The sequence below is a fragment of the Electrona antarctica genome (genome assembly GCF_951216825.1).
Source record: "Electrona antarctica genome assembly, chromosome: 10".
Taxonomy (NCBI): domain Eukaryota; kingdom Metazoa; phylum Chordata; class Actinopteri; order Myctophiformes; family Myctophidae; genus Electrona; species Electrona antarctica.
The window spans coordinates 27,470,301-27,537,450 of record NC_136791.1 but is presented as its reverse complement, the minus strand read 5'-3'; the positions used below and the strand labels follow the sequence as shown (position 1 = coordinate 27,537,450).

General features: G+C 42.4%; 4 protein-coding genes across 4 annotated transcripts; 2 read left to right on the top strand and 2 right to left on the bottom strand.

Moving 5' to 3' along the window:
• The first annotated feature begins 247 nt into the window (after positions 1-247).
• LOC306930662 (guanylin-like) lies at positions 248-3,362 on the top strand. Its single transcript, XM_079511745.1, has 3 exons — positions 248-489; positions 1,884-2,076; positions 2,408-3,362. Exons 1-3 carry the CDS (start codon positions 412-414, stop codon positions 2,464-2,466), a joined length of 330 nt encoding a protein of 109 aa, XP_079367871.1. The 5' UTR covers positions 248-411; the 3' UTR covers positions 2,467-3,362.
• A 10,947-nt stretch (positions 3,363-14,309) lies between these two features.
• On the top strand, positions 14,310-16,968 carry LOC306931273 (guanylin-like). Its single transcript, XM_079512574.1, has 3 exons — positions 14,310-14,533; positions 15,667-15,859; positions 16,208-16,968. Exons 1-3 carry the CDS (start codon positions 14,456-14,458, stop codon positions 16,264-16,266), a joined length of 330 nt encoding a protein of 109 aa, XP_079368700.1. The 5' UTR covers positions 14,310-14,455; the 3' UTR covers positions 16,267-16,968.
• Positions 16,969-19,461: 2,493 nt separating this feature from the next.
• Positions 19,462-31,954, bottom strand: mtx2 (metaxin 2). Its single transcript, XM_079512270.1, has 10 exons — positions 31,750-31,954; positions 30,791-30,838; positions 30,515-30,561; positions 29,038-29,110; positions 27,564-27,640; positions 25,211-25,303; positions 24,897-24,935; positions 24,383-24,508; positions 23,389-23,465; positions 19,462-21,738 (listed from the first exon to the last, which is right to left on the bottom strand). The coding sequence occupies exons 1-10, from the start codon at positions 31,787-31,789 to the stop codon at positions 21,567-21,569; spliced, it is 792 nt and encodes a 263-aa protein (XP_079368396.1). The 5' UTR covers positions 31,790-31,954; the 3' UTR covers positions 19,462-21,566.
• A 7,102-nt stretch (positions 31,955-39,056) lies between these two features.
• Positions 39,057-44,355, bottom strand: LOC306930608 (homeobox protein Hox-D4b-like). Its single transcript, XM_079511661.1, has 2 exons — positions 43,676-44,355; positions 39,057-41,094 (listed from the first exon to the last, which is right to left on the bottom strand). The coding sequence occupies exons 1-2, from the start codon at positions 44,274-44,276 to the stop codon at positions 40,754-40,756; spliced, it is 942 nt and encodes a 313-aa protein (XP_079367787.1). The 5' UTR covers positions 44,277-44,355; the 3' UTR covers positions 39,057-40,753.
• Between the last annotated feature and the right edge of the window lie 22,795 nt (positions 44,356-67,150).

Sequence of the window (67,150 nt, the reverse complement as noted above, 5' to 3'; positions counted from 1 at the left end):
ACTTCACTCAACTTTATTTCTATGTGTGAGGTCCTGTGATTTATGTGTGCTGCAATCACACACAGGTGTGACTGCAGGCAAGGCCATGGAGTCATGCAAAACCACACCCACCTGGGTGAACACAGGTAGGAAAGTGAATTCCCAATGCCTTATATGGGATTGGTAGGGCGGTTCCCTATGGTAATTAGGATGCTAATTAGGATATGTGGGGTGGGGGCAGACGCCTTTAAAAAGGGCCGTTCTGGCGGTTGGGAGTACAGAACAACTGAAGCTGACTGTCTGGACAATACCTACTGAGATACACCAGCCTACTGAACCACACCAACAACAACCACTCAGCTGACTATAGACACTACCTACTGATCTACTCTACAGCAACAACCAGCAAGCAACAAAATAACCCCAAACACCATGAAGACCAGCATGCTGTCTGCCATCACTGTCCTGTTCCTGGCTTTCACCTTCGCTTCTAATGCCGTCCAGGTCCAAGTAAGTGACAATTCAATTCAATCCGTAAAGTACAAATACACTTTGATGTCAGCCTTGTATACTTACAAAGGTAATAGAGCGTCGCAGTCCCGCCTCCTACCCTGGACCAGGAAATGAAATCCAATGCATTATTCTCAGACATTTCTTAAAGTATTTATTTAAAGACGGTTACGCCGCGGACAAAGCCAACTCGAGTCCTGACAACTCATGACAACACAAACAATATTTTGGACCAAACAAATAATTATAAAGAAGAAAAACAATTATTTGTTTGGTCCAAAATATTGTTTGTGTTGTCATGAGTTGTCACGACTCGAGTTGGCTTTGTCCGCGGCGTAACCGTCTTTAAATAAATACTTTAAGAAATGTCTATGAGAATAATGCATTGGTTTTCATTTCCTGGTCCAGGGTAGGAGGCGGGACTGCGACGCTCTATAGAGCATGCACCTCCACTCTGGCCCAGGTGCTGGACAAAAGGCAGTACAAGAGGAAAAAATAGAGTCAACGTTTCGATCACTGGGATCCGAAACGTTGCATCAATAAACCAGTGGAGCTAAGTTTTCTACCAGTGTTGCAGACTCTATTTTTTTTTTTCCTCTCAGCCTTGTATACAATTTACAATTTACAATTTACAATTTAGGCATTTAGCAGACGCTCTTAATCCAGAGCGATTTACAATAGGCAAGAACAAAAAGCATGGGAATACATCACATATGTAAAAAAAACATATCTATATAATGACACTATACATATAAACTATAACTAGAACATATCTATATAATGACACTATACATATAAACTACACATATATGCTATACTATGCTGTACATATATACTATGAAGTGCTATGACTACATACAATGCACTTATTGTGCTGTCTACATGACATGCTATAAGTCTGTTTCAAATGCTATATAAGTCTAAGAAGTGCTGTCTAAGGGGGGTAGGGTAAGTGCTATGGGCCATGATGGAGTCTGAAAAGGTGGGTTTTCAGACTACGGCGGAAGATCGGGAGTGATGCTGCAGTTCTGATTGCAACGGGAAGTGCATTCCACAGTTTTGGGGCCAGAAGGGAGAAGAGTTTGGGACGTGTGGAGCGTTGTCCCGGCGTTTTTAGTGAGGGTACTTCCAGCTTCCCTGCGTTGGCTGATCTGAGTGCGCGGGAGGGTTTGTAGGGTTCCTTTCCCACTATAAAGGGAAGGAACTTAAATGCCTTGACATAGGCTACAAAGTAATCTTGAACTTTCAACTGAAGCAGGCCTACTACACATGATGTGACAGAGCAACTTTCACACTTAGTGGCGTAATATTTCACCAGGAGTATCTATACTTTGCCTCGATCAGGTACTGACTGTGACTGACTGTGTTCACTGAGTTTGTACCTCTCTCTCTAGGAGGGTGAATTTTCATTCTCGGCGGAGTCGGTCAGGAAGCTCCAGGCGTTGAACATTAGCGTGGCAGCGGAGCAGCGAAGCCCCCGGCTGCCGAGCCCCGGTGCATCGTGGGTCTGCGAGGACCCCGAACTCCCACTGGACTTCCTGCCTCTCTGCCAGCAGCCAGGAGCAGCCATGGCTCTGTCCAACCTAGGTCCGAATATTATTATTAGTATTATTTTCATCATCAAGTTGCTGCCATTGTTCTGTCCTGGTCAGATATATATGATCAATTATTCTCTTAGAGATAGAGATCATTCTATCCATTTCTCTTTCGACAAACAAGATTTTGTTCGATTATTTAAAACTTTCAGCCAAAGCAGTTTATTTTTTTAAATGACTGTCGATAAAAAAAATCTATTAAGCTGATTAGTTTTATGAACTGTCATGCCTCTAAGTCTAATTCATATAAACTGTACGAGCAGCTATTTGAATAGTGAGCGTTTTGAGTGTAATTTGGGTGTTTCTTTTTATCAATCTTACAGTGATGGTCCCCATGGATGTGTGTGAGATCTGCTCCTTTCCTGCCTGCACTGGCTGTTAACATCTACCACTACCTACCCCACTGCACTGGCTGTTAACATCTACCACTATACCTACCCCACTGCACTGGCTGTTAACATCTACCACTACCTACTGCACTGGCTGTTAACATCTACCAGTAACCCACTGCACTGGCTGTTAACATCTACCATTAGTGGTGGAAGATGTACTTGGATTTCGAGCAGCAATACCACAATGTAGATTAGAATTACTGTTACAAGAAAAAGGCTAGTCTTCAAAACTCTAAAGTCTAAAAACCTAAGTCTAAGTAGGCCTACTCAAATTTTACAAAACATTGTCAAACCTTTAAAAAAAACAAGTCCGATCTACATGCTCAACAAAGTCTTTAGCTTGTAGCTAAGGCTATTTTCCAATTCCAAAATATGAAACGATGCTTAAGTGGAATGTTTTGTTCTAATAATCTTACAAACAATTGCCATGGCGTAAAAATAAAAATTTTCCTCTGAGATGTTGTGAGAGTGAAGGATAAATAAGTGTCAAAAAATGGAAATAATACTCAAGTAAAAGTACCTACATTTTTTTTACAAAAGTACACTTGCGTAAATGTACTTGGTTGCTTTCTACCACTGCCTGAATGAAATGGAAAGACATGTTTTGCCAGACTACCTTGTTTTCTATTATCCTAATAACTATTAGACCTAAGAGTTCATTTCTCTGTCCAGAAAGTACCTCTACATTCTAAGACAACTGTTTTCTCTACAAACTGTTACTTATTGCAGCATACTAGCCATTTATTTTCAAATCACATTTTCAGCTGCGTAATTTATATTTGGAAATAATTTTGATATTTTAAGTTATATTTCAGAGACTGTCTTGCAGATCTTTGTACACTCATTTTTTCATTTGTATTTTTGAATAAAAAAAAGCAAAGTTTAACTCAGTGTTGTGTGTGTGCATTCCAACAAGTCATGTATTTATTTTCCAACCATTACATTAATATTTATCCCTGGAAAGTTGCTTCGTCAAATTTGCACTTGAGGTAAAGTACTAATGTAGCCTATACATGCTTAATAGTACATGCTTATGCATATCTTGCATTTTTAAAAGCAGTATTTGAACTTCATACTCATTTAGAGTAGTTTGTTAATGTTTGCTGCCCTCTAGTGCTGTTCAGATAAATGACAACATGAACAAGTCCATTTTTGTTCCCCCCTTAATATATGCCTTCTTTTTCTTTTTTTTGCTATTTATATATATTCTTTCTTTTCAACTATAGCCGATCTGCATCGACACGTTAATAGTAAAAGGCAACGAAGTTTAGGGATAAGGGGTAAGGCACCGGCCAAAATAGGGCCTGTCCTAAAATTTGACTTGACCAATAGTCACCAAAATCATCAATTTAGGATTTCACAGATTCACTTATTTTTCAAACATGTATCATCTTCTATGAGGTTCAACGTAAATGATACACAACCAACGTTGAAACAGACAGACCGGCCCACCTACCACAACCCACCTGGCCTGTTCTGAACAAATCACTGCCTAGTATTATTCCTAGTCGTTGATAATCCCAGTGCAGTAACACGTTCCTTAGTGATGTTTTGGTTTCCTTGTGTTGGTTTTCTAAGGCCCTGTTCACAGTCACAGTGGCAGCCCAAATCCAGCCTGATTGATGCGGCCTGAACAAGGCTATGAAATTAAATTACATTTTTAGTCGTTTCAGACTGAATAAAAACAATGGGCCTCATGCACCAACCGTTCTTAAAGTTCTTAAGAGGAAATTTGTTCTTGGACCCACTTAGGAAGTTTTTAAGAAGGTTTTGGGATCCCTCAATCTTTTCTTAGCTGTGATTTGTTCGTAGGTAAGAACAGAATCTACGCACACTGTGGAGCACTCTTAGGGTTCCTTTTTCGTTCTTAAATGCAATCTGAAAACATAAAGGAAAAACAGCGCCATCTGCATGATGCTCAAAGTTTGGTCTGAGGACCTCAAGGGGTCCTTGAGGAAGTTCCAGGCAGTCCACAGCAAAATATGGAACATTTTACCACTTTAATCCCATTTTATACTTTGAAAATAGCCAATCTACAAGCTCACAAACGCATCCCATTACTGCCCATTTTGAGCTTGTAGATCGGCTATTTTCGAAACATTTTAATAAATCTTCAAAACATTTCCCTAGCAGAAAATATTTTCATATGTGGGTCTGCAGAATGCATGTCAATTTGGGGGTCCTTGACATGAAAATGTTTGAGAACCACTGGTTTAGAGTTCACAACCCAACCCAAACAAACGCACCATACCCACCACATAACCCCCCACCCACCATCACCCCCCCCCCCCCCCCAAGTTGACTATTGTGAGATAAATAATAAAATACATTCATGAATATTGAAAATATTGAAATATTGAAAATATGAAAATGTCTGTTCACTTCAGTACCTCCACAGTATTATTGATTTTTAATGTTTGGAGTCTGGTGTTCCACCATATTTAGACTTTAGTTTAGGTATTCTTGACTTCACTCAACTTTATTTCTATGTGTGAGGTCCTGTGATTTATGTGTGCTGCAATCACACACAGGTGTGACTGCAGGCAAGGCCATGGAGTCATGCAAAACCACACCCACCTGGGTGAACACAGGTAGGAAAGTGAATTCCCAATGCTTTATATGGGATTGGTGGGGCGGTTCCCTATGGTAATTAGGATGCTAATTAGGACATGTGGGGCGTCTACCTATGATAATTTGAATGAACTGGCACACCCCTTCAAATTACGAGGATTTGGATTCATCATCATAAGAACATGCTTACGAACAATTCTGCCTACTTAAGAACGTTTCATGAATCTGACTGGACTTCTCTTAGGAATTCACTTAGGAAGAAATGTAAGAGGAAAAGTTAGGAACTTATTGGCGCATGAGGCCCAATGTGACTCCTCCGATTTGGATATGACTATATTGTATTGTAGTTACAGGGCCACAATGGAAACAAGTCCCCATCGGCTCTCTTGCTGTTTACATTTCAGACTAATAAAGTATTCAATCAATAAAAATAAAAGTTTTAGCCTGTGACCCAAGAGAGAAATGTGAAGTCACCCCGGGGAACCAAGCTAAAGGAAAATAGCAGATCTATAAGCTCACAGGGCTCCGATTCGTGCCGCTTTGTGAGCTTGTAGATCGGCGATTATCACTACTATAGCCTAGTATTGCATACTGCAAAGGTCGTCAGGGCTAGGGCAAGTGCTATGGTAATTGCTGTGGGCTAAGGTGGAGTCTGAAGAGGTGGGTTTTCAGACGATACGGCGGAAGATTGGGAGTGAGTCTGCAGTTCTGATTGATATGGGAATTGCATTAGGATATGAGTAACAGCTTTCACTCATTAGGATATGGGTGAGTAACAGTGTCTGTGAACAAAGAAGTGCTCTGGCCCTTGTCCCATTCAGGGTTACTGTTTAACCTGCAGCATCCCTATCTCACATGCATGCACGCGCACACACACACACACACAGACACACACACACACACACACACACACACACACACAGAGTGAGAGAGAGAAATATCACGGTCGTCTGTCAGATCATAAACCACAGTTTAGGTATATTAATGTAAACTTGTCTTTATCATTATCTGACACTCGTTGTTGTGCGTTAGGAGTTAGGACAGTGGTAAATGTGTCAGACGCACACCAAAGTCCTTTGGAGAGAACTGCAGAGGGAATCTGCAGAGGGAAGCCATGCCATAGACTGGCATGGCTTAGGGTCGGCGACAGAGTACAGCATCTTGCAATGGGTCTGGTCCACAAGATTCGATACTCCACCAAGATACCCATGTACCTGTGTAGATACTTCCTTAATGTTAACGAAGTCCACACCCACAACACCAGAGGGAGTGCAACGAATCATGTTCAACCCAGATTCGGCACAAACAAGGGACTAAATTATTTTCGCTCCTATGCCACCAAAATGTGGAACGCCCTACCAACAGTCATTAAGACATGCGAATCCCTTGACTCCTTCAAAAATGTTCAATCAATCAATCAATCAGGGAAATGTGTCATCATGATATGATTTTGAACAAGATGACAAGTAAGAAGATGACAGCAAAGTGACAATTAGAGGCCTGTAGAGGATAAAAAAGACCATTACTGCATCAAAAGTAATCAAGAATCTATTCTATAAAAACTGGTCAAACATTGGCCAAATTGTCAAATAAATGAGAGTTGCGCCTGTCAGACATGCACAGAGCAAGTTCAGTCAGGAAACCTCAGTGCAGTCGCTGCCGCCGTTCATTGGGCCGCCTCAGCATCACGTTCTCATTCACATGATTCATTTGATCCGATCAAACACTCACTCCATCTTCATACCGGCTATTTAAACTGGAAGGGTTTGCACTCCTCCTCCTGCTTGCTTGCTGCTGCTGATTCTGCTGCGCTGCTGTCTCACCCTCCTCCACCCCAGCTACCACCTGTCGTTTTGGATCTACTGTTTAGGTACGGGGGATTCAATGGGCCTCATGCGCCAACCGTTCTTAAGAAGTTCTTAAGAGGAAATTTGTTCTTAAACCCACTTAGGAAGTTTTTAAGAAGGTTTTGGGATCCCTCAATCTTTTCTTAGCTGTGATTTGTTCGTAGGTAAGAACAGAATCTACGCACACTGTGGAGCACTCTGAGGGTGCCTTTTTCGTTCTTAAGTGCAATCTGAAAACATAAAGGGAAAACAGCGCCATCTGCATGATGCTCAAAGTTTGGTCTGAGGACCTCAAGGGGTCCTTGAGGAAGTTCCAGGCAGTCCACAGCAAAATATGGAATATTTTACCACTTTAATCCCATTTTATACTTTGAAAATAGCCAATATACAAGCTCACAAACGTGTCCCATTACTGCCCATTTTGAGCTTGTAGATCGGCTATTTTCAAAACATTTTGATAAATCTTCAAAACATTACCCTAGCAGAAAATATTTTCATATGGGGGTCTGCAGAATGCATGTCAATTTGGGGGTCCTTGACATGAAAATGTTTGAGAGCCACTGGTTTAGAGTTCACAACCCAACCCAAACAAACGCACCATACCCACCACATAACCCCCCCCCCAGTTGACTATTGTGAGATAAATAATAAAATACATTCATGAATATTGAAAATATTAAAATATTGAAAATGTGAAAATTTCTGTTCACTTCAGTACCTCCACAGTATTATTGATTTTTAATGTTTGGAGTCTGGTGTTCCACCATATTTAGACTTTAGTTTAGGTATTCTTGACTTCACTCAACTTTATTTCTATGTGTGAGGTCCTGTGAGCTGCAATCACACACAGGTGTGACTGTTCTGCCCTCGCTGCTTCGAGGCACAGTTAGGCAGAAAGATAACTCCGGACAAAAGTATCGGGTGTAGTATCTCTTTTACTGAAGTCCCAGAGTAAAACTGAAATGAATACAAGTACAACAAAACATCATCAGTTTGATACAAATGTAGCATAAATGATCATTCATTTGACATACATAATCACAAAGATGCATAATATACTCACAGACAATGCTTTGTCGCACAACACAGAAAAAAGGACATCTGTCTGCCTTCACACACCAAACTGAACTGAACAAACTAGTGTGCTGCCCTGCTAATTACAATTTAGCACACCTTGAGCCAGGCCCGCGGGAAGTACTTTACACTAGCAGGGGCTGAACGTGTACCTGGGGGTGCGCGCGCGTAGCGCGCGCCGCAAAAATGCGCGTGCACGCGCATCATGCACGCGCATTTTCGCGCATTTTCACGCGCAAACGTGGCCTTTACTTTCCCTCTCCACACGCAAGTTATATATGAACGAACTGACACAGGCAATTAACCAGGATAAGGTGCCAATACTGTGATACAGCATATTTAAATCTCTTTTTTTTCCCTTTCTCTCCTGTTCGAGGGGGGGCTGTGCCTGGGGGGAGGGGGTGCTACAGCCCCCCCAGCACCCCTACTTCCCTCAGCCATGCCTTGAGCAGGCTCAGAAGAGACCTAATTACACAATGTCAAACACCTGTCTTAAAACAAGGTACACTCTTCAAATTAACTTGTGAAATAGCACCACCTACTGGCGGACATAGTCTCAGCCAGCACACTCCCCGTCTGACATCACTAACATGTCATAATTACATTTTCTTTACATTGTACTCATCAGTGGTCGGCAGGAGGAATACAGTTTCTGTTATGGGTCTCAAGAAAGTCTTGCATGTTTCTCCAGAGGCAAACCACCCCTTCTTGTAGGTAAGGCCTATCTGAGTGCCACTTCCTGCTGCTTTGTAGCAAAGAGGCACTTTTTCTTCCAACCATGCCAGAAGACATTGGAGAGTTTTTGAACGTGCCTCCGCTGGCGCTTGAATGGGTCACCTTCATCAGAATTGCCAGGAGGTATCGAAGGCACTCCAACCTTCTGGGTCATGAGGGTAGCTGGTGTCAGAATGAGAGGGAAGTTTGTGTCGGTAGATACAGGAATGTGATGTCGCTTCTTCGACATGCTACAGACTGAGGCGAGGTGTTGACTGGCTTGAGATTTGTTGGGGAGGCGTGGTCTTGGGGAGCGGAAAGACAGTGGAGCCACCCAACTCTTTGTGTCGTCCTGATAGACTTCCTTCTCCGTTATCTGTAGAACTGCTTGTTCTTCTATTGAGTAAACTGGTTTTTCATCTGCATGTGTGCATTGGAAGACTGTTTCTCCCATGACATCAACCTCAGTCAGCCTGTTTGGTTGACCAAGGATGGGAGAGTTAATCTTGTGTTGACCTTGGCAGCTGAAGCTCGGTCCCTCGTTCTCCAAGATGTTTGTCTTGAGAACGTTAACTTGGCTAGGATTGTGAGCCCTGTCAGGACAGATGTCACCCACAACAACCCACCCCAACGCTAACCTCTGTGCGAATGGAGCATTTGGAGGCCCGTTACGCACGTCAAGCACTTTGTGGGCCTGAATAACATCTCTCCCAAGTAACAACAGAATGTCTGCTTGATGGTCGAGTGCTGGAATCTCTGCAGCAATGTCCTTGAGGTGAGGGTGGTATTGTGTAGCTTCAGCAGTTGGAATTTCATTCCGATTGTCAGGGAGCATGTCACATTCAATAAGTGTGGGCAAGTGCAGACTGGATTTGCTGTCAGCTGATTCCACAACAAAATTGCTCGCTCTTCTCCCAGTCACCTCCGACACCCCTGCACAAGTCTTGAGAATGTATGGGGTAGTGTTTTTGGAGATGCCAAATATGTCAAAAAAGGAAGACCTGGCCAGGGACCTGTTGCTTTGATCCTCTAGAATTGCGTAAGCTCTGATTCTCTTTTCGAAGTGCCCTTTTGGGTAGACATAGACAAGGGATATTTTGCCACATGAGTGACCACCAGTCTTAGTTCCACAAACCTGTGTGCATGTGGAGGTGGCAACAGTTGGAGCCGACTCTGGCTCCCCGCCGTGATAAGTGACGGGCTCTTGATCATCTTGTATGGCCCAAGGTGCGGGACCAGCATGGAGAGCAGAGATGTGTGAGTCACTACCACATTCTGCACAGTGGATGTCGACTTTACAGTTCTTGGCCTGATGGCTGGAAGATGCACAGCATCGGAAACATATCCAGTTCTGCTTCAAGTAGGCCATACGTTCTTCCAGATTCTTCTCTCGAAATCCTCTGCATTTTTTAAGTGGATGGGGTTTTTGGTGGATGGGACACTCTTTGCTAGGGTCAAGACTTTGCTGCTGTTCAGCATTATTGACTTCCGTTTTGTTGACTATGATAGGCATTCTTGATTTGTCCTGCTTCCACAGACTTCTCCCTGCGTTGGAGGTTGTGACGAAAGGTGGCCCTGCTTTGGAGGTCGTAGCAGGTGGTGGAGCCGAAGACCTGAAACTGGGGTCATTTCTCATTTTGGCGTCATTCTTAATGAAGGTGGCAAAGAAGGAGAATGGTGGGAATGACACTGAATGTTCTTCTTTGTACCTTGTCCCATGTGTCATCCATTTCTCCTGCAGGAAATATGGACGTTTGTCCACTATAGGTTGGATGCCGCGTGCCGTGTCAAGGTACAGCAGCCCTGGTATGCAGCCTTCGCTCTTGGCAGAGTCTATCTCTGAAAGAAGGTCCCCAAGATCACGTAGTAGATGGGTGTCTCTGTTAGGAATTTTGGGGAAATGTTCTAACCTATCAAACAGGGCCTCTTCCAAGGCCTCAGGAGAACCATAACACTCTTGCAACCTCTCCCACACCTTGGCCAGTCCAAAGGAAGGCTGGTTGATGTGCACTGCTCGGACACGTTTTGCATGTTGTGAGGATTCATTGCCCAACCACTTGGTCAACAAGTCTAGTTCTTCACTGGCCGTTAAGCGTAGACCTTGAATGGCATTTTCAAATGAGGCTTTCCATGCGCAGTAGTCACCTGGCTTGTCAGTGAACCTTGTAAGTCCTCCACTGAGCAATTCACGTCTGGCAAGAAATCTGGTAAGGTCGTAGATATTAGAATCTTCCTGCGAGGAAACCTGTGGTGTAGGTGATGGTGGTTCATGTTTTATGTAGCCCTGAGACGGCCGGGAAACATGCTTGTAGCCCTGGGATGGCAGAGCAGCATGCTCGTAGCCGTGGGGTGGATGAGAAGCACGCTCGTAGCCCTGACGTGGATGAGAAGCACGCTCGTAGCCCTGGGGTGGATGAGAAGCACGCTCGTAGCCCTGGGGTGGATGAGAAGCACGCTCGTAGCCCTGGGGTGGATGAGAAGCACGCTCGTAGCCCTGGGGTGGATGAGAAGCACGCTCGTAGCCCTGGGGTGGAGGAGAAGCACGCTCGTAGCCCTGGGGTGGATGAGAAGCACGCTCGTAGCCCTGGGGTGGATGAGAAGCACGCTCGTAGCCCTGGGGTGGAGGAGAAGCACGCTCGTAGCCCTGGGGTGGAGGAGATGCACGCTCATAGCCCTGGGGTGGAGGAGATGCACGCTCATAGCCCTGGGGTGGAGGAGATGCACGCTTGTAGTCTTGGGATTGCTGGGGGCTTTCCTTGTGGTGCTGGGTTTGCTGGGGTACTCCCTTGTAGTCATAGGATTGCTGGGGGACCCCCTTGTAGTTGTAGTCATTGTTGTGGTTATTAACTGAGATATCTGCTTCATCTCTAGGTTCAACTTCATGTTTGAGTTGATGCAATGTGGTACGTGGTGGCACCTCATTGGCCATGACATGATCATCTGGCATTCATTTTTCATTTTGTAAGGAATGGGCTTTCACATACTCACTGGTACGTTGTAAGGGGTCACATTTCTGATAGATGGTGAGGCTCAAGTGCTCTTCCTCCAGTCCGCTTGCTGCGGCCTCATATACGTTGGCTTCAGCATCGGCCGCCTCTGCGTCGCATTGTTGATGAAGCGCTGCAATTGTGGCCTCCATCCTCGTTTCCTCCACTTTGAGCTCTGCTTGTCTGACTCTCATTTGAATTTCCTTTTCAGCGAATTTTGCCTTTGCTCGTGCTGCCTCAGCCTTTGCCTGTGCATTGACCGCCGCCATTGCACATGCTGCCGAGGCCTTACTAGAGTGGCTTGATGATTTAGAGTTTTTAGATGAACTTGATTTGTGAGTGTGGACTGACTTAGCTTCGTCATCATGTGACCGAGGCATGTTTAGAAGGCTGAAGTGTGTATCCTCTTGAGATTAGTTGCTGTAGACGTCTCTGTCTTTTTACTGTTCTGCCCTCGCTGCTTCGAGGCACAGTTAGGCAGAAAGATAACTCCGGACAAAAGTATCGGGTGTAGTATCTCTTTTACTGAAGTCCCAGAGTAAAACTGAAATGAATACAAGTACAACAAAACATCATCAGTTTGATACAAATGTAGCATAAATGATCATTCATTTGACATACATAATCACAAAGATGCATAATATACTCACAGACAATGCTTTGTCGCACGACACAGAAAAAAGGACATCTGTCTGCCTTCACACACCAAACTGAACTGAACAAACTAGTGTGCTGCCCTGCTAATTACAATTTAGCACACCTTGAGCAGGCTCAGAAGAGACCTAATTACACAATGTCAAACACCTGTCTTAAAACAAGGTACACTCTTCAAATTAACTTGTGAAATAGCACCACCTACTGGCGGACATAGTCTCAGCCAGCACAGTGACTGCAGGCAAGGCCATGGAGTCATGCAAAACTACACCCACCTGGGTGAACACAGGTAGGAAAGTGAATTCCCAATGCCTTATATGGGATTGGTGGGGCGGTAACCTATGGTAATTAGGATGCTAATTGGATATGTGGGGCGTCTACCTATGATAATTTGAATTAACTGGCACACCCCTTCAAGTTACAAGGATTTGGATTCATCATCATAGGAACATGCTTACGAACAATTCTGCCTACTTAAGAACGTTTCATGAATCTGACTGGACTTCTCTTAGGAATTCACTTAGGAAGAAATGTAAGAGGAAAAGTTAGGAACTTATTGGAGCATGAGGCCCAGTGTCCCTATGTTTGGGACTGATGCGCTTCTTGATCCGAGTACCTAAAAAGCAGATCCAATTCATCGCCAAACCATAATAAATATATTACTCATTTTATATTCAATAAATAATAATATATATTCCATCCATTCTTGAGTTGTCCTGCACTGAAATACAAGAACGAGGCCCCAAAACAATTGCAGATAAATTGCCGATCTACATGCTCAAAGCGCCTTGCGACACGAGGGGTTGTGAGCTTATAGTTCGAGTATTTTCACAATATTCATCTGTGGAACTGAGTCCAACAAAATGTAACGCCTCAACTCCTACAATTCCAAGTGCTTGACAGGGTGGGGGTTCCTAACCCGACTCAAATATGCTTCTTTTGGGTGGTTCCCAGTTCAAATAGGATTATTTTGGGGGGGTCCCCAGTTCAAATAGGATTAATTTGGGGGGTCCCCAGTTCAAATAGGATTAATTTGGGGGGTCCCCAGTTCAAATAGGATTATTTTGGGGGGTCCCCAGTTCAAATAGGATTATTTTGGGGGGTCCCCAGTTCAAATAAGATTATTTTGGGGGGTCCCCAGTTCAAATAGGATTCTTTTGGGGGGTAATGGCCTGAAAGGGTTTCAACCACTGCATTAGGAAGCAGCAAGGGACAGCAGCAAGGGACAGACATGCATGGTGAATTCAAATATTGATATTTGCCAGCAGTGTATTGATTATTTATCGCCGGAGGAAGTTTGCAATATCGATATTTTGGCACACCCCTGTACGGGTCATGGATCAGGCAGAGAGCCACAAAGCAACGAATCGTCACCTTCTTAAACTAATGGCCTAAGTCATTTTTTTGAGGATTTTGTTTTTGGCCTATTAAAGTCACTCATGACACTGGCCACCTCTGGTAAAAACGCCATTAGCCGGCCCTAAATGAAAATGATCATGCTGATGTCGGCCATTTAAGTAAAATGGCCTATCTCAAGAGTGTGACTTAAGGCCAAAATAGGCAATTTTGTTGGCCTATAAGTTCCCTGGAAATAAAAACGTCTGGGTTTCTGAGGCTAGCCTATAAGTGACGTGGAGAGACTAGGTGTGTTTTCACTGATCGCTGGTGAATCAACTGAACTACGTGCTACTATGACGCCACTCACCGCCACACCAGGTGTCAGAATATTAGCGGGTGCGTTGGGTTTGTAGAACGCACGCCCCGACGGAGTGACATGCAGACGTTATTGTGTGGGGAGCGGGGGCCATAAAATGACCGGATGATAAGGTCAAAGCAGGATTTATAGAGTCACAGATATCCTCTTTAGTGACGCAGTAAAAACAACTACTCATTAACCACCTGATGTCCAGGCCGCGGCCCTGCCCTGCCATGTGGGGGCAGACGCCTTTAAAAAGGGCCGTTCTGGCGGTTGGGAGTACAGAACAACTGAAGCTGACTGTCTGGACAATACCTACTGAGATACACCAGCCTACTGAACCACACCAACAACAACCACTCAGCTGACTATAGACACTACCTACTGATCTACTCTACAGCAACAACCAGCAAGCAACAAAACAACCCCAAACACCATGAAGATCAGCATGCTGTCTGCCATCACTGTCCTGTTCCTGGCTTTCACCTTCACTTCTGATGCCGTCCAGGTCCAAGTAAGTGACAATTCAATTCAATTCAATCCGTAAAGTACAAATACACTTTGATGTCAGCCTTGTATACTTACAAAGGTAATAGAGCATGCACCTCCACTCTGGCCCAGGTGCTGGACAAAAGGCAGTACAAGAGGAAAAAATAGAGTCAACGTTTCGATCAACGTTTCGATCACTGGGATCCGAAACGTTGAATCAATAAACCAGTGGAGCTAAGTTTTCTACCAGTGTTGCAGACTCTATTTTTTCCTCTCAGCCTTGTATACTTCCCCACTATAAAGGGAAGGAACTTAAATGCCTTGACATAGGCTACAAAGTAATCTTGAACTTTCAACTGAAGCAGGCCTACTACACTAGCCGCAATTTGCAACTCTAGATTTTTTTATAATGGGATGAATCTAGAGTTGCAATACCCTCCATTGACTCCCCACTCATCATTTTGCGTTTGCGATCTGCTTGTCTTAAACGACGTTAAACTCACCAACATTGCAGCTGTAGTCCAAGCTTGAATTATTCTCTTTCAATCTGCAAAGCTTGTTTTTCATAAAAATCCCCCGTAGACATGTTATGAGCTACTTTCTGTCAAGAAGAAGAAATGTTGGCGTTTGGAAGCGCTCGTTTTAATTAAGGGGTCGTCCTGCTGCCTCCTGCATTATGTGCAAATGCGAAACAGATGCATGCAGGGACGTTCAGTGACTTACGACGAGCGCTTCCAAACTCCAGCACTTAGAAAAAGAATCACTTGCACAGAATTTCTTGACAGAAAGTAGCTCATAACATGTCTACGGGGGATTTTTATGAAAAACAAGCTTTGCAGATTGAAAGAGAATAATTCAAGCTTGGACTACAGCTGCAATGTTGGTGAGTTTAACGTCGTTTAAGACAAGCAGATCGCAAACGCAAAATTATGAGTGGGGAGTCAATGGAGGGTATTGCAACTCTAGATTCATCCCATTATAAAAAAATCTAGAGTTGCAAATTGCGGCTACTACTACACATGATGTGACAGAGCAACTTTCACACTTAGTGGAGTAATATTTCACCAGGAGTATCTATACTTTGCCTCGATCAGGTACTGACTGTGACTGACTGTGTTCACTGAGTTTGTACCTCTCTCTCTCTCTCTCTCTCTCTAGGAGGGTGAATTTTCATTCTCGGCGGAGTCGGTCAGGAAGCTCCAGGCGTTGAACATTAGCGTGGCAGCGGAGCAGCGAAGCCCCCGGCTGCCGAGCCCCGGTGCATCGTGGGTCTGCGAGGACCCCGAACTCCCACTGGACTTCCTGCCTCTCTGCCAGCAGCCAGGAGCAGCCATGGCTCTGTCCAACCTAGGTCCGAATATTATTATTATTATTTTAACCTTATTATTATTATTATTATTTTCATCATCAAGTTGCTGCCATTGTTCTGTCCTGGTCAGATATATATGATCAATTATTCTCTTAGAGATAGAGATCACTCTTTCGACAAACAAGATTTTGTTCGATTATTTAAAACTTTCAGCCAAAGCAGTTTATTATTTTTTTAAATGACTGTCGATAAAAAAAATAATCTATTAAACTGATTAGTTTTATGAACTGTCATGCTTCTAAGTCTAATTCATATAAACTGTACGAGCAGCTATTTGAATAGTGAGCGTTTTGAGTGTAATTTGGGTGTTTCTTTTTATCAATCTTACAGTGATGGTCCCCATGGATGTGTGTGAGATCTGCTCCTTTGCTGCCTGCACTGGCTGTTAACATTTACCAGTAACTCACCGCACTGGCTGTTAACATCTACCACTACCTACCCCACCGCACTGGCTGTTAACATCTACCACTATACCTACCCCACTGCACTGGCTGTTAACATCTAACACTACCTACCCCACTGCACTGGCTGTTAACATCTACCACTACCTACCCCACTGCACTGGCTGTTAACATATACCAGTAACCCACTGCACTGGCTGTTAACATCTACCATTAGTGGTGGAAGATGTACTTGGATTTCGAGCAGCAATACCACAATGTAGATTAGAATTACTGTTACAAGAAAAAGGCTAGTCTTCAAAACTCTAAAGTCTAAAAACCTAAGTCTAAGTAGGCCTACTCAAATTTTACAAAACATTGTCAAACCTTTAAAAAAAACAAGTCCGATCTACATGCTCAACAAAGTCTTTAGCTTGTAGCTAAGGCTATTTTCCAATTCCAAAATATGAAACGATGCTTAAGTGGAATGTTTTGTTCTAATAATCTAAATCTTACAAACAAACAATTGCCATGGAGTAAAAAGAACAATATTTTCCTCTGAGATGTAGTGAGAGTGAAGGGTAAATAAGTGTCAAAAAATGGAAATAATACTCAAGTAAAAGTACCTAATTTTTTTTACAAAAGTACACTTGCGTAAATGTACTTGGTTGCTTTCTACCACTGCCTGAATTAAATGGAAAGACATGTTTTGCCAGACTACCTTGTTGTTTTCTATTGTTATCCTAATAACTATTAGACCTAAGAGTTAATTTCTCTGTCCAGAAAGTACCTCTACATTCTAAGACAACTGTTTTCTCTACAAACTGTTACTTATTGCAGCATACTAGCCATTTATTTTCACATTTTCAGCTGCGTAATTTATATTTGGAAATAATTTTAATTTTAAGTTATATTTCAGAGACTGTCTTGCAGATCTTTGTACACTCATTTTTTCATTTGTATTTTTGAATTAAAAAAAGCAAAGTTTTACTCAGTGTTGTGTGTGTGCATTCCAACAAGTCATGTATTTATTTTCCAACCATTACATTAATATTTATCCCTGGAAAGTTGCTTCGTCAAATTTGCACTTGAGGTAAAGTACTAATGTAGCCTATACTTGCTTTTAAAAAAACACGTAAGTGTTGAAAAGTACATGCTTAATAGTACATGCTTATGCATATCTTGCATTTTTAAAAGCAGTATTTGAACTGCATACTCATTTAGAGTAGTTTGTTAATGTTTGCTGCCCTCTAGTGCTGTTCAGATAAATGACAACATGAACAAGTCCATTTTCGTTTCCCTTAATATATGCCTTTTTTTGTTGTTGCTATTTATATATATTCTTTCTTTTCAACTATAGCCGATCTGCATCGACACGTTGTTAGCTTGTAGATCGGCTATTTGAACTATTCAGAAATGTTTTTCAAAATACTAAAATAGTAAAAACCAAAGAAAAGGCAACGAAGTTTAGGGATAAGGGGTAAGGCACCGGCCAAAATAGGGCCTGTCCTAAAATTTGACTTGACCAATAGTCACCAAAATCATCAATTTAGGATTTCACAGATTCACTTATTTTTCAAACATGTATCATCTTCTATGAGGTTCAACGTAAATGATACACAACCAACGTTGAAACAGACAGACCGGCCCACCTACCACAACCCACCTGGCCTGTTCTGAACAAATCACTGCCTAGTATTATTCCTAGTCGTTGATAATCCCAGTGCAGTAACACGTTCCTTAGTGATGTTTTGGTTTCCTTGTGTTGGTTTTCTAAGGCCCTGTTCAGTCACAGTGGCAGCCCAAATCCAGCCTGACTGATGCGGCCTGAACAAGGCTATGAAATGAAATGACATTTTTAGCAGTTTCAGACTGAATAAAAACAATGTGACTCCTCCGATTTGGATAGGACTATATTGTATTGTAGTTACAGGACCACAATGGAAACAAGTCCCCATCGGCCCTCTTGCCGTTTACATTTCAGACTAATAAAGTATTCAATCAATAAAAAAAAGTTTTAGCCTGTGACCCAAGAGAGAAATTTGAAGTCACCCCGGGGAACCAAGCTAAAGGAAAATAGCAGATCTATAAGCTCACAGGGCTCCGATTCGTGCCGCTTTGTGAGCTTGTAGATCGGCGATTATCACTACTATAGCCTAGTATTAGAAATCATAACAATTAAAAACAAAATGTAGGAACAAATGGGTCCCGACCCACTTTTTGGGAACCAGCGGTCTACTCTATATCAGTGGTTTCCAAAGTGTGGTCCGGGGACCCCCAGGGGTCCTTGAGGGAGTTCCAGGTGGTCCCCAGCTAAATGATAGTTTGGAACCAAATGTACCCTTATTGATCTGTAACTCTGAGTGTACAAATGGAACCAAATGGACTAACTGGTCCATTTGGTCCATTTCTACACTCTGAGCTAAATTAACATTGATTTTACAATATAATTTGGGGGTCCCAGAGATAGAAATGCCATTAAATAGTGGTCCGTAGCCTAATGCATGTCAAACTGGGGGTCCTTGAAATTAAACCGGTTGAGAATCACTGCTAGAGCCGTACAAATCTTCTTATGCATGGGGGTCCCTGCTGTAGGCTCTCTTTTCAAATGGGGGTCCGCGGGTTAATAAATGTCAATTTGGGGGTCCTCGACATGAAAAGGTTTGGGAAGCACTGGTCTTCTCTATGACACCTCTCTGCTTGCCTGCCTGTCTGCCTGCCGTTAATGACCTCGGACGTTGGTCAGTTTGACCCCTGGCTGTGGGGTCATCATTCACCGATCCATGACACGGTCAGGAAGTTTAGAGGTTCAATCTTGACCCGTCTGGACACTGCTAACCTGGAGTCTGTCTGTCTGACCGTCTGTGACAAAGGAACACAGTTGCTGGACTGGGGGTGAATTAGAGGTGATGAGACAGACATTACCATGTACCTTGAGCTTGTCTCGGAGGTGCACGCACACATACACGCAGACAGACACAGACACACACACACACACACACATTGACCCTGTGGGAAAAGCCACCCAGACTCGATGATTAATATCATGAACTGCTCGAGTTGGGTTTGGTTTGATGTTATGCGAACAGCTGCAGAAAGGAGCAATTCGTCATTATTGATCATTTTACAATATCCCGAAGAATAATTACACAATATTCTTCAATAGCAAAATAACAAAACAATAATGGCAACCATAGAAGAAAATCATAGTTACTTCATTTATTGAGTAGGCACTTTCCATTCACACTCACAAAAATACAACAACGGTGGAAAAAACAAATAATTAATCACATCATATATCCATCTATTCTTTGATTTTACAGAAAACAAATGCATTTCAGGCAGCATCACAGAGACCTACTGGTTGGATACGAGTGTAAACAACATGCTGTCTTGAAGTTGAACCTAAAAACACATTTAAAGCAGTGGTTCTCAAAGTGAGGGTCCAGGAACACGAGACGGGGAGGGAAACTACACACTATCTGTGTCTCTAGTTAGTTTCTACTAAAACTACAGTACAGTGTAGTTTAGAGATGGGGAGGGAAGCTGTCTCTGGACAAACCCAGTTAGTTTCTACTAAAACTACAGTGCGTAGTTTAGAGACAGGGGACAAACCCAGTTAGTTTCTACTAAAACTACAGTGTGTAGTTTAGAGACGGGGGACAAACCCAGTTAGTTTCTATTAAAACTAGTGTGTAGTTTAGAGACAGAGGGGACAAACCCAGTTAGTTTCAACTTCAACACGGCATGTGTTTCACACACATTATGAACAACAGGGGCTACTTTTAGAAATGGGGGAGCACAACATCTATAAAGGTGTTGCGAGCTTGTAGATCTGCTATTTTTTCAGGCCAACGTGTCCCCCCCCCCCCCCCCCCCCAGAATAATGGCGTTCAAGTGCTTAAATCGATTGACCAACAAAACAAAACAAACAAAAATAAATCCTATTTCTTTCCACTATACCCGATTATTACGAACACCACCACAGTCTGATCAGAAGGGCCTGTAGATCCATCTAATAAACATATGCTGATATGAGACTTTGGGCTCCATTTTCGTCACCGCTAAACCCCTTATCCCTAAACTTCTTTGCCTTTTTTTTTAACTATTTTGAAAAAAAAATAGTCCAACTAGCCAATTTACATTGACACGTTGTGAGCTTGTAGACTGGCCATTTTAACTATTCAAAAAATGTTTTGCAAAATAGTAAAAAAAGGCAAAGAAGCTTAGGGATAAGGGGTTTAGCGGTGACGAAAATGGAGCCCTATGGGTTAGGGTCCTATCTTACGTCACCCCCTTATCCCCAAACTTCTTTGCCCTATTTTTCTTTTTACTATTTTGAGAAACATTTTGAATAGAGGGTATGCGTGTGACATCATCAAACCCGGAAGTTACGCGGGAACACTTACTGCGTGACAAAAAACTACTTTCTGGCCTTGACAGCCCATACATCCAAAAAGATAACTCTATTTGATTGCATTAAACGACTTTAAACAACATTAAATTAACTTTTCCACCACCTTTGCCACTCGATTTGCCACTCGATCTGCCATTCACTTTATGCATGCGCATACTCTATTCAATTTAGCCGATCTACAAGCTCACAACGTGTCGATGTCGATCGGCTAGATGAACTATTTTAAAAATGTTTTTCAAAATGGTAAAAAACTAAAATGCAAAGAAGTTTAGGAATACAAGTGGTAAGGACTGGTGAAAATAGAGCCCTAAATGTTATCTTGGAACTTCCCAATATTGTGATCCTAATATGTGTCGTCCTTCCCTCGTTAAGATAACAACACTGGGACATCAACACCCACGGCGTCGCAATATCAAACAGTATTTGGTACAAAACAAAAGGTATACATTTGATTTTATCCATAGTGTACGTGGCCCAGTGCTACCGATCAGTACGTGAAAACCTTATGGCAACAATGCTGGAGAGAGAGAGAGACAGAGAGAGAGAGAGAGAGAGAGAGAGAGACAGAGAGAGAGAGTGTGTGTTGCGGGGGTGCAGTAGGGTCTGCAGATGTAGGAATTCAGGAATTGAATGGAATACTTCGCCCCCCTTTTTTTTCCTATAAATTATGAATTCTTATTTTGGTCAAAGTATTCCTTTCAGCTTTGCTAGCGCTCCAGTTGTAGTTAAGGGAATGAAAACGAGGATAAAGGCAGAATGTCAAGAACGAGTCGACAGGAGGAGGTGGAAGAAGATGGAGAAGAAGGAGGTCTTGTCGCTGAAGTAGGCCTGCTCCAGCCTCTTGCAGAAAAACAGCCCGTCTTTAGGAGGTGGAGGATGGAGGTTTCTTACTTTACGAGGAGGAGGTGGAGGTCTTGTCGCTGAAGTAGGCCTGCTCTACCCTCTTGCAGAAGGACACCAGGTTGGTGTTGGTCTTGATGCGCTCGGCCAGCTCGGTGCTGGTCAGAGCCGTGGTCAGGATGGTGAAGAGGTGTCCGAACACCAGCGCGTCCAGCTCTGTGGGCCTGGGGAGTGAGGAGGAACCACACCGGACACACCGCTGGTCATTTGGTCCACGGGAGTCTCGCGTAGCCAGACAACTATTCCACAATCTCCGAAAGCTCTGGAACTACAGCTCCGGAAATCGGAGTAATCTGTTTGTCATTTCCGTTCATATTTTAAAAATATATTTTAAAATATCTTTAGAGCTTTTTATTAAATTTCCATTTCTGATAAGCAGCAAGCTATATATGCTTAGGTGATTTCTATTTATATTACGATGAATTTGCGCGACTGTAAAGACTAAACGGAAACGGAAGTGGTGAGGAGGCTTTACTTTATATTTTACTCATGATCAGACTGTATGGCGGAAGCATTTATATTTTAATCGTTAAAGCTCTTCCATTGCTGCAGACTGTATGACGGAAGCGTGAGGAAATTTGTTCACATACTACCTTTTTTCACTGACGAAAACTAAATAAAAACTAGCTAAGCTATGATGACTAAAAGTAAAACTAAAGGCCTATTCATACTCCAGTAGCAAGTGATATAGGACCTATATCGCCTATATTATAGGTGACCACCGAAACGGTGGTTAGTAAAAACAGTGTGTTTTGGGTGAGCGGTGAGTCTCTTACCACCGCGGCTCAGTGACATCATGTTGTAGTTTTAGTAAAAACAGAGAGATGTGTTTGGGTGAGCGGTGAGTCTCTTACCACCGCAACTCAGTGACGTCATGTTGTAGTTTTAGTAAAAACAGAGAGATGTGTTTGGGTGAGTGGTGAGTGGCTTACCACCGCGGCTCAGTGATGTCATGTTGTAGTTTTAGTAAAAACAGAGAGATGTGTTTGGGTGAGCGGCTTACCACCGCGGCTCAGTGACGTCATGTTGTAGTTTTATTTTTTTATAAATGTTTTATCCCACAATTTTGTAACCCATTTTTTCACCCAGTGTCAATTATCTAATAATGTAATCCTGGGCGCTACACTTCCTCTGCCAACCTGGTGGGGCAGTGGACTGACCTCATGTTTCCTTCTATGCATGAGGAGTCCAAGCTGCTTCTTTTCACCTGACAGGGGAGAGTTTCCCCGGCCGGACGTAGCGCGCGGAAGGAACGCGTTATTCCGACCAGTTCCTTTCCCCTCCATCAGGCGCCCCGGCTGGCCAGGGGGAGGTAGTTTAGAGACCAGGATTACGGCATGTTTTTTTTTACCCTAGGGGACACGGGGAGAACATGCAAACTCCACACAGAAAGGCCCTTTCACCAACCCCACCCCCATGGGCCATGTTATAGTTTTGAGAGTTACAGGTAGGTCAAATCTGGATCTAGTCTGACTGAGCTTTTACAAGCTTCTCAGTAATTAAAACGTATTTTTCGTTTTACTATGTATTTGAGACAAAGCAACAAACAAGACCAGGAGGGAAATCTGATCAAAAGGTAGTTGGGGAAAATAAGCATTAAAGAGTACAATCCAGATGTTTTGAATGGAAGGAACATGGAACGATCCAGATGTTTTGAATGGAGGGACATGGAACGATCCAGATGTTTTGAATGGAAGGAACATGGAACGATCCAGATGTTTTGAATGGAAGGAACATGGAACGATCCAGATGTTTTGAATGGAAGGAACATGGAACAATCCAAATGTTTTGAATGGAAGGAACATGGAACGTACTGTTTGTTGAAGAAGTAGTGTTGTGTCCCCAGTCGCTGAGACAGAGCCTGGCAGCACTGACTGACATCATCATAGACCTACAACACAACACAACACACACACTGAGACAGAGCCTGGCAGCACTGACTGACATCTTCATAGACCTACAACACAACACACACACACTGTGACAGAGCCTGGCAGCACTGACTGACATCTTCATAGACCTACAACACAACACAGGTTTCTATTACTATACATGTGAGGACAGCAACCTTACGAATGCTATTTTTTAAATACTTTTAACCAATTTACAATTTAATCCAGAGCAATTGACATTAAGCAAGAACAAAAAACATGGCAATACATCACATACATAAAGAATATTTATCATGAATCATACGTAAGCTAAGAATGTAACAGTGGCATATTCTATATAATGAAATGAAACTATGCATGTTGTATACTATATAGTGCTATGTCTACATAAAATGCTATTCTAAGTTGAGCCTTTGCATACGCCTGTAAGGTCGTTGCGGCTATAGGCAAGTGCTACGGGCCAAGATGGAGTCTGAAGAGGTGGGTTTTCAGACTACGGCGGTAGATTGGGGAGTGAGTCTGCAGTTCTGATTGTAATGGAAAATGATTGCATTCCATAGTTTTGGAGCCGCAAGCCTGAGAGCCGGAAAACAGCAGATCTACAAGCTCAGCGATCACTAGACTAGACGGTTTGCCAACCTGCTCCAGGGGGGCTTGTTCAGCCAGCCAATGGCATTCATACCTTCTCCAGGGGGGCTTGTTCAGCCAGCCAATGGCGTTCATACCTGCTCCAGAGTTAGTGTCGAAGTGTCCTTGAGCAAGACACTGAACCCCTAATTGCTCCCGATGTGCAGGTTGGTGCCTTGCATGGTTTCCCCTGGCATCGGTGTGTGAATGTGTGTGTGAATGGGTGAATGTAATGCACAATCTCTGTAAAGCGCCTTGGATAAAGGCGCTATATAAATGCACCATTTACCATTTCCAGGGTCTTGTTCCCCCAGCCAATGGCGTTCATCTTCTTGCGAGTCTCCCACTGCTTCTGATAGGCCAGGATGTGGTTGAGAGGCCACGAATAGGGACTGCTGTACCGCGGCCGGGAGATCTGGAGGAAATGACACGCACACACAAATGTGTAGCGTAAGTCTAAGGGCCGAGGCTACACTGGCTATTTACTGTTTTTGTCCCTGTCTGAAGGCGAGGCAAAGGGCTGCGTAACCCCTGCGGATACGCGGAGAAATTGAGCATTTGCGTAAAAAGATTCACTTGTAAAAAAGATTAACTTGCGGAACTCGTCTCGTTCCTGACCGCATCACTGTCGTGCCAATAATCACGGTAATGCACACCTTCTCGTGTAATATCGCTTAATTCTGATACTCAGAAATAAGAGAATAAAAAAACTGTCTGACAACATTTACACGCACACACGACAACTGTATCTAGAGAAAATCCATAAAAGCAGTCTTTGGAGACAGACAGACAGACAGACAGACCTCAGTAGCTGTAGCGTCATCACACCATTGGATGTACAACTGTAGAGAGAAACAGTGCATCCACATTAGATGTGACTCAGGAGTAATGGGAGTGATGTTAGGACTTTGGTACTATAGGCAAAACTTTTCATAAATCGACAAAAATGGCTGGTACGGGGCGTGTGGTTTTGGGTGCAGTGTTTGTGTTCATATGTGCGTGCTGTGTGAATATATGTGTGTGCATGTATATGTGTGCGACGTCACGTTCAGTGTGTGTGTGCGCCTGTATGTATATGTGTGCGACGTGCGTTCAGTGTGTGTGTGTGTGTGCGTACCTCAGCAGTAAGCAGCATGTTGTTGACCAGCTCCATGTAGGCTTTCATCTCTGCTCTCTGAACGTCATCTAGACCATCTGACAGAGAATGACCCTGCACACACACACACACACACACACACACACACACACACACACACACACACACACACACACACACACACACACACACACACACACACACACACACACACACACACACACACACACACACACACACACACACACACACACACACACACACACACACACACACACACACACACACACACACACACACACACACACACACACACACCTTTATGTCCACATAAATCAGAAGTACAGGGATACCTTGTACTGTACAAAGAACATAAACACTGACAAAGGGAGAGCAGCCAGATACAGATACAAAGTGCATAGAAGAAGCATTGCTACATGATGCAGTATACAGTAGTTGACCTACTTGTCAGACCCAGCAGACATGAGTCATTTTCAACGCCACGGACAGCGCCGTAGTTTCAGAGAAAAGAGCGTGCAAAGCATCTAGATATTAAACAAATATAGACGCCCCATTGGCCGCTGCAGTTCGTTGGAGCAACCTGTCTCCAACGGGAGGAGGAAGTCGAGCGGAATCTCGGAAGGTAAGTGCCTCTGATTGGCCTACCGAACATCCCCTTCCGTTCTTCTGTTCTCTGATTGGCCTACCGAAAGTCCCCGTCCGTTCTTCTGTTCTCTGATTGGCCTACCGAACGTCCCCTTCCGTTCTTATGTTCTCTGATTGGCCTACCGAACGTCCCCTTCCGTTCTCTGATTGGCCTACTGAACGTCCCCTTCCATTCTTCCTTTTTGCTTCGCAAGGAATCTCGGGAAAGCTTGACAATGCAATTGCACATCGCCATCTATGATCGCCATCGCCTCCCGTTGCCTCCATGTTGCCTCCATGTTGCCTTCCGTTGAGATACAGACGCCCCAGAACAGGAAGAGACCTTTATACGTCTATGGTGCAAAGGCCACGGCTAAAACAGAAGCTAATGCGGTTGGCTGCGCAGACGGCAGTGCAGACGAGGCCCTAGCAACCGGAGCGCTTCCAAAAAATGCATCACAGCGAGGCAATCTTATATAGATATTAAACGCCTTAAGATTAATAGGACGAGTATACCCGTCATTAGCATCAAATGTGTTAAAGGGTAAGACCTCTCTGGTAGAGGTTTGGGTTGTGTAGTTACCTTGCCATGACAAGAAATTAAAAAAAATATGCTGTACTGTGGTCGGCTGACTCGGCTGCATATGTATGGTATGGTATGGTATGGATTAGAGACCTGCGGATGAGCTTTTTTGTCACCCGAATCCGAGTGTGCATATTTATAATCCGCCCGTTATCCGACCACTTTAATTAATTAATCAAATTTATATATCCGCAACCACCAGCAATCCGCTGCAGGGAAGCACAGCACGCGTTGTGAGCTTGTAGATCGGCTATTTATAAGTTGTGTCACTCACCACTGTCGACAGTTGACCAAAGTTACGTAGTTAGTTTTAAGTTTCTTTCAGCTGCCCGTTAGCCTAGCAGATAGCAGACCACTCTGTTGTTGTGGTCCGTCCTTCCTTAGCCAATATAGGCGTCTAATTTGGAAGCCTGATGGAAAATATTAAAATACTACTAACACACACACGCCGAGATTTTGTGCGTTTTTAAAACTATAATAAGCCTATAGATGGATGCTATTAATTTATTTCCGTTTTAAAAGCTATAATAAGACTATATATAGATAGATGCCATTAATTTATTTCCAGCATTATTTCACCCGCGGTTTATCCAATATTAATTTAAAATATATTTGAATGACCCATATCCACCCTAATCTGCGGTTACCCGTGGCAACCACGGCTAAATCCGCGACCCGCTGGTCTCTAGTATGGATGGTATGTAGGCCTGTCCTCGGTGGTCCCTAATTGGCTGTTGATGGTGACGCAATTGCTGTAGGTCTTCTCTTCATAGAAGAACCCTCCAAAGGAATACACCATGTCCTCCACTGGTCCAGCAGGACAACCAAAGAACTGGTGGGATGTCTGTGGTCCTCTTTTCAGAGGCACCGACCAGTTCAGCACCTATATATCAAACTGCTCGTATTGGCTTTCTTGTCTCTGCCTCTGGCTGTTTGTCTCCATCTTTATCTGCTTATTCCAAACATCTTATATAGGCTGACACAGCTGTGGTCTGATGTCACTCACAACACAAACTGACGTCATGCATGTGGAATGACACTGATTTGCTCAGGTGTTCCGTCTTCATACGGTATAACAACACTGGTCTCTACTCTGTGTGTGTGTGTGTGTGTGTGTGTGTGTGTGTGTGTGTGTGTGTGTGTTACCTTCGCCTTGGTGAACTGAACGATCGGCCCCAATTCAGACACCACCTGATTCCCCACGTGGACAAATGGAACCTTGCCTACAGACAGACAGACAGACAGACAGACAGACAGACAGACAGACAGACAGACAGACAGACAGACAGACAGACAGACAGACAGACAGACAGACAGACAGACAGACAGACAGGACTTTGGTTAGATCAAATCCAGCCATTTACTCCAGTACTGTAGAGCTTCCATTTTTCAATACTTCATAATTATACATCTCTCTACTACATCTCAAGGTAAATATTGTACTTTTCACTCGGCTATAATACTTGAAAACCTCTGTAGACTTTGATCACTTTTGGTCACTTTGTGCCATGCTGCGATCTTGTACATTTTGGAAAAACATAACTACAGATTTAGAAGGCCTTTGTCACCAGAAGGAGACATGTATTCAGCAGTGTGTAGTTTGTATAGTTTGTAATAGAGCGGCGGTTTTCAACCAGTGGTCCGGGGACCACCAGTAGTGGTCCTGGAAAGGGTAAATGATGGAGAGTTGGTAACCAAATGGACCCTTATTAGATCTTTAACTGACCCGTACTGGTCATTTTACTCTCTCAAGAGTTACATCATTGTTAAACATCTGCATTACTTAATCTACATAAAGTCTACACAATTAGAGAGAATGTAGAATAATTGTTATTTTGATCAACGTGTGCCTGTTATCTCTCCTAATGGTACCAAAATCAATACAGCATGGCATTGTGGACAACATCCAATGGCGACAAAATATTCTAAGTGTTGGGTCTGAGAGGTTAAATCTCATGAAATGGCGGTTCGTGGCTCAAATGCTGAATAAATAATTCAACTTGATATTAAGAAGGTTGAAAACAACTGGTATTGATCATAGGCAGACCACGGCCATCTTGCCATTAAGTTAATGGAAGGGTGGTAACCATAGACATATAACCTGGACGCCCTTTCCGGCTCTGGAGGGTATGTGCTCAAGGGAGGGCAAAACTTCCCCCGAGATTCCTTGCGAAGCACCGCGGAAGCATGAGCGTGCGTCACAGACATCAACATTGCAGCTGTACGGAAAGCTTGAATTATCCTCTTTCTACATGCAAAGTGTTTGTTTCATAAAAATCCACCTTAGACATGTTATGAGCTACTTTCTATCAAGAAATTCCTTGCAGGTGATTATTTTTTGTGTTTGAGTTTGGAAGTGCTTGTTGGATACCACTCAACGGCCAAGCGTACCACCTGTTTAGAATTTGCACATGGTGCGGAAGGCAGCAGGACGTTGCTTTACTGAAAACGAGTGCTTCCAAACTCCAGTGGCAAGATGGCCGTGGTCTGCATATAGTCAGTATAGTGTTTGTTACTCACCAGATGGTGACATGTAAGTGTTGGCCTTGCAGTGTGTAGTTACTAGTTACAGTATGTTGTGTAGTTTGTGTGGAGTTGTGTTGTGTAGTTTGTTACTCACCAGATGGAGACATGTACTCAGCGTTGGCCTTGCAGGTCACCTGCACCGGCAGAGAACACATCCTCAGGTAGGCCTGCAGGGGGCAGCACAAACAGCAGGAGCATTATTATACTCTAACTGAATTAATTAATTAATTAATTAATGAATTCATTTTATTTGTATAGCACATTTCCAAACATATAGTTACAGTACAGGTTAAAAACAATCGAAAACATAGCATAAACAAAGCATAAAATAACAAAACATCAAAGACAAAAGAGAAACAGTAGGAAAAACACTTACAAACTCGTTTTTAAAAGCTGTTTAAAAGAGGGCACTGATTCTGCTAGCCTAAGAGTCAAGGGGAGGGCGTTTCAAAGCAGAGGGGCCCGTGCCGCAAAAGCCCGGTCACACCGGGTGACAAGGCGAGTTGAGGGCGGAACTAGGAGGGCCCTATCTGAGGATGTGAGGCTGCTCACAGACCTGTGGGGTTCCAGCCTGTCTGTGGTGTAGCTGGGAGCTAGTCCACAGACCTGTGGGGTTCCAGCCTGTCTGTGGTGTAGCTGGGAGCTAGTCCACAGACCTGTGCGGTTCCAGCGTGTCTGTGGTGTAGCTGGGAGCTAGGTTCCAGCCTGTCTGTGGTGTAGCTGGGAGCTAGTCCACAGGCCTGTGGGGTTCCAGCGTGTCTGTGGTGTAGCTGGGAGCTAGGTTCCAGCCTGTCTGTGGTGTAGCTGGGAGCTAGTCCACAGGCTTGTGGGGTTCCAGCGTGTCTGTGGTGTAGCTGGGAGCTAGTCCACAGGCCTGTGGGGTTCCAGCCTGTCTGTGGTGTAGCTGGGAGCTAGTCCACAGGCCTGTGGGGTTCCAGCGTGTCTGTGGTGTAGCTGGGAGCTAGGTTCCAGCCTGTCTGTGGTGTAGCTGGGAGCTAGTCCACAGGCTTGTGGGGTTCCAGCGTGTCTGTGGTGTAGCTGGGAGCTAGTCCACAGGCCTGTGGGGTTCCAGCCTGTCTGTGGTGTAGCTGGGAGCTAGTCCACAGGCCTGTGGGGTTCCAGCGTGTCTGTGGTGTAGCTGGGAGCTAGTCCATGAAGGGCTTTAAATGTGATCAATAAAATCTTAAAAATCGATTCTGTTACTGTAGCTCACAGGGAGCCATATCAGTACTCTACACGGACACACGCACGCTGGCATGCATTCAAATTTCATGTGGCTGTATTCAACAACAATGTTGTGCTGCTTTTGTCCAGCTCACGAATGTAGCCTGTGATTAAAATTAATGTAATGTGTTTGGTGTGGATCCAGCTTTACTTTAACGTCCCATGGAATGGTGCATGAGCCCCCGCCAGGTGGGTCTATGATGGACGACCCACCCGACACAATAGTGATGGTCCCCAGGTTTCTCTTAGTCAGGATGTGGTGGTCCCTGCCTGGGTCAAAATCAGTTGAAAAGCCGAGCTGTACATGACCATTATCATTGAAAACAAACAAACACACACAATCTCACCTGAACAGCGAGCGATGAAGCACAGTCGGACAACAATATCTGATCTTCTAAAGAAAAAACAAGCACATGTGTAAACAATATATGGTTGTAACTTGTAACATTCGCCATGTAACACACACACACACACACACACACACACACACACACACACACACACACACACACACACACACACACACACACACACACACACACACACACACACACACACACACACACACACACACACACACACACACACACACACACACACACACACACACACACACCCCTTACCCTTCAGTGGCTGGTACAAAGTGGCATTTTCAGGCCATGGCTCAACAGCTGAAAATAAACAAATACATGTATAAAAATCTATATTTGATTAAATGGTAGAAACAAAAACCCACTCTAGAAATGGCATATAGGGTATAATATAATATGCAGTGGATGTACATTATGCACTAAAGTTAAATAGGTTGTTTGCATGATTCACTTACAGGGTAAAAACACAACATGTGTTTGTAAGCTTGTAGATATATAGCTTGCCTTTCTGATATTTCTTGAAATGTTTGAAAAATCTATGGACGTTTTTCAACATGGAAACGGTTGAAGATTATGCCAAACATATCTGCTTTTTATATCTCAAATAATTGTAATTAGGCGATTATGTAATCATTGTGACAGGAGGCCTAGCAAATAAATACATGTTAATGTGGGGATCCTTAAGTTGACATGAACAACAAACACTTCATTCAATCAATCAAACCACAACACAGCTGCTAAAGTATTACATAAGCATGGCTCATGTGTTTTAGAGCTGTGAATGTCAGAGGAGACCCAACCCCTTTCCCCCCTCACTGTATATGTTTATTTTACCTTTTTACCTTCTTTATGATGAATTCCTGTTCTGTCTTTTTGTCTATTTGTACGTCTCTAAATGTTATGATGAATTGAATAAGGTGGACCCTCTTGTAAACAAGTGTAATGCTTTATGGTGTCGTCCACTCACAGTTAACAGTTTTTGTATTGAGTTGTGCTTGAAATGTACTGTAATTCTGCAAACTGTTATTAAATATTTCAATCAATCAATCAAAGAACAACATACGACATAGTTGTAGATATTTTACTAAATATTCATTTTTTTATGAATGAATTGAGTAACGTATCCGTAATTATGAAACAGTCTGGGTCTGGGATGCTAACTGTCAAGTGAAATAATAACCGTTAATTCAAAGACCAATACAAATCCTCACCTGCCATCTGCGACACGAAGGCTTCTGCTGCCAGAGACATGACGGATCGAACTGTCTGATAGATTGATTATGGATTAATTAATTGTTATGTTTATTGAAGGAGAGAGAGAGAAATAAATGTGCATGCAAGGTTAAGGACAACAATCGCTGGCTGGTGCGTCGCGCTATTTGCTCCGTGTGGAGTCACCGGATTTTGGGAGAATGGTTCCGCTTGCCTGGAAAAAACGGGAAAAACATGTTTAGGCATACTTAAAGGGATAGTTCACAATTGTTGAACTTAAAGCTGTATGGAATACTTGCCATTAATATAGTGTTTGCAACTGTATTAATTGATTGCCCGAGTCCCGTCTGCTCTGGTTTTGGTGAATATTAAGTAGGCTATTTTGTGGGGGGCACTGGGGGCCACGCATTAAAAGTATTTGTATTGTTGACCTGTTTCTAAAATAATAGTGCAACTTTCGTTCAACTTTGACCCCTCTATCACATGGAACTATTTTTGTGTGTTAGTCTAGTAGCCAGAATGTGAACCCGGACATGTTGAGTACACCAACGTTTTATGTTTAGTATGGGTCCCCAGCATGTAGAAACTGCCGGATGCTAACTTGCATATGTTGAGCAATTTTCATAATTGGCATAATATCTGACCATACCATTAACAACCTATAAGGAAAAATAACATACATTTCATCATGCTTTTTGTAGCATGTGACATGACGTGGCATTTTTTGCCTTCTATAGGATGGTCACATATTATGCCAATTATGAAAATTGCTCAACATATGCAGTTTCTACATGCTGGCGACCCATACTCAACATTTCTAACATAAAACTTTGGTGTACTCAACATGTCCGGGTTCACAATTCGGCTCTATGGGCTGGCAACTAGACTATGTAGTAATATGGACACAAAAAACAGTTTTGTGTGATAGAGGAGTCAAAAATGAATGGAAGTTGCACTATATGGTACATCTCAGAGGCAACACTCAGCCCTATAAGCCTTTATACATTATGATAGCTGATCTATCTATCTGCTATATTTTCAAAAGATGTTTTAAAAACATTTGAAAACTTGAAATGGGACATTCTGCACAATGAGTACTTTCTACTTTTGGTACATTTTTATATCAATATGATGCAGATGTGCACTGTCCATGTGAAACAAGTTTCAAAGGTCAAAGGTCATGACCAAGAGACATCATGGCTGCACCGAAACTTCCCACACCTGTCCTCGGGCGATTGAGGGTTGTCCACTTTGTGCGGGGGAGCTGTATGGGTGAAGCCTGGACGGTTCTGCTGCCTTCCACTGGTCCCTCCATCTTGCCATCACCCAGGATGCCTTGGAGGTGTCAGCTGGTGTTGTGCAGAGCGGTTCCTGGGCCTGTGTGGCAAAGGGGCGCCGGGGCTTGCACTGCGGTGTCTCCGTGACGGCCTTGCGTGGAGGAGGTGGGATTCACTCAACTGTGCCTTCCGAGCGAGAGCCAGCGAGGCTGCTTCTCGCCTGACCTCTGCTGGAGGCAGCGATTCCAGCGAGAACAGCCATTCACTGTGACCTCACAACAAACGGGTGCATACCGGTATCTATGGTCCGACGTTCACTCCGAACAGTCCGACACGCAATAGTCCGACACCCTACTACCCCAAACCCTAACCTAACCCTATAACCGCATGTGGAAGTTAATACTCAACCCCACGTTGAGTATTAACCGGCCACGTATGTGTCTACTCTTAACCGGCCATGTATGTGTCTTAACCGGCCACGTATGTGTCTTAACCGGCCACGTATGTGTCTTAACCGGCCACGTATGTGTATTAACCGGCCACGCATGTCTATGTGTCTTAACCGGCCACGCATGTGTCTTAACCGGCCACGCATGTGTCTTAACCGGCCACGCATGTGTCTTAAACGGCCACGCATGTGTCTTAACCGGCCACGCCGTTAAGACACATACGTCGGACTATTGATACATTGGACTAACGTAAGCCCCCCCATAACAAACCACCCGCACACACACAGCCATTAAATTACTTGTTTTTTAGTTCTACTGGATCTAGTTTGTATATTTGTGGATGGAATTGTCAGTGTATTTATAGTCATATAGTTTTAGTCATCATAGCTTCGCTTTTATTTCGTTTTCATGTCGTTTTCGTCGTCATTTAAGTCGAGAAAATGAACACTGATCCTATGGTAGTGGGCACTGGGCATGCCTCCCCCCCCCCCCCCAATCTCTCCATGGCTGTCCGAGCGAGCATTTTCTGTGACTCTGGCAAGGGGAAAAAAACAACTGGTGAACCTTGAACTGGAAGAAACCTCAGGCTGAACCAGGCTCTGGGGTCAGAGGTCATCTGCCTTGACCCTACAGAGAGAGAGAGAGAGAGAGAGAGAGACAGGCAGACACAGATCTCATGAAATCGTATTATTTATTTTTTGGGGCTTTTACAGGAGATGGGGGGTTGACACGCAGCAAAGGTCGTCGGAATCGGGACCCCCCGATTGCCCTGACGGCAGCCGTCCAGGTCAAATCTTATTGTCTTATGCGGTCTGCAGGAGGGCAGTCGCCAGTCGGGTTCTGCTTGACGTTTCTTCCTGTTAAGTGCATGGGGATTTTTACCATGTGTCGCAAAATTGCTTGCTCATGGGATCTCTATGGTCTCTAAAGAGTCTTGTTGTGATTTGGTGCTTTAATAAATTTGAATTGAATTGAATGTGTTTTTATGTTCACTGAGTCTGACTGTTTGTGGGATTATCATTTAAAAGTTGAATACCTTTGAGAGGCAAACTCTAATGGCATATTTATCTTAAGAATAATTGATCCACTACATCAGAGTTTAGTGCTGTTACTTTAGTATAATATAAATTATGTTTGTGATTTTAGGTTTGAAGTTTAATTTCGGTGTACCACATGGTTCCTTTATTTGGTGAAGTATGTAGGCCTACTAAATATATCAAGTATGAAGATTTTTCCCCCAAACGTGCACATGTTTTAAGCATGAGTCTGTCTGTCTGTCTGTCTGTCTGTCTGTCTGTCTGTCTGTCTGTCTGTCTGTCTGTCTGTCTGTCTGTCTGTCTGTCTGTCTGTCTGTCTGTCTGTCTGTCTGTCTGTCTGTCTGTCGTTGGTCTGGGGCCATTAGAGGTGATGAGACATTACCATGTACCTTGAGCTTGTCTGAAGCCTGAGGGCACACACATGCATACGTACACACGCACGCACGCACGCACGCACACGCACACACACACACACACACACACACACACACACACACACACACACACACACACACACACACACACACACACACACACGGCTAGTAACAGCTTCACTATGAGCTTTTTGTCTGCTATTTTCAAAATATTATTATATACATTTGTTAACTGGAAATGGGACATTCTGCACAATTGGAAGCTTACATTTTGATGATACTAAATACTAATGCTTTTGTACTTTTACTCAAGTCAATTTTGAATACCAGACTTTCACTTGTAACAGAGTATTTCTACATTACAGTATTGATACTTTTACTTACAGTAAAACATGTAGGCCTAAGTTACGTACTTTTTCCACAACTGCTGGTTGCTGCCGCCACCGTTCATTCTGCTGTACCGCTCGCTACCACACGAGGTCAGTGGTGTTCCGTTGCGATAACCTGTCCTGTTGTGTTTTCACACCAACATTAATGTTTAGTTTTTTTTTACTCAATAAAAAACATCCGAAATAAATAATTTGATAAATCAACGATATAAAAATGAACCACCTCGTGGTCTATCTAGAAGGAATGAATGGTAAGATTTGGACCAATCGTGTCGTGTGTAGACACTAGAGGCAGTAATGGATTCATTGATTGAGCAGCAGATCGTGTGTGTGTGTGTGTGTGTGTGTGTGTGTGTGTGTGTGTGTGTGTGTGTGTGTGTGTGTGTGTGTGTGTGCGTGTGCGTGCGTGCGTGTGATTGATAGGTTGCGGGTTCAAATCCGTCACTGTCAAACCCGCTGCTGCGTCTTTTCCGACGTTTTCAGACCAATCCGCGTCTCGACCGGATGTCCTTAATTAGACCCCCCCCACACACACACACACACACACACACACACACACACACACACACACACACACACACACAGTGGAGAACAGAACATTCCTCAACCAAATGGACCCATTTGGTCACATTTGTACACTATATCAAAGTTACAAATTGACCAATTAACTGTGAGGATTTTCCTCAGTATAGGCATACATCTCAGTTATACTGCAGTAAAAAGAACATAAATACATACATAAATACATTAACACCCTGTTAGTTATCTAATGTGGAATCCTAGAGTAGACTAATCATATATAATCAAGGTTTAACCAGCAAATTATCTAATTATTTACAATTGTACACTAATCAAGACAGAAAGGTATAGCCTATATTTGAAGGATTGAGTGTTGGATACACTGTTGTTTTTGGCAGCAAATTTAGATTTTAGTTTTAGTCATATAGTCTCTTGAATAGTTTTCATTTAGTTTTAGTCACATTTTATAGTCACCTGGAATGTCTTTAGTGTTAGTCTAGTTTTAGTCGACTAAATATCATACGATTTTAGTCGACTAAATCTACAGTTGTTTTAGTAGACTAAAATGTATTTTGGTGGTGCCTTGATGCCGTCGTAATGTTTTTACACTTGCTGAAAATAGCCGATGCAACCCATGTATTAAATGACTTATACTGGATCTCTTGTCCACTAGTCCCTTCCTAACATTTTAGTCTAGTTTGTTGATGAAATTGTCAATATATTTAGTCTTAGTTTTGTCATCATAGCTTAGTTTTCATTTAGTTTCCATTTAGTTTCCGTCAGTGGAAAAAGGTAGTCGACGAACATTTTTCGCCTTAGTTTTAGTGGACGAAATCAACACTGGTTGGATACTTACAGTGGTTGACAAAGTATATGTTTTACTTAAGTAAACGTATAAATATGCCACAATGTAAATATGCCGTTATATGTAGGCCAATATGCACAATTTACTAAAAGTATAAAAGTACCAAAAGTAAAAGTACTCATGCAGAATGTCCCATTGCACAAGTTTTCAAATGTATATACAAATCTTTTGAAAATAGCAGATCTACAAGCGCATTGAGAGCTCGTAGATGGCTAAGGTTGGTGAGGGGTGCGTTAAAACGACCGGATTAAGGTTGGTGAGGGGTGCGTTAAAACGACCGAATTAAGGTTGGTGAGGGGTGCGTTAAGACGACCGGATTAAGGTTGGTGAGGGGTGCGTTAAAACGACCGAATTAAGGTTGGCAGGGCCGGCCCTCCCATCAGGCAGAACAGGCAGTTGCCTAGGGCATCATGAGGGGAGGGGGGGCATACACCAAGCAAAAAAAACAAAACACAGTGCTTTAGAAAAATCTTGCCTAGGGCACCAAATTGCTCAGGGCTGGCACTGAAGGTTGGTGAGGGGTGCGTTAAGATGACCGGATTAAGGTTGGTGAGGGGTGCGTTAAGGGTTGGGAGAGGGTTAAGTTAGGTGTGCGGCTCCGTAACGTTTTCAATTAGTTGTAGACAGTGGTGTAAAAGTATAAATATTTGCCTCTGAGATGGTGGGCTGTGGGCTGAGCAGTGCTTACCATTTCAGGTTTATGATCCATCATCCGGTCGGGAGCGGATTATATATCGATTATATAACGTCATGTTGTAGTCACTGGTTTGTAGTCATCAAGCCGGAACCCCCCCGGTTTTGAGTTTTTTCACCATCCGGTCTAAACCACGCCTAGACCGGATCACACGGCGATTTAGCAACACAGACCAGGCTTTCCTCCGAGATGGAAGGCCTGGTGACGAAGTGTCCACAGCCCTCCTATGAGACAGTATATGGAAAATGACTCAAAACTTTGCGGAGACTTAGCTTATCTAATGCATTAGCTTCCCTTCATCATTTGGGCCCGGGGGTCAGATCCATGTGTGTTGTACACTACAGGGGTCATCTCACAGAGTGCAGCGGTCCTCACCATGCTGGGCTGGCTTGTGGTGGACATTTTTGTCATTTTTGTCATTTTTTTTGCCACAGACATATACCGTCCACAATGAGTGGACAATAATATTAGCAGAAACACACAAAGAGCTAGCCCTGAATGACCATAACAGGTCTGTAACTCTGGGAGTGTTCACATGGAACTATAGGCTGTTCCACAGGCAGCCGGGTCCTTGCAAATAAAACATTTGAGAACCACTAGTAGTAGTTGGACTCCTAATAGACTCCTAATAGCCCATAGACTATAGTGTCATAGTAAATCAGTGTCATACATATTCTGAAGAAAATCTGGAGACTTGACATTCAGCAATTGGTTCTTGTGATCAAAATAAGAACATTATAATGGTGTGTAAAAAGGAAAATCAAAAATGTTATATGGGCCAAAGGGCTATCTTAAGTTGTCCCTTATCTTACTTATTTTGCCTTTTTTTTGTTTTAATATTTTGGTTGGTTTAAAATAGTTCAAATAGAACAAGCTCACAACGTGTCGATCAGTTTGAACTATATTTAAAAATGTTTTTCAAAATAGTAAAAAATGGCAAATAAAGTGGGTTAAGAAGTAGGCCTATAAGTGGCTAATGTATGTTTTGTAGGCTAATAATAACAATACTCTAAAAACACACAAAGTTACTTGTTGTAACTAAAGTTTTCATAAAGTTGTAGTGGAGAAACCTTCCACCAGTCAGTGACACACATGTCTTACACGTCACCCAGTGGAGACTTTTACTGCCTCACAAGCATTTGTCTCCATTAAGCATTGATTTACACCTGACCTCACTGAACTGAACACAAGGAGCAGATGTGAAGTCCTCTTACCGTCTGTTTGGTCCAGCAGCCACACCGCCCTACGGCTCACTATAGCTTTCAATGTGTGTGAGATTACAATCACACAAAGAGAGTTTGAAAACATGACAAAAAAACTCCCATATCTGCTGGGCGGAGTATACAATGTGCAAACACAGCAGCAGGATCTGTGAGCTGCTGTGATACAGGAGGAGGATATCAAATGGAACACAACCACCCTAAAGACTACTAACCATTGTGATCTCGGTACATATAAATTGATTTATCTGAGATTCTGACTTTCAATTGTACATACATTTTGTTTGGATTGTATGGTTCCACCTTTTGTTGTGTGTGTGTGTGTGTGTGTGTGCGTGTGCGTGCATGCGTGCGTGCGTGCGTGCGTGCGTGCGTGCGTGCGTGCGTGCATGCGTGTGTCGTGCGAGAGACAGACAATGCAGGCAAGTAATACAACGTTCATACTATTGCTTATAATTTTATTGGCTATCTAAATATTTTATCGCAAAATTTTCCACACATGAAAACGTCATTCTTACGTGCGGTTTATTATAAAAAAAGGAACAGGTATAAAAAAAAGAGATAAAAATAATTACTACAAACAATATAAAATAGGCAAGTTTCTAAATAATACAAAATAAGTACTATATGGCGGCAATATACAACAATAGCATATAAACCTGGCAGCTAAATAATAAAAAAGACATTGTTCGGAACGTTTCAGACGCCCGTGCTCCAATACAAATACAAATAGAAACATTTTTCAAAAGGTTTTTCTTTGTTTCCGACCCTGTAACCCTGAGATATCTATCTATCTATCTATCTATCTATCTATCTATCTATCTATCTATCTATCTGAGTGCAGATACCTCATCTGTCTGTCTGTCTGTCTGTCCGTCCTAATCCTGCGATGTTTAAATCATTGTAAATATTTGTTTATTAAGTTTACATTTTGGAAATAAGAGGTATTTGCATGATAATATGGCTCTTGTCCTAAACTTAAAAACACATTCATTTCATTCGTTTCATTGGCAATTATTACATTTGGCTGTCGTTTCTATTTTCTTCTTTCTCCAAAACACTGAGGTTATAAAGGCTACACACGCTGCTTAGCGCCAGTTTGTGGAAATAACATTTACATTTAATTATAAAATTAATATTATTAAAGCATAACACAAAAACCCTGTTGATTAATGTAGGCTAATTCATTACCCTGTAAATTAAAACCCTGTTTTCTCCACATGACATCATAATAATGTGACGTGATAAAAAAAATGACATCATAAAAATGACAAATATAAAAATATCTCCCCCCTCAACAGAGAGATCTGTCTGTATCGCTGTGCATTCTGGTACTTGTAGGCTATAACACCACTACTGCATTCTGGTAGTTGTAGGCTATAACAGCACGACTGCATTCTGGTAGTTGTAGGCTATAACAGCACTACTGCATTCTGGTAGTTGTAGGCTATAACAGCACTACTGCATTCTGGTAGTTGTGGGCTGTAACAGTGCTGTATTCCAGTTGTTGTATAGACTATAACAGTACTGTTGCATTCTGGTAGTTGTAGGCTATGCATATGGGTCTATCATTGGCCTGCCACATTGTGTATCCCTGTCAGATCCTTTAACTCATGCTCATTACCTGGTCGATTTTTTTCGACCTCTTGCCAAGGTTTTTTCAGAGCAAGCTCTTATTTTGAAGACCATTAACTTGAGGACCGTGAACCGGAAGTGAAAAACGGCTGAGTAAAATCTCTCGCGATCTCATTTTAATTCACCCGAAACATACATTAAGACGGTGAAGAATGCGCTCTAACTAAATTCAAATGTAAAAAAATGTCAGGTATGTGACTCTGGCTCATTCGACCACAGTTACATTCAATAACGTCTATATATGTTTGGAGAAAAATATGTTTTCTTACCCATCAGTTGATGCTTCATATCCATATGAGTAAAATCGCGCGACTAACGGTTCTGCAATCTAAGATTAACCAATACAAAAAATAATGCCGTGAGTGACCCACAGGGGGGGTTTAGCGCCCTCTAGCGGCAGTGATGTCAGAACACATTATGACAGGGATACAACTATTGGCAGAACTACTAACCCCATAATGCACTTGCATTATTTGGGTGCCAACACACAGAGAGCTCCTACTGATGGGAATAAGTGCCTGTTACTTTTTAAAACTGTTAATTATTATTTCTTGTTGTTGTTGCTGTTGTTGTTGTTGCTGTTACTGTTGTTGTTGTTGTTGCTGTTGTTGTTGCTGTTGTTGTTGCTGTCCGTGGGGGGCTTCTTGTTCTTGTTGCGTCCCTTGGTGTTGGGCAGCTTGTTGTCTTTCTTCCAGCGCATGCGTCGGTTCTGGAACCACACCTTGACCTGCCGCTCCGACAGGCACAGCACGTGCGCCACCTCCAGGCGGCGCCGGCGAGTCAGGTAGCGCGAGAAGTGGAACTCCTTCTCCAGCTCCAGAACCTGCTGCCGCGTGTAGGCCGTGCGGAGGCGCTTGGGCTCCGGACCTGTATGGTTGGGATTCACTGAAACAACAACGACGATATTAAATATAGGAAATACACTTCCTGAAGAAACGGTGTGGGCCCAAGTAGCTCCCTACTCGATGATGATGCATGACTAGTCTCACGTTGTCAGACTGTTGCCTCTCGCAATTTTCAAATGCTTCTTCTGTCATACAGTCTGGAGCAACAAGCTCTATCATGAGTAAAATATAAATGCTTCCGTCATACAGTCTGGAAGCTCTATCGTGAGTAAAATATAAAGAGGAAATGGAGCCTCCTCCTCCCTACTTCCGTTTCGTCTTTACAGTCGCGCGAATGTATCCTAATATAAATATATATAAGCATATATAGCTTGTTTAGGAGACATGGAAATAAAATAAAATGTATTACTCAGATTTCGGGAGGTGTAGTTCAAACATATATATATATATATATGAAGCGATCTAAAATCCCACTACAATGCAAATAAAAAGTACATGAACCTGTGGATCTGCGCCCTCTATACCGATATTGATATTCCAATTAAATTTTGCCTGCTCTTTTTTTTCCTTCGTTATATCACTTCTAATTTCCCTTGTTTATCCTGAATCCTGCATGAGTTCTCTCTCCTGATTGGCTGAAATTGGTATCCCGAGTTCCCGACCTTAAAATGTATTTTTTGTTTATCAAATAGTTAAGATCTTTGTTACTAAACAAACACTCTATCAGTGGTTTTCTTTTCAACCAGTGGTCCAGTGGTCCTTGAGGGGGTTCCAGGTGGTCCCCAGCTAAATGATGGAGAGTTGGTAACTCTTGAGTCACTGTGTAAAATGAAACCAAATGGACCCATAGGGGTCAATTTGGTTTCATTTTATGCTCTCAAGAGTAGAAATGTTGCTAAACACCTGCATTACTTAATTGACAAGAAGTCAACACAATTAGAGAATGTGGAATAATTGTTGTTTTGATTGCCTGTTATCTCTCCTAATGGTATACCAACATTAATACAGCATGGAATTGTGGACATAAATATTCAAAATATTCTAAGTTTTGGGTCTGAGAGGCTAAATCTGGTCCGTGGCTCAAAATGCAGAATAAATAATGCTGGGCCTTGATATGAAAAATTAAGGTTGCAATGCAATATAGTGCGATTTAACACTGTTACTGAACAAATCTCTATAGCAATAATTACTATCACAAAGAGCTATTTAACACTGTTACTGAACAGCAATGATTACACAATATAGAGATATTTGAATCACTTACTGCACCAATAATAATAATAATAATAATAATAATACTAGACCCATTGTTTTTGCACCTATCAGGTTATTTAAATGTTGTATACACAACACATTTAACAGCTAATTCATTATACTTATTCGTACCTTGCTTGTATTATAACATAATTTCACGTATAGGCTGTTATAACTTTGACTTGCATTATAACTTGCATAATAAATAATAGAATTTATATACATATATATTAATTACTAGTGGAGATAGCCTACACATCCACCTGTATGTACAGTACAGTATAAGTATAATGATGAATACAATTTATAATAGTAATAATGATAATAATGTTATGTTATGTGTTATGTAATAAATAAATAAATTGAATGATTAGCATTTAATCTTTAATGCTGTTTGTCTGGGAAAGAGTCCAATACTGTGAGCTTCAAAAACGTTCAGGATATCTGGAATCTCTTTGTTCTGTGCCTCTCTCTCTCTCACGCGCACACACACACACACACACACACACACACACACACACACACACACACACACACACACACACACACACACACACACACACACACACACACACACACACACACACAGTCATAAAAGTTTATGGGGGTGTATAATTCACACTCTCTTCTCTCTAGAAGGTCGTAAATAACTCGCCAAGCTATAGAAAACATGTTGTACACAAATGGACAAATGGACAAACAGGGGGGGATGCGACGCAAATGACAAAAAACTGGGGACAATTTAGAAATGTCCTCTTTATAACCGCCAGTTGACAGACAAGAGGATATATTTTAATATGCTTCGTTTATTTCTGTTTTATTTAAAACACTTCATCCTTATATATTTGGGAGGAACCTTCACCCGGCCCCAAAATATCATCATGGTGCACGCGCTTTGTTATTATTATTATTTGCATACTACTATGCTGTCATCTGTTGTTTTGTATAGATGTGGTGTGGCTGGAACTATATACACCATGTAGGCCTATGGTATACGAAATCTCGCTGACCTGTCCTGACTTAATTGGCTTTTCCCGTGCATGTAATTCCAATTAAGTGCAGGTCATGGCAGCGATATTTCGGCCCTAGAAACATTATCTCCATATAATCTCCATTTCTTCTTCCCTTTCTTCCTGAAAACCAAAAATGAAGGAGGCTTTGTGCAAAATAAAATGAAATGAAATGAAATAAATCCATTTCACCCACTTCTGCTGTTTAAAAAAAAGACTATAAATGCGATGCGATGTGTGACCATGAACGAATAAACAAGTCTGATTCTGAATGTGTTTCAGAATCAGATGTATTTATTGTGTGTGGCTGTGCAGCGCGTGCCTGCACTGCAGTACCTTGCGGTCTTATTGCCTTACCGTGCGCGATGTGCACTTTCTTCATCCACGGGTACACGACCACGGGCGGCTTGTCTCTGCCGTGGTGACCGTGGTGGTGAAGGTGGAGATGGTAGGTCGCCTTCCTCTGCACCTGGGCCGGCTTGCAGCTCATCAGCCACCCGGTGGGCTCACCTGCACCTCCTCCGGGATGCTGCTGCTGCTGCTGCTGCTTGAGCACCGCCGGGGATGGGGCCGAGGCGCCGGGCTCTCTGTAGCCGGGGAAGGGCGCACCTTGGTCGGCTGCTGCTGGATACTCGCCGTCCTGCCGCCGAGGAACCGGAGCCGCCGCTGCCGCCACCGGTGATGCGGATGGCGGTTGTTCCGCCTGTTGTTGGCCCTGCAGAGGCGGTGGAAACCCGGTCTGTTGTTGTTGTTGTTGTTGTGGTGGTGTGTACGCGCCGGGGGTCGCGGGATGAGGAGGAGGGGGCTGCACATAATTGGGGGTCTGCTGGCCATAATTGGCCGTACTGTCCTGGGGGTCGTAGTACGGACCCCCCTGGTCGGTGAAATTACTGTAATCGTCCTCGCACGGCGGGAACTGCGGCTCCACATATTTGCAGCTCACCACGTAGGAGTCCATGATTGATTTATAGCGAGGCTGGAAGGAGAATACTAATTTTTCTTTCCTCTCTCTCTCTCTCTCTCCCCTCTGGCACCCACCCAGCCCCCCCTACGCCCCCCACGCCCCCCCGGGCTGTCAAATAGACGGACGGCCACGCGGGTCACGTGACCCCCGGCGCCGGCCAATCGGAGCTGATGGAGCTGTTTTTTATTTATTATAAGAGGGGACGTTTTAATGGGATATAATTTAGATGGAGAGACATGAGAGAGAAAATGTTGATGGATTATTGTTGGTTTGGTTTGCATGGTTTGGGTTGGTGGAGCCAAGCGAGAAGCACATGCGGGCTAATATAGTACACACATTATGTCTGTCTGTCTGTCTGTCTGTCTGTCTGTCTGACTCTGTCTGTCTGTCTGTCTGTCTGTCTCTCTCATATGACTGCATATGATGCATGCACACTTTTCATATAGGCTATATACTCTATACTACTGCATGAGGGGACATTGAAATGTTCATGTTTATGCTAGAAAATATGAAATATAAGCCCTTTATACTGAACACGCATTGACATTTGATTTGATATATTGCCATAAATCTATACTGTTCATTCATCTTCATTCAGCATTCATTCACAAAAACGCTATCTATCTATCTATCTATCTATCTATCTATCTATCTATATCCATGACCATGATCCATCCATCTATATATTTTATATCTGTCTCTCTCCACGCCTCTTCTCTCTTCCATTCTTTTCTCTCCTATAGATGGATGGATGGACGGACGGACGGACAGATTAGATAGATAGATGAATGAACAGTATAGATTTATGGTTCCTGGGTGCCACACACACACAAACACACAGATGGCCGAGAGCCTGAGAAATTAATCCTTCCCATATTGAGTCCATAGCGGCGGGCAGCCCGGCCGGCCGGCCGGCCGCGGCGCGCTGGCCCATGTTTGGCCTTGTGTTGTGGCGGAGCCTCAAAAGGCTGCCGGACAACAGAAAGAAGACCCTGGGCCAGAAGAATGGAAGAAAGGCCCGGCCGGCTCCCCAGCTAGACAGTGAGTAGTGGCTGGTGCTTTGTTAGCCTGGGGGGTCAGCCCGAGGTGTCCCCCCTCCTCACAATGACAGACATGCAGGGGTTAAAAATGAAGCAAAAAACATGCTAAGGCTGCGTGCGTGTGAGTGCGTGCGACGTGCGTGTTTCTCATCCATGTCGACATGCAGTTACTGAGTTGTACGTAAAATGATATAACTGCATTGTGATATATGCATATAGAAAATAGCCGTGATCTATTAATTGAAAACATTCATATGGCCTAAACGCAGTGTTATTTCAAATCAAACGAGACAATACAGAGAGTGAGAAAGATAAGACGATATTATAGGAACCTACCATCATCAAATCAACCCCCCCATCCCCCCTGACAAATAAAACATTAGTATAGGCTAATTATGATAACGATAAGATTTAGATGATTGAACTGAATGGGACGCAATCAAGCGGCGTGCATATACGTAGGCAGCGAAATATCTAGTTAAATACTTTTAATTGGATATATAGCCTATACTATATATTATTATGCATTATTATTTCTGTTGATATTAATTTGTATTGATATTTAATTTGCAGCTATATGCCACGACATGATTATTTTATGTAATCGCATGATCATGATTAACTAAGTGATGAATTCGGCGCAAAATAGCGGAGCATGTGTGATATAAAATCCCGCAGCAATGAATTAATTTGTAACTATAAGTCTGAGAGTGTATGGCTATACTACACAATTGTAGCCTAACCAAATAGACTCGGCGGGAATGGTCCAAGGTACTAACAACACGTTATAGGCCTATCACTGGTGAAAAGTGTTTAAGCTGATTTATGCTATACCTTTTGCTGGGGACCCCCTGAACCCCCTCAAGGACCCCTTTGTCCCCGGACCACACTTTGAGAACCAGCGTATAGTGCAGTGGTCTGGGGACCACCAGGCACCAGTGGTCCTTGAGGGGGTTCCATGTGGTCCCCATGCAGCTAAATGATGGAGAGTTGCTAACCAAATGGACCCTTATAGATCTTTAACTCTTGAGAGTGTGAATCAAGCCTGTTATTTCTCCTAATGGTACCAACATCAATACAGCATTGAATTGTGGACAAAATCTTATCCAACAACAACAAAATAAATAGTCTTTGGTCTGAGAGGCTAAATGTCATGAAATGGTGGTCCGTGGCTCAAATGCTGAATAAAGAATGGACCTTGATATATTTGAAAACCACTGCTATAGTGCAGGCCGGGACAGAGGGGTCCCAGATGACAGTAAAGTGACAATTTAATAACTTTTAAGACCTTTTTAAGGTACTCATTTATGCAGAACATTCCATTTCATAATTCATTTCAACATTTGGCAATATTTTGAAAATAGCAGATAAGCTGTGCATCGTGAGGTTGTATTTTGTAAATCGTCTATTGTCCAAAAGGTGACGTCGTACAAACGTAGGATTTAATCACTTAATGTTTTGTAGTAATAAACTAATTCTAAATCGGATAACTATACGTTTTTATATAATTGCACTGCATGGAGTAAAATAATAATAATAATAATAATATTAATCACAGTGGTGAGGAGTGCCTGGTAATGTTTGTTTAAGGTGCTCTAAACAAACATTAAAAGTCCATAGACTTGGCTGCCACTATATGTTTGTTAAAAGTGCTCGAAACAAACCTTACAATTCCATAGACTTGGCTGCCATATGACACATCAACATAAAAAGCCAGACATTGGAGGGGCTAGCACCCCTCAAAAAAACAATATTTTCCTGTGATCATAGAAGTATAAATAAAGCATTGAATAATGGAAAGGAGTAAAACACTGTACTGTGTACATACTGTGGTATGAGTGAATGATCTTAGTTACTTTCCACCACTTGCTTCAGATAAATGGTGCTCCTGATGTGATCTCCAGGGAGCCATGATGGGGTCAAAGATGTATACGATATATGCTAGTAGTTCTCCGATATGGAGAACTATAGCGGCTACTGTTACAACTGTACCCCCCCACCCTCCCCACCCCCATCCCATCCATACCTCCTAACAGCTCCTGTACCCCCCCACCCTCCCCATCCATACCTCCTACCAGCGCCGCATATGGAGGGCCGGCTGGCTCCTGGAGCGCAGCCAGCCGCCTCGTTCATCACAGCTTTATCAGGGACTTTGTTTGACAGCCCGGGATTTGGCAGAACACCATAAAGCTACAATTTCATGAGTCATTTGTGCCGACAACAGTCCATAACAAATATAAGCTCTTTAAGATCAATAAACGGGTAATAAATGGACCATCTCTGCTCTCAACGGCTGAAGACTCATGGATGAATCAGACTTGTTTTCGTGAGTTCTTTTTTTGACTTCAATATTGCACCTGCTAAGTATAAGCATTGACTTGAGCACTTCAACGTGGATGCAGTGTTGCATTGTTGTTCTGTTTTGTGAATTATATACACTTATGTTATGGACCTATATTCTCTTAGTTTCCGGGTAGCTCAGTTGGTAGAGCTCTCGCCTTTGGACTAAGTTCATGGGTTCGATCCCGGGCACCGCCAACTCAGCTTATAAGTAGTACGGCTTGGGTGTGGCAAGTCATGCGGGAAGTACTGGGAGCTGATGGTAGGTGTGGCGCTCCACCTCAGCAATCCATCTCCCAGGGGTCTAGTGCATTGTAACTGGGACAGATGCATCTCCCAGGCGTCTAGCGCATTGTAACTGGGACAGACTCCATCTCCCAGTGGTCTATAGTGCATTGTAACAGGGACAGACTCCATCTCCTAGAGGTCTAGTGCATTGTAACAGGGACAGACTCCATCTCCCAGAGGTCTAGTGCATTGTAACAGGGACAGACTCCATCTCCCAGGGGTCTAGTGCATTGTAACTGGGACAGACTCCATCTCCCAGAGGTCTAGCGCATTGTAACGGGGACAGACTCCATCTCCCGGGGGACTAGCACATTGTAACGGGGACAGACTCCATCTCCCAGAGGTCTAGCGCATTGTAACGGGGACAGACTCCATCTCCCAGGGGTATAGCGCATTGTAACCAAAAAAAATGTCAATATTAGTCAGCACGAAATAGCATGAAAATAGCAGATCTACATTGTGAGCTTGAATATCTGCTATTTCCCGAAAGTTCTTGAATGCAATAAATGCTTTGAAAATAACATTTACAATGAGTGGTTTTGAATACTTAATACTTGTCTAAGCACTGATTGCGACATTGAACCGGTGAACGTCAACTGAGCAATGCTTCACTACTGCCTCGACGGCCTCGTCTAGTTGAATGAAACCTTGCACCTGGTACTGCTATAGGGCTGAGATCTGGAACCTGTGGAACCGGACCAGATGGAATCGGATCCGACATTGAGGAACCAGACTCCAGTGGTGTAAAGTAACAAGTACATTTACTCATGTACTGTACCTAAGTACAATTTTGAGGTATTTGTACTTTACTTGAGTATTTCCAATTTCCAATAGGCCTACTTTTACTTTATAGGACATCTCAGAGGCAAATATTGTAATCTTACTCCACTACAATTATTTGAAAAATGTATAGTTACTAAGTTATTTGGTAAACACGATCTGCAAAGATGTTTAAACATTTGATAACTTGAAATAGGACATTCTGCATAATGGGTACTTTCCACTTTGGGTACTTTAAGTACATTTTTTCACCAATACTTTTGTACTCTTACTCAAGTACATTTTGAATTCCGGACTTTTAATCGTAATTTCTGCATCGCAGTATTGATTACTTTTAATTACGTAAAACATTTGAGTACTTTTTCCACCACTGGGTACAGCCAGGCCTGCAGAAAGTGGCCAGCAGTGGAAAGAGTTCCCTATAGCATACAGCAGAAAAAAAGGCATCACTATCAGCATTATGTGGCGGCAGTGGCTCAGTGTGACTGGTAGAACAGCTGTAGGCCTATGTATGTGAACAGTTCGATCCCGGGCTTCCCCAGAGTTATTGTCGATTGTTGAAGTGTCCTTGAGCAAGACTCTGAACCCCCAAATTCATTGCTCCTGATGAGCAGGTTTGTGTTGGTGCCTTGCATTGTTTCCTTCGCCATCGGTGTATGAATGTGTATGTGTTGAAATGCACTATAAATGCACCATTTACCATTAATTCCATTCCGTAGCGTTTGGGTTCCGTTCCGTTGCACATCGGGGCGTTGACAGACGACTAGTCATCACCCATAGACTCCCTTAGAACCCAATCTGTGACTGAGGTTACAGTACCACACACATTCGGTTCTACAGGGTAGATATGGGTGACTACAACTCCCATGGTTCCACAGGTCGGTTCTACAGGGTAGATATGGGCAACTACAACTCCCATGGTTCCACAGATGCACTGGACTTCATAGGTGAGGAATGAGATATTCATATCTATTCATAATTTTCATATGTGGTCATAATGGCCGATACACTGATTGAAGTGCAATCAGCATGGCGTAAACCTCTAAGACCTAAGAATTAGAATATTTTGTTGTCGTTTTGTCATTTGATACAATTTTGTCCACAATTCCATGCTATATTGATGTTTGTACCATAGTCCATTTGGTTACCAACTCTCCATCATTTAGCTGGGGACCACCTGGAACTCCCCAAAGGACCACTGGTGGTCCCCAGACCACTGGTCGAAAACCACTGGTCGAAAGTAACCTAGTACAAGTGTACTTGAGTACCATTTTGATTTTTATCCGACCGCCATTTTCTCCGTTTTTTTTCCTTCGCCATATGCTTTCAGCTATACGCACCCCTATTGTGTATTGCATTCTGATACATTATAACTTTTTGATAAAATGGCCACCGATCGGATTAAAATGCTTTTTATTGAAGAATACGGAATGCACGGTTGCGAATACCTGCCCGTAATTCTAACATCCGTGGCCCTGCTGGAGGTGAGCACTTTATATTTGAAATCTGAATGTTTATGTTTATAGACGTTAACGTTGTAGGCGCCCAGAAGAGCGTATAGTTCCGCCATGACGCTCGTCATGTGACCCGTGCCATGGCTAATGGAACAAAGGCCCCTAAGCAGTGTTGGGGCCATGTTTGGAGTGCAAGTCGTTGGAGAGGTTAAACTTTGGAGCCTATAAGTGTTTGTAGGAGTTAAATGAATGGTGAAATGACTTTGGTTGAACAGTGCATGATGAACCAAGAGTCAAATTATTTTCTTCCAAAAGATTTGTTACGTTTGGCCTTTGTTAGTTAAACATGATTTACTTCTAGTTGAATGAGGTCAGTGCGGGAAAAGCGACGGTGAGAGTTAGCCTACTAATCTGAACCTTTTAACACGATTTGAGCCAGTGGTGGAAAGTACATTTACTTAAGTACTGTACTTAATACAATTTTGAGGTATATGTCCCTTGTCCCTGCAGGGCTCTGCTATACCCCTACCGTGCACGCACACGCACACACACACACGCACACACGCACACGCACACGCACACGCACACGCACACACGCACTATACGCACACGCACACGCACACACACACACACACACACACACACACACACACACACACACACACACACACACACACCAAATCACTTTGCTGAGAAAATACCTGATAAATCAGTGTATATTCTCGCCAGAATAGGGAAGCTATTCATGCAGTTTATACGTTAACATGGATTTGAATGTTGCATCTCAAGGTTTTTTTGGAACGGAAAATAGGACGCAAACTTCTCTATTTTTGTTGTATCCCCCCTGAACGAACAGCTTTGGGCTGACAGACTGACTGACTGGCTGCTTCATCATGTTGCAGGGTCTGGTGGTCTGGTCTCCACACAGGCAAACACCTCGGTGCTAACGGAACCCCTGAGGGTCCATTTGGTCCCGTTTCTCAACACCGTCAGAGTGGCATTTAGGCCGAGGTTCTTGCCAGTGTGGTGGCTGTGGTTTCTCTTGGTGGGGTTCCCTACATACCGAGGCCTCCTGTGTAATCAGTGCTGGGGAAAGTACTAAATACTCTGTTACAAGTAAAAGTCCAGAATTCAATCTGTAGCCTTGACTAAAAGTACAAAATATTGGGTTCAAAATGTACCCGATCTACAAGCTCACAATGTGTCGCATCACGACGCATTGTGAGCTTGTAGATCGGCTATGATGTTTGCTATGGATATAGGGCTGAAGTTACTAATCAAAATCTACAAAGTAACTATAAAGTTTTCAAATAAATATATAGTGGCGTAAAGGTACACAATTTGGATCTGAGATGTAGTAGAGTAGAAGTAAAAGTATAGCAAATTGGAAATACTCAAGTACAGTACAAATACCTCAAAGTTGTACTTTGGTAATAGTACTTAAGTAAATGTACTTAGATAAACTTTCCACCACTGCCTGTAATGGACCTGTGCCCTCAGGGGCGAGAGAGGAGACTCATTTAGTCATTTGTAGTTTGGACTGAACAACCTCATTGTTAACTTTAAATGTAACCAAATGGACCTGTAGCCCATAGGCCTAATGCCTGATTTATATATACAGTACTCAGTGGTGGAAAGTCATTGATTATACATATTTATACCGTACTTAAAGAACACTTGTGAGCTGCTTTTGGTTTAGAGACTCTATTTGGACTGCAGGGACCGACGGACCGACCTCACACTCTGACAAGCACATTGCAGGAGTTGAGGCATTATTTACTAAAAAGGTTTTTTTCTCCAAGGTGGTATAGGCCAGTGGTTCCCAAACTGTTTCACGTCAAGGACCCCCAAATTGACATTAATCAGCCCGCGGACCCCCATTTGAAAATATATGGCAGGGACCCCCATAAGAGAAGAGTTTTAAGGCTCTAGCAGTGATTCTCAATCCGTTTAATTTCAAGGACCCCCAGTTTGACATGCATTAGGCTACAGACCCCCATTTAATGGCATTTCTATCTCTGGGACCCCCAATTTATATTGTAAAATCAATATTCATTTAACTCTGAGAGTGTACAAATGGAACCAAATGGACCCGTTAGAGTCCTTTTGGTTCCATTTGTACACTCTCAGAGTTACAGACCCATAAGGGTCCACTTGGTTCCAAACTATCATTTAGTTGGGGACCCCCTGGAACTCCTTCAAGGACCCCTGGGTGTCCTCGGACCCCACTTTGGGAACCACTGGTATAGGCTACTACTTAATTTTCAAAAGGTGTAAAATGCAGACTTGCAAAGAAAAAAAAGCATTCCAAGGCTTTGGTGAAAAAAGCAAGGCGATACACAAAAAAAAGACCAAGGCGTTTCGACCTACAAGGTCTTCTAGAGATAGACCCTGACGAAGACCTTGTAGGTCTGGAATCCTTTTTTCTTTGCAAGTCTGCATTTTATACCTTTTGGAAATTAAGCAGTAGGCTACCACTTTGGAGAGAAAAAAAACATTTTTGTCTATAATCCTACCTCTATCACCAAAGAGCACCCATCTATATAAGAGCCACTGACTGATTCCAGCAGCGCTTCTTTCTCTATTTTTAAACGGAGGCATTATCTAGTTTGACTCTGTTCCACAATGGCATATTGTGAAAAATAGCTGATCTACAGCCTGCAGGGATCAACAACATGTCTGTGCACAGACAAATATGTCCGTGACAAGACCGTGGGACATTTTAAAGTTTATTTTTTACGCACTAACACACTTAATTTGATTGTAAAATCCAATCATTGAATTAAGTGTCCAGGTTTTCTTCTGAATATTTATTGACATTTATTTAATATGACACTCTGGCACATCAGGAGTGCACTAGTAGGTTCTCAAATGTTTTTGCAATGACCACCTTAACTCTGAGAGTGTTCAAATGGAACCAAATGGACCCAAAAGGGTAAATTTGGTTCCATTTGTATATACACTCTCAGAGTTACAGACCAGTCATTCAGGGCTATAGCTCTTTAGGTGTTTCTGGTAATATTATTGTCCACTAATTTTGTAAAATGGAATTTAGACAAAAATGTGCACCACATTTAGATGATGTCTACACATGTACATCGGCTATTTTCACAATTTTTTACCCTTTCTGATATTATTTGACAATTTGGCCAATGTTTGTCCAGTTTTATTAATATAGTTTGTTGATTATTTTTGTTGTAGTATAATGGTCTTCTTTCTTTCTTTGCATTAAAAAGTTCTGAAAAGTCATGACATTTGTCTCTTCACTGTCATCCAATTAAGTAGGGAGCCCTCCCCCCAAAAAATCCTGTAGGGACCCCTCCGGGGGGTACCGACCCACAGGTTGAGAACCATCTTCAGAAAAATTGAGCAGAAAAGGCTCCATTTGGGTCCATCTGTCTCTTTGAGTTTACAAATGGCTAAATTGACATCATTTGTTTCACTGACATGTTTCCAAAGTGGATATTTGGATTAAAAAGCCATAACAGACGAGCATCTGAATTAGTCTGGTAAATAATATCCAGCACGTTGGTTTGGTTTGTTTTGGATCTCATTTTCTATAATCTAAACCCGTCTGGAAGGCAATGCTTTCCATCCATATATCAATATATCTCTTTTGCCTGTTCCAATAGGGGTGGGCGTTATGGTGACACATATCGTTGAGACGATATACAATGTCCAGAGGTCATCGTTGGCTTGTGGTGGACATTTTTGTCAACATATTTTTTTTGCGGACACGGGCATACAAAATAAGTGGTAAGTAATATTACCAGAAACACAAAAAATATAGAGCCCTGAATAACAGGTCTGTAACTCTGAGTGTTCAAATAGAACCAAACGGTTGGTTCCATTTGAGCAATCTATTTAGGCCTAAATGCAGGTTTGTTACTCCTTTTTCTTTTGTTACCTTGTATACGGTTGTACTGTTAAGTAACTTGAAAAATAACCATACAAAGCCTGCAAGAATCGTGGTAATATCGTGGATTGTGATACTGCTTGAAACATTTTTCCATATTTCCCAAAACCTAAGGCTTAACAATCTTTTATCCTTTTTAGACATTTATTCTGATCATTTAAACAGTGGTTTTCAACCATGTAGTCCGGGGATCTCCAGTGGTCCTTGAAGGGGTTCCAGGTGGTCCCCCAGCTAAATGATGGGAAAAACCCAAATGGACCTTTAATAGATCTTTCGCTCTCAAGAGTAATCACTTAATTTAGCCTATACAAGAAGTCTGCACAATTAGAGAATGTAGAAGAATTGTGATTCATAGGTTTTGGGTGTGAGAAGCTGGTGGTCAGTGGCTCAAATGCAGAATACATATTGGACCTTGATGTAAAAACCACTGATTAAATATATTTCATGGCCATTTGAAACATAGTCAGTGAAAATATTGTGAGCATTTGATTTGATGCAAACTGTTTTTCTCTCTCTCTTTTTTCTGAAGTTTGGATCTCAAACTTTGCAGAATAATGTTTTATGCTGTTTGCATGTCATCATCAAGCTTTAGAACGAGGATCCTTTTCAGCAAGAAAATAAATAGATGCAAATGTATTCACCTCAAAGCCATTAATTCACGCCTTTGAATGAAAAGGACTTTGACCTAAAAAAAACATTTTTCAAGTTTTATACGGTCCCAAACGCCTCTCCGCTCAGATAGATGGAGGTTTGAAAACATTTTAAAGTCATTATCTTTGAAAAGAACGAATCCTTCATCATAGCTGTGAACTTTCTTTGCAGTTGTGTTCTCTCTCTCTCTCTCTCTCTCTCTCTCTCTCTCTCTCTCTCTCTCTCTCTCTCTCTCTCTCTCTCTCTCTCTCTCTCTCTCTCTCTCTCTCTCTCTCTCTCTCTCTCTCTCTCTCTCTCTCTCTCTCTCTCTCTCTCTCTCTCTCTCTCTCTCTCTCTCTCTCTCTCTCTCTGTAAAGGAGCATTCTTGCCTGTTAAGAATGTAGCCTAGCTGCCGTTTGGAGGTCGCCAGCGGGTCAATCACAATCATTGACCGCTGCTTCACCGCTAGTGTCCATCAGTCCTCCGCTGGACAGCACAGCACAGCGCAGGAGCCCAGGGTTGCCATGTCCGATTATTAGAAGCAAAGGGTTGCCATGTCCGCTTATTAGAAGCAAAGGGTTGCCATGTCCGGGGTTGGGGCAAGGGTTGGGGGTGGGGGTGCACGATAGTGCACAGATTTAAGTATGCAGAGCCTCCCATTATTTTTTCATATCTGAATTTTGTAGCCTCTGTATACCCAGGCTTTTATTTTCGTTCGCATTCAAACTTTTGTGACTCCAGCACCTCACCTAAGATGAGCGGTGGGTTTTTCACTTTTTAGGGCCCCCCCAAATTAATATATATACATATATATGACTGTGGACCCCATCTGAAAACATCTTAACACAAGATTTGTGTTGTTAAAATGTACAATATATATATATATTTTTTTTAAATAGCAGATTCGACAGGTTGTGAGCTTGTTTTCAAATAGCATATATGTTTGTTTGTTTAAAAGTAAAGGGCGAAAAGCTCACTTATTTTGGGCTTATATTCATAGACCATGGTTGCTTGTTTCTCTCGCAAAACCTGGCAACACTGCACTGGACAGGACAGTGCAGGCCAGGCCATACGGGGTCGGGGGCCCATCCATGCAGCCCTGGACCCGGCCCGGCCAGGCCGCCCCGCGCGGCGCATGGAGTTTTTTTTGGGGACCAACCAGAGTTCACTGCATGCGGGAGCCGCGAGCTATTGTTGCACCGCTGTGTGTGTCTGTCCAGTCAGCCGTGTGCCCCCACACACACAATATGACAGAGCAAGTGTTCAAAAACTTTACGCACGAAGGTTGATGCCCATGATGTTGCGAGAGAGAGGTATAGAGAGACGGAAAAAATACTATATAGCAGCACTAACATTAATTATTTGTTTTTTTCCGTCTCCCTCCTCCCTTCCTTTAAAAAAAATCACAAATACAATTCAATGGTGTCTCTTGGCGACTATATATAGCTCAGTGGCTGTCGGCCAGCGACGCTGCCTCGTGGAGTAGCTATTTAATCTGAACTTCTGAAGGCTGTTTTTCGGCGTCGCTCGTCGACAATTCTATAACATCAACCAGTAGCTCACCGCATAATCCTATGCGAGCTATAGGCTATGCAGACGTCGTATAAAGCTATAAATTAATATAAAATGAAAAGTATTCTAATACGTTTAACCCGTTGGCTGCAGGGTTAAGCAAGCCATATAATGATGCTAATATTCAGCATTCAGAGTTGTAATGATGTTAATATATGAGGCCATTCAGAGCCGTTGGCCTTTCTTCTTCTCTTTGGGTCATTTCACTTTTTCATGTTAGACAGTTTGACCGGCGCGTCACCCCCGGTTCCCCCTCCACCCCCGACCCTCTGCCGGGTCAAAGCCGAGCTGAGAGCTCCCTAACCCGGGTTGGACATTAACTAACCCCGCCTGACCCCCTGACTCCTACGGCCTATATACCGCGGCGGAGGCATCATGCACCGTCTATATACGATCTGTCAACTGGCCTGCATATTGACTGTACATTTATAATGAAATAATATCATGACAAACAATCATGTTATTGGAATAATTGAATAGATAGCCTCATGCGTTGTGTAGATTTATTTCATGAAGAAAGAAAGAAAGAAAGAAAGAAAGAAAGAAAGAAAGAAAGAAAGAAAGAGAGAAAGAGAGAAAGAAAGAAAGAAAGAAAGAAAGAGAGAAAGAAAGAAAGAAAGAAAGAAAGACAATTACGTGTTGAGTTATAAAAATATAACCATCACATAGATTTGTTTTAATGGTTTCAGCTGCTATTCAGAGAGTGTTTTTAAACATAATCACAATGATATTTAGTCTAAACGATAATAATAATAGCCTAATATAGCTTTAGCTATGATATTATTATTATTTAAACAATACACAAACAAATATACCCATGAATGCAACTATTTCACATTGTTCTCTCGGTATAATTAGCCTGTGTATTGCCAATAAAAATCCCGACCCTTAAAGACCAGATGAGTCTACAGTTGATGCAAATAAATAAATAAATACATACATAAATAAATACAAATATTAGACTATCACTATATCAGAAAACAAATCTCCAATTGGAGACATCAGGAGAACTAATTATTATCGCATATAATAAACTCCTAAATAACAAAGACTATATTGTGCAAGTTATAACAACGAATTAGATTTTTATTTGATTTTGGGTCAAACATATAGGCCTACATTACAATGAGATCACATGATAAACGTCTTAAAACCATGGAGAACGCCATAACATATAATGAAATATACAAGTTGTTTCCAATGTGGTCCTTCATTCAGACTAATAGGAGCTAATGGCCTACAATATGTGACACTGACTATAATGTGTTATTCATGAAGTCAGAAATTATTTTTAATGGATCGAAACGTGGAATTAAAATAGAAAATGTTTGTCTTATACGCCAATGTTTTAGGACTAGGCTGTAATTTATTTATATGTATAATTTAGACAGGATATAATGAATGAAAATACATCACACCACATTCATTTAATATCCTGAAACCAGGAGAATATATTATCCTTTGTCTGTTCTTTAAATGCATATGAGCCTCAAAATGAGGAGGCATCAATGAAGGACTAAGGGACTGGTCCATATATTTTATCATTTTAATGTAGCTATTATTTGTCAATATTCAAAACCGGCTATATTGAAATCACACGCATGTATGCACACGCTTTTGTGCGCGTACACACACACACACACACACACACACACACACACACACACACACACACACACACACACACACACACACACACACACACACACACACACACACACACACACAAAATGTGCATCTTGCACGGCAGGTACCGGTATACAGCCTGGCCCAAATAGGGTGGTTGAGTTTATGTGAGTTAGTTTAGGTTATGCCCGGTTGTGTGTCTTAACTTCAATCGTTCAGAATGAAAAGATTTAACGTGAAAACTCACGTGCGCCGCGATGCATCCTGTCCCAGTGTCCGACGGTCACAAAATCCTGCGTAATCCACAAAGACAGACAGACAGACAGAGCTGAAAACACTACTGTTTATTCCATCTGCATACTGACTGACTGACAGTGTGTGTGAGTGTGTGTGTCTGTGTCACACACTCACTCACACACACACTCACACATTTGTGTGTGTGAGTTATATTTTGCAGCTTGTCAACGGGTGGCTATAAAAGTCACTTTATTACCATCACGTGCTCTCTCTCTCTCTCTTGGCTTTTTCCCGCGGCTCCCATGGCAGGTTCATAAATTACATCCGCGAGCGACTTTTGTCCACTTAATGACGAAACCGTCATTTAAATAATTAATGTAAATAAACACATATAGGCCTGTTTTATTCTTTAGTTTAATAAAACAGAGTTTTTACTAATTTGTAATTGTTGAATGGTCCATATAGTTCTGTTAATTCATGTATAGGCCCATTTATTTTTATTTTGATCTAGTCTATTTTCGCAATTTCGCCGGACAGCCTGAATTCATATAGCGCATTTTGGACGGTGCAGGTGCTGACAAATGCAATTACATACATTATATAGACAGAAATATGAGTGTGTGTGTGTGTGTGTGTGTGTGTGTGTGTGTGTGTGTGTGTGTGTGTGTGTGTGTGTGTGTGTGTGTGTGTGTGTTAAACTCAAGTTCAGGAGGAAACGGCATTTTAGTGTTTTTGCGTATTAAGTAGGAGTATTGGTGTGTATTTCTGGCTCTCTATCCAGGGCAGCAGGCTATCCATTCCATTTACGCATTTGACGCATGGCTTTGCGTCTCCCGCGGACAGCAGGAAACACACGGAACCGTTTGGTTTGGCGGGTTGGAATGCTGCCATGGCGGGACATTTGTTTCTCGCTTTGATTTCCGTAAATGGAGAGAGAGAGAGAGAGAGAGAGAGAGGAAGAGAGAGAGAGCGCGCAATAAAACCATAAATAATCCCTAGTGTGAAAACACACGCACGCGCGCGCGCGCGCACACACACACACACACACACACACACACACACACACACACACACACACACACACACACACACACAGCTTGCTTTTACAGCTCAGCTAGCGGCTGGTGAGAACATTATGACGAGACAGACAGACAGACAGACAGACAGACAGACAGACAGACAGACAGACAGACAGACAGACAGACAGACAGACAGACAGACAGACAGACAGACAGACAGACAGTGTGTGTGTGTGTGTGTGTGTGTGTGTGTGTGTGTGTGTGTGTGTGTGTGTGAGGTGTACAATAACAGAGAGGTCCATTGGAAAGCACAGTGACGTCACCACAACGGCACAAACTGAACCAGTTATTGCCTGACTGCTCTGATTCCTGTCTTATAGCGCCCTCCAGTGTTGTATTGGCGCCAATGCTACACCTTTCAGCAACTGGGCCTTGCCTTGTTATGTTGTCATAGAACACAATGAAAAGGCCCCTATAGTTCCACACTCACTCCAGAGGGCCACTATAGTTCCACACTCACTCCAGAGGGCCACTATAGTTCCACACTCACTCCAGAGGACCACTATAGTTCCACACTCACTCCAGAGGGCCACTACAGTTCCACACTCACTCCAGAGGGCCACTACATTTCCACACTCACTCCAGAGGACCACTATAGTTCCACACTCACTCCAGAGGGCCACTATAGTTCCACACTCACTCCAGAGGACCACTATATTTCCACACTCACTCCAGAGGGCCACTATATTTCCACACTCACTCCAGAGGGCCACTATATTTCCACACTCACTCCAGAGGGCCACTATAGTTCCACACTCACTCCAGAGGGCCACTATAGTTCCACACTCACTCCAAAGGGCCACTATAGTTCCACACTCACTCCAGCGGACCACTATAGTTCCACACTCACTCCAGAGGGCCACTATAGTTCCACACTCACTCCAGAGTACCACTACATTTCTACACTCACTCCAGACTGAGGGCCACTATATTTGGCCACTATATTTGTTTGGAATTGGAACAGCTGAAATCAATAATATATCAGACGGTATTCCGATATTAACCTGCATTATTTTAAGGTGGGGGACACCTTTTTATTATTTATTATTTTATTCTATTTATTATTGTTTTATTTCCTTCATTAATTCATTAATTAATTAATTCATTCATTCATTCATTCATTCATTCATTCTGAACACTGTGTGACAATAACATTTGTGTGTGCCACTAATAACTCATTCCTGGTCTTTGGCTCCATCTAGTGGATCAAGAGCCACATTGCCACGTGGGTGTTGGTATCAAAGTGGGCCTATCTATTCAGCATGGTGCTTAGTAGGCCTCTTCTCACAGTGAGGGTTCAAATGGACTCAGAGTTATTATGGGGGTCCTTGAAATGTCCAGCATAGCTCGTTTTATTTCACTATGGAGTCTAGTTTTTCCGGTGAGGGGAGGATACGGATCGTGTATGTATGTGTATGGAAATCAGTGCATACAGTGGGTGGGCTTTAGACCGGATGTAAGCCCTGCACACTAAATAGAAACCAGGCTCCACAGATTGAAATAATTATGATCTTTCTTTCTTTCTTTCTTTCTTTCTTTCTTTCTTTCTTTCTTTCTTCAAAACCACCATAAAGAAGCAAGCGCCTGTCTGCAATTTGCAACTGGACCTCCAATTAATGAATTGAAAAATACAAAACCAATCAATCAACCAATCAATCAATCAACCAATCAATCAATCAATCAATCAATCAATCAATCAAGTTTATCATTTTGCTCAAGTTACATTTTGTATCAGAATGTGCTATATTTACTTAAAGGACCACTTCACTAATGCTCAACCCATTTTCATAAAATTGGTCCTATGGCACCATTTCTGTCGACTCACTCTGTGTCTCATTGTTGGCCATTCAGAAACCTACCTGTGACATCATCGATGGGGAATCCAATTAAGCTAATAGAAACTACAGCTTTTCTCTTCCTGGAAGAGATCACATGCAGTTTAATTATTAGGCTATTATTTAAATTGAATCCTGAAAAATAAAATCTTTGTGTAATTTCAAATGCAGGTATACGTAATACACGTATACTTTATGAGCATAAAGAGCCCCTAAACATGCAGGAAATGCCTTGTTTGGGCATTTCCTGCTGAGAGCTTTTTGTATTTTTTTTGTATTATTTTTTTGTAGGAACTAAACATCTCACCTGATGACACTCTAAGGTGAGTCTCAGCCAGTATTCAGCATGCTATACCCTCTAGGGCCTAGGCTATAGACTGATGTAGCTACAGGGATTATTCCATGTTACACCAGTCTTCAGATGTGTAGTTTTTGTGCACTGCCATCATTTGGGCAGTGTGCCATGCTATACCCTAGAGTGCATCGCCATCTTCTGGCTAGAATAAGTACTTCACAGCCTTCAGTCAGCGCAGGCACACCTGAACTGCCATGCTCGGCCAAAAGCCGCTGTCTGCCGGCGTCTCTTCCTGGTTTTTAGATAGCTGGTGGATGGAAATGAAGCTCCACCCACGCGGCAGAATGCCGCTGGGGCAAACTTTTTCGGGAATCTGGCCGACGCGTCCACCAGCTGTCTAAAAACCCGGAAGAGACGCCGGCAGACAGCGGCTTTTTGCCGCGCATGGAATCCTAGGTGTGCTTACACCCAGTGGACATGCCCACAGATATAAAAAGCTAGATGCCTAATTGGCCGCTGCAGTCAAGCCCCCAGGGAGGCTCTCCAGGCAGCATTGAAGCACTCGGTCCTACTGGTCAGAGCTGAGAATGCAGGCGGGCCCCTGCATTTTGCCTGAGGAAACCCTGTGTTTAACATTGAGCGCTCGCTTGCACTTCCGCATGCATTTGCCAAACAAATTTTGGTTGGCAAATGCGGAAGTAGAGCGTTCCTCCGGGTGCTTCAAAACGCCACTGAGCAACTTCGGGAAAATTGTGCCATGACACGATGACGCGCATCTACCTATCTATGTATATGATATGTCCACAGTCCTCTACAACAACAAAAATTACACCAATTTATAAGTCATAATTAGGCTGGGTGGGTTATAATCCTGTTTACAGACACTTAAAATACCAAATACATCGGACAAAACAAAGACAATAACATTGCAAAGGAAACAAACGTTACCATATTCAGAGAATTCAACATAAGCTACACTCAAACATATAGTTCTCACCTGCGTCATGCACGCACACAAAAACATACAAGTCAGGAGAAATGGGAAAGAAGCTCTGATCCTGTCCTTTGTTGTTGCTCAGACTCTGAAGCTGATTGGTCGCTCAGCACTGTCAGCAGGTCAGCTGTGCTAATCATGATTAGGGCTAGCTAGGGCTGTCAGTGGTTTTTAAGTGTACAATCGTACACACATATCAGACGAACATGCTCTGAGCTGTCCGTGTTTCATGGTTGTGTGTGATGGGGGGAGGGGGGGCAATCAAACACAAGTGTTTGGTCAAACCACGTGACTTCCATTGGAAAAGCATTGGGGCAGACATGTTGAGAGATGTTTGGAATTGTAACAGCTGAAATCAATAATATGTCAGTATTAATAATTATCCCATCACAGTCAGAACTGCAGCCTTTCTCCCAATCTTCCGCCGTAGTCTGAAAACCCACCTCTTCAGACTCCACCATGGCCCGTAGCACTTGCCCTAGCCTAGCCCCTTAGATAGTACATTATGTAGACTTAGATAGTTTTTTAAACAGACTTATAGCTTGTTACGTAGACTGCTCTAGAATTGCATTTTATGTAGTCATAGCACTTTATAGTACACATGTATAATATATTATATAGTATAGTATATGTATAGTTTACATAGATACTCCACTGTTACGTTCTTAGTTTACGCATGATTCATGATAACTACTCTGGATTAAGAGCGTCTGCTAAATGCCTAAATTGAAATTTGTAAATTGTATATGTGATGATATTGTTCAAAGGTGTTACAAATGAATCATTATTTATAATGGGTGTGATGAACAAACCTGGAGGTGATGACGTCATGGCCTCCCCTCAGCTCCATCTGATGACATCATCATGTCTTCTGGGTCTCTATAGAAGAGTGGTTTAATTTGGTTATTGATCTCTCACACTGTCTGTCTGTCTGTCTGTCTGTCTGTCTGTCTGTCTGTCTGTCTGTCTGTCTGTCTGCCAATTCAATTCAATTCAATTCAATTCAATTCAATTCAATTCAATTCAATTCAATTCAATTCAATTCAATTCAATTCAATTAAAAATGATCACCAAAAGGTATACATTTTGCTGTTATAGAAATACATTGTCTGTCTCTGTCTCTCTCTCTCTCTCTCTCTCTGCCGCATTGCGGCAGGTTGTAAATACTCGGCGTGCCAACAGAGAGAGAGGCTGCCTGCCTGGTGAGGTGACATACTGTCTTTGTTTCTGCCTGAGGTCTCTCACCGAGAGAGAGAGAGAGAGAGAGAGAGAAATATAAAATAGAGGAGTAGAACTAGAGTCTTTGTGCCCATTAGTTCTTTGTCTGCCTCGCAGGCAGCTCGTAAAAAAAAAGACCCAGTGGGAACGAAAACATAAAAAAGGCAACAGAAAGAAAAGAAGAGATTGTGTTAATTCTCCCCCCTCCGTCCATCTGTCCATCCGGTGAAAAGCAGAAATGTGGATGAAAAGCATCGTAAAAAAACTCCAACAGCTTCAAGAAAACCAATAAAAAGGAAAGTGGGGGGTGTGGATGGATGGATGGATGGATGGGTGGTTGGATGGAAGGATGGATGGATGGATGGTATCTTCTTTAAGCCCCGTCTACGAAAATAAGGCCGAATGCGAACGAAAATAAAAGCATGTGTACCGAGGCATAACGAAAATAGCAGATCCACAAGAACATACCGGTAAGCACATCATTACTGCTGTAACTAACCCTGTATACAGTTCGTATTCGTATAGATTATCTTCCAAATTGTGGAAGCATTGGCGGACCTGGCTGTCTGCATATGTGAGACATTGAAAACCTGTTTTTTATTTATTTTTCTACTGTATACTGCATGTGATTTATACTGTTTTGTATGTTTCAATTCCTCTGTAATATGGATCTCACTGGGTCTGAAATGAAGCATTGATTGATTGATAAGGCCTTGCGGTGCATGAAGGGCGAGCTTGTAGATCTGCTATCTTCGCTGCTATATGACAATTTTCGTTATAGATGTTGTTGAGATTCAGAATAGAGATAGTAATGAACGATGTAACATTCTAGAGTCTTTCTGACGTTCATATATTTATTTATTTTTCACAGACCTTCTAAATCTGTAGTTTGGTGACTGACAACTTCTTTGTGCACAATTCGAAAGGATTAAACATTTTTCAAAACCTTTTGAGATTTTTTCAAAAGTCTAACAAAAATGTAAAATGACACACAGATGCTTTCACAGTTTTAATACTTCATTATATGCTACAGTAAGCAAAAACATTATAATAATAACAACATTATCCAAGCTGACAATGGTCTGTCAGCTTGTAGATTTGCTATTTTTTTTGCTATTTTTTGGGGGGAAATGTGGTCATTAAAGTGATTAAATGGATCCATTGGAACCCATGCATTTGTGTTTTTTTTCTTTTACTCATTTTCTGAGAATTAACAGTTTTGGACAAGGTCAACAAACCATTTTATTCACTAGCATCAATGGTTCAAGGTCTATTATTTATTCTGCATTTGAGCCACGGACCATTTGATGACATTTAGCCTCTCAGACCCAAAACTATAATATTTCGTTGTCGTTGGATAAGATGTTGTCCACAATTCCATGCTGTATTGATGTTGGTACCATTAGGAGAGAAAACAGGCAAACGTCAATCAAAATAACAATTCTTCCACATTCTCTAATTGTATAGACTTCTTGGAAATTAACTGATGCAGTTGTTTTACAATAATTAATTTGGTTTCATTTTACACAATAGTTAAAGATCTATTAAGGGTCCATTTGGTTATACCAACTCTCCATCATTTAGCTGGGGACCATGCTGGAACCCCACCCCCCCGCCCCCCCCAAGGACCACTGGTGTGTTAGATGTCTATTTCTATATCTCCATGTTTCACATTTCTTTTTTCATTTTTCATTTTTTTAACGTAAATTAGTTCATGCATGTAGCATATTATTATTATTATCTAGATTTTCTTTATCGAAAGGTTGTCACACATTAAACATGCATATAATCTAAGTTAAATAAATAAATAAAAGGGGGTGGGGTTTTTCCATTCTAGGGTCTCAGCAGCGACACACACACACACACACACACACACACACACACACACACACACACACACACACACACACACACACACACACACACACACACACTATTAACATCTCATTTACATAATATGTTAATATCACAACCAGAATGCATGTTTTTTATTTTGTTTTTCTAATATGGAATGACATCTGACTGAGAATATTGATTAAGTAATCTGATTACATTTCATCCATCCTACATTTCATCCATCCATCCATCCATCCATCCATCCATCCATCCTTTCATTCATTCATTCATTCATTCATTCATTCATTCATTCATCCATCCATTCATCCATCTCTCTCGCCTTTAATGTTGTCTGATAGTTACGAATTTGTTATTCTACAGTACTTTCTCGATGTAATTCTTATATCATGTTCTTATACCATGTTTTTATACTTTGTTTCTTTGTCTATACTGTGAAGCACTGTGGTCAATTTCACTTGTGTAAATGTGCTATAAATAAAGGTTGATTGATTGATTGATTGATTGATTGATTGATTGATCCATCCATACATCCATAAATCCTTTCTTCCTGTCATTCATTCATTCATTCATTCATTCATTCACTCACTCACTCACTCACTCACTCACTCACTCACTCATCCTTTCTTTCTGTCATCCATCCATCCATCCATCCATCCATCCATCCGTCCATCCGTTCATCCGTTCATTCACCAATCAATTACAACTGAAGATTCTATATTGCGAAAATCAGCATGAATTATAAAGACTACAACACTCACATCTTATCTCTCTCATGCAGGAGAAACTACACTTCTGTTTATATGTTACATTATTGTGGTAAAACTATATGCATCGATCCTTTGTTCCGTCTACACCAGTGAGCTTTTAGATTGATCATGGTGTAGACTCTACACCATGATCAATCTAAAAGCTCACTTATATAAGATCTGCCCCAGAATATAGGGCTCACATATGGTATTTTACAGTGGCATTATGAAGCCCATGCATTTAATTTTTTCTATGATCATTAAAGTAGGAAAACATGGTTTTGACCAGGTCTCACCTGGAATCTCAGTCGACAAGCGGGGGGGGGGGGGGGGGGGAGAGAGAGAGAGAGAGAGAGAGAGATTGAAGAATTCAATGCGAGATGGTTTTGCAAAAATAAATAATTTCACAAATAGCCTATGCATAGCAACGAATGGAAGCAAATACATTCATTCACATTGCATGTGGATCGTATACATTCACATTTAGACTTATAGATCTTCGCATATTCTGGTCCATTCTGCATGGATGGATATACACGTTTAATAGAAAGTGGGGTCCCCCCCCCCCAGGTGTCCTTCAGGGTGTTCCATAAGCGGTCCAAAGCTAAATTAGTTTTAATATAACATCAACAACCCTATTATTCTATGCGAAATTAAATAGATCTATATCGCTCAGGTCCAATTAAGGAAGGTCCAGATATGACAAATCTTGCAAAAATAAATTTGTAAAACGTTAGAAAATAAAAAAGAACACAAACCTTATATATTTTCAGATGGGGGTCCGCGGGCAAAGACATAGTCAATTTGAGGGTCCTCGGCATGAAATGTTTTGAAAAGCGCACATCGACTATTATCATTGCTATGTGTTCATACTGAAGGGAACGCATTGATGTACCGTGCAGTGCATGGCGCATGGCTGCGATGCGTCTCTACTCGGCGCGGCGCGGCGCGGGGCATGGGC

Coding starts and splice junctions, on each gene's coding strand:
- LOC306930662 (XM_079511745.1), top strand. CDS start 412: ATGAAGACCAGCATGCTGTCTGCCATCACTGTCCTGTTCCTGGCTTTC. Junction 490..1,883: donor CTAATGCCGTCCAGGTCCAA/GTAAGTGACAAT, acceptor CTCTCTCTCTAG/GAGGGTGAATTTTCATTCTC. Junction 2,077..2,407: donor CATGGCTCTGTCCAACCTAG/GTCCGAATATTA, acceptor TCAATCTTACAG/TGATGGTCCCCATGGATGTG.
- LOC306931273 (XM_079512574.1), top strand. CDS start 14,456: ATGAAGATCAGCATGCTGTCTGCCATCACTGTCCTGTTCCTGGCTTTC. Junction 14,534..15,666: donor CTGATGCCGTCCAGGTCCAA/GTAAGTGACAAT, acceptor CTCTCTCTCTAG/GAGGGTGAATTTTCATTCTC. Junction 15,860..16,207: donor CATGGCTCTGTCCAACCTAG/GTCCGAATATTA, acceptor TCAATCTTACAG/TGATGGTCCCCATGGATGTG.
- mtx2 (XM_079512270.1), bottom strand. CDS start 31,789: ATGTCTCTGGCAGCAGAAGCCTTCGTGTCGCAGATGGCAG. Junction 30,562..30,790: donor TTTGTACCAGCCACTGAAGG/GTAAGGGGTGTG, acceptor TTTTTTCTTTAG/AAGATCAGATATTGTTGTCC. Junction 24,936..25,210: donor ACATGCTGCTTACTGCTGAG/GTACGCACACAC, acceptor TTCTCTCTACAG/TTGTACATCCAATGGTGTGA.
- LOC306930608 (XM_079511661.1), bottom strand. CDS start 44,276: ATGGACTCCTACGTGGTGAGCTGCAAATATGTGGAGCCGCAGTTCCCG. Junction 41,095..43,675: donor GAAAGTGCACATCGCGCACG/GTAAGGCAATAA, acceptor TTGTTGTTTCAG/TGAATCCCAACCATACAGGT.